Genomic DNA, 65,791 nt, shown 5'->3' with positions numbered 1-65,791 from the left:
CCAATTTTATATCATGACTCTGCAGGACTGGCCTGGTGAGAAATAGTTAATATTTATAATGTACATGAAAAAAAAACAGTTGCTTTAAATTTAGTGTTACTTTTCAAAGTTAAACCTTTTTCTGGAGCTCATATTTGGGGTAAATCCACCACTCTATAACAATGCCCATAATTTTGAAACATATGCCTATAAATTTTTTTGGCTCTATTTCCCCCTCTATTCCATTAAATTGAATTTTCCTATCAGATGGCCACCATTATGTTATGCTTTGTGGAAAAATATGGCAGAGCAATTGTAGCAGGAATAGGAAATTGTAGTTGAAAAAGCCATGTGAAATAAGGTCTGCTGTCTAAACAAAACAAAAACAAAAACAAAAACAAAAAACAAAAAACTAATGCTGTATTAGCAAGTTAATGCATAAGTTTTATCTGCCCTAAGGCCCACTTAAATTATGTAAGTGACTTCTTTACATTTAAAGCAAAACCAAAGAAAGCCATGCAATTAGTTTGCTTGTCAAGAGATAATTTCTAAGATCCTTATTAAAAAATTATTGTCTGTCCCCATGTTGTTTGTTTGTTTTGTGTGGGGTTTTTGGTGGGGGGAGGTGGTGGCTTGGTACTTAGAAGACTACATTTCCCAGAAACCTCCACAAGGAACTTCCCCAATCAAGAAAGCACCTCCACCCACATTACTTCCACATGGGATGGTGTTATCTAGTGAATTCTCTCCTTAGCATCGTCAGGCATGTGATGGAGAAGAGAGCCAGTAGTTAGTCATAATGTAAATTACAACAAATGAGGGTTTCAAGCATAAACAAATTATTCTAAAGAAATTAGTAGTTTTGTTTGATACTATTTGGGAAATATTTAAATTTGCTGTTTCAAAAGCAATTTTGGTTCCAGTTCTGGGTAAACACACTGCTCCTACGGAATGCAGTGATAAAACCTGAATGAGTAGCAGCTACTTGTGGATTCTGATGAGAAGACACTATCAGGCAAATTGGGGAAGAAGGCCAGAATTTCCTGTACCAGTGAACTAGTAAATTTATCATTTTTGTTTCCTCTGGTATCCCCTGGCCTAATCTTGAAACAGCCCAAATCTGGAATTGGGAAATCAACACAGAGAGAGCTCCCAAAGAATCTCTCTAGTCCTGACCTGAGGATCAGGAGAGGAGACCCCTTAAGCTCAACGTGAGTGATGGAAGACAAGTTTTCTTTTCTTTTTTAATCTTTTCTCCATTGTCTCATGATCCATCTCCCAGGCAATCTTGCAGTGGGGACTGGGCCAACAGGGACCCATATGCCTCAAATTCTGAGGGAGGAGACTTCTCCAATCAGAGTAACTATGGTCTTGAGAGAGGGTGAGGCAAGATGTTTCTTGCCTCCTTCAGTCATCCCATCATTTGGCTCCAGTTGTGGGAGGTGCAATTGTGGGAGGAAGCCAAAAAAACAGAGAAGAGTCCATAAAACTCCAGCTTTCCCGTGAAACCCAAAGAGGAGAAACCAAGGGGCACCTGGGTGTCTCAGTCGGTTAAGCGTCCGGCTTCGGCTCATGTCATGATCTTGCAGTTTGTGAGTTTGAGCCCCGCGTCGGGCTCTGTGCTGACAGCTCAGAGCCTGGAGCCTGCTTCGGATTCTGTGTCTCCCTCTCTCTCTGCCCCTCCCCTGCTCACTCTCTGTCTCTCAATAACAAATAAGCGTTAAAAAATTTTCTGTAAAGAGGAGAAACCAAATAATAACAACAACAATAATAATAAAATAATAATTTTCAGTTACTATTGAAAACTTAAGGAAAAAATCTTGAAAGCAATCAGAGAAAAATGATGTATTAATTATACAGAAAGAATGATTTAAATAACTGGATTTTTCAACCAAAACCATAGATGGCAAGAAAAAAAAATGGAACAAAATGTTTAAATTGTGGAAAGAAAAGATCAGTCAACCAGGATTCTATATCCAGCAAAAGTATCCTTCAGGAATAAAGGTGATATAGACATTCTCAGATAAAGGAAAACTAAAAGAATTCATTGTCAGCAGACCTGCTCTGAAGGAACTGTTGAAGAAAATTCTTCAGACAGAAGGGAAATGATATTAGAAGGAAGTGTGGACTATAAGGAAGGAAAGGACAATAAAAATGGTAAAGATCTGGGTAAATTTAGTAGACTATTTTTCCCCTCTTGAATTATTTGAAATAAGTTTGACAGTTGAAAAAAAATTGTAACATAGTCTGATGGGGGCTTCAATATATGTAGACAAGATAATTACAATATAAAGGAGGGAGTGGAAGGGAACTTCTATGATGGTAAAATACGAATTCTAAGTAGAATGTGGAAAGTTAAGTATATATTTCGTAATCCTTGAGATCCTTAAAAATACCTATAACAAAAGATACAGTAAAAAAACAGATAAATTAAAATGGAATTCTAAAAATATGTTCAAATATTCCAAAATAAAACAAGAAGGGGGGGGACAGAGAAATGAAAAATAGGGGGAACAAATAGTAAACAAATAATAAAATGGTAGATCTGTGTCCAAACATATCAATCTTTACATTAAAAATAAATGTTTTAGGGGCACCTCGGTTTCTCAGGTGGTTAAGCAGCTCACTCTTGATCTCAACTCAGGTCTTGATCTCAGGGTCGTGAGTTTAAGCCCCGTGTTGGGGTCTGTGCTAGGTGTGAAGCTTACTTAAAAAAAAAAAAAGAAAAAAATGGTTTAGGTACATCAATTAAAAGAGATAATCAGAATGAATAAAAAAATGACTTAAATAGATGCTGTCTATAAAAAACTCACTTTAAATATAATGATATAGGTGGGGTGCCTGGGTGGCTCAGTTGGTTAAGCGTCCAACTTCGGCTCAGGTCATGATCTCACAGTCCGTGAGTTTGAGCTCCACGTCGGGCTCTGTGCTGACAGTTCAGAGCCTGGAGCCTGTTTCAGATTCTGTGTCTTCCTCTCTCTCTGACCCTCCCCCGTTTATGCTCTCTGTCTCAAAAATCAATAAACGTTAAAAAAAATTTAAATAGAATGATATAGGTAGATTAAAAGTAAAAGACAGAAAAATATATACCATGCAATCACTAATCAAGAGAAAGCTGGAATGAATGATTTAAGATGAGAAAAAGTAGACTTAAGATAAGCAAAGAAAATTACCATAGATAAAGAGAATCATTATACAAAAATAAAAGGGTCACTTACCAGGAAGATATAATAATTGTAAATGTGTATGCACCTAATAAAAGAGCTTTAAAATACATGAAACAAAAACTGTCAGAACTGAAAGGAGAAAAATACAGATTCACAATTACAGCTGCAGAGTTGAATACTCTTTTCTCAGTAATCAGTAGAATGAGTAGGCAGAAAATAAGCAAGGATAAGGAGAAGTAAACAGCACTATCAATCAATTAGGCCCAATCAACATTTATAGAACACTTCATCTAACAACTGCAGAATATATTCTTTTCAAGTGCCACGGAACATTGACCAAGACAGACCCTATGCTGGGTCATACAACAAACTTGAACAAGTTTAAAAGACTCAAATTCATTTAAAGTATGTTCTCTGACCAAAATGATGCATACTAGGAATGAATTACAGAAAGATAACGGGAAAATCTCCCTTGGAAATTAAACAATATCCTTTTAAATAATCTACAAGGTCAAAGAGGAAGTCTCAAAAGAAATTAAAAAATATAACATATCAAAATTTGTGCAATGCAGCTAAAGCAGTACTTGGAGGGAAATACATAGCATTAAGGTTTAAATCAGAAAAGAAAAGACCATTTGCAACTACGTAGATGGAACTAGAGGGTATTATGCTAAGCGAAATTAGTCAGAGAAAGACAAGTATCATACGACTTCACTCATATGAAGACTTTAAGACACAGAACAGATGAACACAAGGGAAGGGAAGCAAAAATAATATAAAAACAAGGAAGGGGACAGAACATAAGAGACTCTTAAATATGGAGAACAAACAGAGGGTTACTGGAAGAGTTGTGGGAGGGGGGATGGGCTAAATGAGTAAAGGGCATTAAGGAATCCATTCCTGAAATCATTGTTGCACTATATGCTAGCTAACTTGGATGTAAATTTAAAAATTAAATTAAATTAAAAAGAAAAAAAAAGAGGGGCGCCTGGATGACTCAGTCGCTTAAGCGTCTGACTTCAGCTCAGGTCATGATCTCACGATTCATGAGTTTGAGCCCTGCATCAGGCTCTGTGCTGACAGCTCAGAGCCTGGAGCCTGCTTTGGATTCTGTGTCTCCCTCTCACTCTGCCCCTCTCCCGCTCATGCTCTGTCTCTCTCTGTCTCTCAAAAATAAATAAATGTTAAAAAGAAAAGAAGAAAAGTCTCAAATTGATTAAGCTTCCACCTTAGCAAAATAAACTCAAAGCAAGCCAAAGGAAGGAAATAATAAATATCAGAGCAGAAATTAATGAAATTGAAAAAATAAAAACAAAGGAGAAAATCAATGAAACCAAAAGCTGGTTCTTTGAAAAGACCAATAAAATTAATAAGTCTCTAGTATGACTGAAAAGAAAAAAGAGAAAAGACACAAATTACAGTATCTGGAACAAAAGAGGTGTTATTACCATGGACCCTGCAGACATTAACAGGATAATAAGGGAATACTCCAAACAACTCTCTCTATATAATCACCAATTTAGATGAAATGGAACAAATTCCTTGAAAACTGGAAACTAACAAAAGTCACCCAAAATGAAACAGATAATACCTCACAACTATTTTTAAAATTGAATTCATAAACATTCCTAAATATAAATCTTCAGATCTGCATCACAATTCATTTGGTGAATTCTACTAAACATTTAAAAAAGAAATAACACTAATTCTACAAATTCTCTTCCAGAAAAACAGAAAAGAGGAGGAAACACTTTCCAAGTGATTTTATAAAGCCAGTATTACCCTGATACCCAAACGAGAAAAAGACAGTTTAAAACAATTTTTTGAACATTTATTTATTATTGAGAGACAGAGCATGAACAGGGGAGGGGCAGAGAGAGAGGGAGACAGAATCTGAAGCAGGCTCCAGGCTCCGAGCTGTAAGCACAGAGCCCGACGCGTGGCTCGAACTCACAAACCACAAGATCATGACCTGAGCCGAAGTCGGATGCTCAACCGACTGAGCCACCTAGGCGCCCTGAGAAAAAGACAGTTTAAGAAAAAACAAATACCCTCATGAACCAATATCCCTCATGAACACAAATGCAAAAATCCTAAATAAAACACTAGCAAATCCATATGAAAGCATGCTCAACATCATTAGTTATTAGGGAAATGCAAATCAAAACCATAAGATATCATTTCACATTCACTAAGATAGCTGTAATTAAAACAAAAAAGATAATAACAAGCAAGAACGAGGATTTAAAGAAATTGGAGCTCTCACACATTGCTGATAGAAATGTAAAATGGTGCAACTACTTTGGAAGACAGCTTGACGGTTCCTCAAAAAGTTAAACATAGAGTTATCATATGACCCAGCAATTCCACTCTTAGGTATACATCCAAGAAAGATGAAAACACAGATACACAAAAAACTTATATGCTAATGTTCACAGCAGCACTATTCATAATAGTCAAAAAGTGGGAACCACATATCTACCAACTCATGAATGGATAAACAAAATGTATATCCATATAATGGATTTGGCCATTAAACAGAATTAGGTACAGATACATCCTACAATGTGGATAAACCTTGAAAACTTTATGCTAAATGAACAAAGCCAGATGCAAAAGACCATACACTGCCTGAGAGTTAAAACGTGCATTAGTGGTTTCCAGGAGTTGTGGGGAAAGAAAGAATGGGGAGTGACTGTAATAAGTATGGGGTTTCTTTTTGAGTTTTGAAAATGTTCTAAAATTAGATAATGGTAATAGCTGCATTCTTGAATATACTAAAAATCATGAAATGAACACCTTAAGAGGGATGAATTCTATGGTATGTAAATTATGTCTCAATAAAACTGTTAAAATAAATTAGCAAATTGAATCCAGAGATATAACATAGCTAAGTAAAGTTAACCTGGAAATGCAAAACTGTTTAAAAATTCAAAAATCAGTTGGTGTAATTCACCATATTAACGGTCTAAAGAAAAACCTCATCAACCAATCAATCAATTCAGAAAAAGTGTTTAACAAAATTCAACATCGATTCATACATGCACACACACACACACACACACACACACACACACACAAACCCAACTCTCAGCAAACTAAGTATAGAAAAAATAGAATAGAAAGGAATATCCTCAACCCGATAAAAATTATTCCTCTCTCCCCAAACCAGTTATAGCTAACATCATACAGAATGGTGAAAATGAATGCCTTCTTCCTCACACTGGAAACAGACTGACAAGGAAGAAATGAAACTGTCCTTATTTGTATACAGCATGATTGTCCATGTAGAAAATCCCAAGGAATCTATAAAAGACCAACTCCTAAAACTAATTTTTTAAGTTTAGCGAAGTCACATGAATGACAAAATTATGGAGATAGAGAACAGATTAGTAGTTGTCAGAAACGAGGGTGGAAGGTAGGGAAGCAGGTGGCTGTGGCTTCAAAAGGGTACGAACAAGTGATCCTTGTGATGAAATTATTATGTTTCTTGACTGTGGTGGTGGTCACATGAAGCTACATATGTATTAAAGTACATAGAACTAGGGGTGCCTGGGTGGCTCAGTCAGTTAGGCGTCCGACTTCAGCTCAGGTCACGATCTCACAGTCCGTGAGTTCGAGTCCTGCGTCCGGCTCTGGGCTGATGGCTCAGAGCCTGCAGCCTGCTTCTTTTTTTTTCAACGTTTTATTTTTTTTTATTTTTGGGACAGAGAGAGACAGAGCATGAACGGGGGAGGGGCAGAGAGAGAGGGAGACACAGAATCGGAAACAGGCTTCAGGCTCTGAGCCATCAGCCCAGAGCCCGATGCGGGGCTCGAACTCACGGACCGCGAGATCGTGACCTGGCTGAAGTCGGACGCTCAACCGACTGCGCCACCCAGGCGCCCCCTGCAGCCTGCTTCTGATTCTGTGTCTCCCTCTCTCTCTGCCCCTCCCCCGTTCATGCTCTGTCTCTCTCTGTCTCAAAAATAAATAAAACGTTAAAAAAAATTAAAAAAAAAATAAAGTACATAGAACTAAATACACACAAATAGTGCATGTAAAACTGGTGAAGTATGAATAAGGTGAATGGACTGTATCAGTGTCAGTTTCCATTGATAGTGTGCTAAAATTATGCAAAAATTGGGGGAACTGGGTAAAGGTTATACAAGTCTTTCTGTATTATTTTTTACAACCACAATTATGTCAAAATAAAAGGTAGCAAAGGGTCAATTGTAAATCTCATACTGCTAGTGCGAGTCCAAAAAGGTACATCCACTCTGGAAAACAACCTGATAATTTCTTATCAAGTTAAACATGCGCTTACCATATGACCCAGCAATCTCACTGCTAGATATTTATCCAGAGAAATACACTTATGTTCACACAAAAACTGTACAAGAGTGTATTAAGCAGCTCCATTCATAATTGCCAAAAACTGAAAACAACTTCAATGTCTTCCAGGGGGTAAATGGATAAATAAACTGCTATATCCAGACACCAGAATACTACCCAGCAATAAACAGTACCAAACCACTGATACATGCAACCGCTTGGAGAAATCTCAAAGGCATTATATTGAACGAAAGTTTCAAAAAGGTTACATATTATAGGATTCCACTTATATAACATTAAAAAAAACCCCAAAACTATAGTCATGTAAACGAGTGGTTGCAGGAGTTAGGATGCGGGAAGGCAGTGATTACAAAGGGATAACACAAGGGAATTTTTTGGGTGATGTTACTGTTGGTATCCTGATTGTAGTGGTGGTTACAGGAATCTGGACATGTGTTAAAATTCACAGAACTATGTGCCAAAATGAAAAAGTCAGTTTTTCTATATGTTAATTTAAAAAATAAAAGACTTTTTTTTTTTGGATTTTAAATCATGTATCTTTAGAAGAATAAAAGACATTTTTAAAATATTTTAAATTTTTAAAGGTTTAAAAATTTGACATTTCAATATTATAATTAATACATTCAAAGAGGCCATTTAGGATCTCATTTGCAGGAAGATAACAAGGAGATTTAAGAGAGTACTATCAGCTTCACTTCATAGAACACTATGGAGCTCACAGAGCATTATATGAAAATTCCCTAACTCAAACTTGAACTAAGAAAAAAGAAAAACAATGGTTTTAATGTAAAAAATGCTCAGTAAACACCAAGTAAAAGAACATTTATTTTAACGACCTTTACTTGAATTGTAGCTGCAGGCAACGTGCTGAATAAGTGTCTGCTAATTTTTTCAATGTAAGAAGAGATTTAGTTTTGCTGACACACGAATGGTAGTTATAATAATCATTAAATAGTAAATAAAATGTTAAATAACCCATAAATAGACTAAAAGTCATTCAGATAATTTAAGACAAAGATGAATTTTAGGACTTTTAAATTAAGATATGAGATTAAAAAATATGGCATTAGGTCAAATCAAGGATGATTTGCATTAGAATCAAATAAATTACCGCCTGTGGGGAAACAAAATATTAATTACTCCCATAAAACTTAAGTAAATAATCCAATATAAAATAGCTTTAAAAAATATCCTTAAATATTTCTTGAAGGCACATAGTATTTTAAAAATATATTCTAAATGCAATATTCAAGTCAGGGAAATGGTAAATACTATACATTCAAGTTAGCTAAGTTAAAAATGTTACTTAGCTACAATTCAGTATTTCTGTGAGCAAACAGGTTTCCAATTCTGGCTATGGTTATTCTGACTTTACAAACATAAAATAGGCAGTTGGCTAATATATGAAATGGATCAGACCTTCAGCTGCTTCCAGACAGCTTCTGAATTAAAGTGACCCATCTACACAGAAATTCCAAATATGACATAAATCTGCATGTTCTGGATTTCCTTCACATTTTATGGAACATTGGTCCCACTGTAGCTATGATATCTGCATAGGGAGCACTCTGGCTCAGCTCAATAGCCCGCTGTTTTTTTAGGACAAGAAAGCTATAAAATTTGGCAGCAGCTTGTTTTCGGTCACTGTGTCTGCAGAGCTTCATCAGACTAAAGTACTGCATTCCCATCTTGTTGGATTCCTGGAAAAATAATTAGAAAAGAAGAAAGGAAAGAGAAACAACATCATTAAAAGTCCAGCAGGCTGTGGATGCATGATGAATAAAATATTGATATTTTTGACAAGGGAGTGTGAAATCCTTAAATAGAGAAATGCAAATGACTCATTAGTAAACTTAAAAAAAATCATAGGTCACTGAATACAAGCTTGGCTGGTTGAGAAAATGCATGCAAAAGAACTTTTAAAGTGTTATGCAAATTTCTAACGTGTTATACAAATGTTAGGTCTTTTAAAATTTTGATGTTAACGTAAATAAAGGGCCCTCGTGGAAGGTGCAATTAGTTTAGACTTGTAGGCAGAAAACAACCCACAGGACTTTGGGAGGCTTCAAATACAATGAAAATTATCAGCCTCATCAGGCTTCTTTTCCTTAAAGGTACTGGGGGGTGGGGGTGACTATAAACAACTATAGTGATAAATGTAAAATTATATTTATATATCTTAGTGGCAGAGGAATATGGCTTTATAAACACCTCCCAGTTTCTTGACACAGATCAAAAAGATATCGGAGTCACCATACGGCACCTATGAACCTACCAGAAAAAGTTGAGCTACAATAAAGCATTTAATTATGGATGAAGATAACGCCTTTTAGGAAGACTAGTACTTGGAATCAGATTTCTAGAATAGAAGTACAGATGAGGACGATTATTGAAAAAAAACCCACAATTGGCACAAAAACAGACACATAGACCAATGGAATAGAATAGAAACTCCAGAACTAGACCCACAAACGTATGGCCAACTCATCTTTGACAAAGCAGGAAAGAACATCCAATGGAAAAAAGACAGCCTCTTTAACAAATGGTGCTGGGAGAACTGGACAGCAACATGCAGAAGGTTGAAACTAGACCACTTTCTCACACCATTCACAAAAATAAACTCAAAATGGATAAAGGACCTAAATGTGAGACAGGAAACCATCAAAACCTTAGAGGAGAAAGCAGGAAAAGACCTCTCTGACCTCAGCCGTAGCAATCTCTTACTCGACACATCCCCAAAGGCAAGGGAATTAAAAGCAAAAGTGAATTACTGGGACCTTATGAAGATAAAAAGCTTCTGCACAGCAAAGGAAACAACCAACAAAACTAAAAGGCAACCAATGGAATGGGAAAAGATATTCGCAAATGACATATCGGACAAAGGGCTAGTATCCAAAATCTATAAAGAGCTCACCAAACTCCACACCCGAAAAACAAATAACCCAGTGAAGAAATGGGCAGAAAACATGAATAGACACTTCTCTAAAGAAGACATCCGGATGGCCAACAGGCACATGAAAAGATGTTCAGAGTCGCTCCTTATCAGGGAAATACAAATCAAAACCACACTCAGGTATCACCTCACGCCAGTCAGAGTGGCCAAAATGAACAAATCAGGAGACTATAGATGCTGGAGAGGATGTGGAGAAACGGGAACCCTCTTGCACTGTTGGTGGGAATGCAAATTGGTGCAGCCGCTCTGGAAAGCAGTGTGGAGGTTCCTCAGAAAATTAAAAATAGACCTACCCTATGACCCAGCAATAGCACTGCTAGGAATTTACCCAAGGGATACAGGAGTACTGATGCATAGGGCCACTTGTACCCCAATGTTCATAGCAGCACTCTCAACAATAGCCAAATTATGGAAAGAGCCTAAATGTCCATCAACTGATGAATGGATAAAGAAATTGTGGTTTATATACACAATGGAATTCTACGTGGCAATGAGAAAAAATGAAATATGGCCTTTTGTAGCAACGTGGATGGAACTGGAGAGTGTGATGCTAAGTGAAATAAGCCATACAGAGAACAGAGAAAGACAGATACCATATGGTTTCACTCTTATGTGGATCCTGAGAAACTTAACAGGAACCCATGGGGGAGGGGAAGGAAAAAAAAAAGAGGTTAGAGTGCGAGAGAGCCAAAGCATAAGAGACTGTTAAAAACTGAGAACAAACTGAGGGTTGATGGGGGTGGGAGGGAGGAGAGGGTGGGTGATGGGTATTGAGGAGGGCACCTTTTGGGATGAGCACTGGGTGTTGTATGGAAACCAATTTGTCAATAAATTTCATATAAAAAAAACCCCACATTAGTGGGTTGCTTGGAGGTGTGGGAGGAGGACCAGTGGGAGAGATGGGACAAAGAATTATCAAGAGGCACAAGGAAACTTTTTGGGGTTATGGATACATACGTTCACTATCTTGATTGTGGTGATGGTTTCACAGGTATATACATATGTCAAAATTGTTCTACTGTATTTTAAATAGGTATGATTTACTGTATGTTAATAATACCTCAATAAAGCTGTTTAAAAAAGTAAGTAAATAAATGAAATATAAGGATGCTACAAAACAAAATGATAATTAATAACTAAGAAAAATTCCTGGAAAACAAAAAAACGTGAAAGCAGAAATAAAATTCAATGAAGACTAGAAGATAAAGTTGAAGAAATTTTCTAGAGGATAGGAAAAAAAGCAAAACAAAGGGAATTGATATAAGGGATAAAAGATTCTTTAAAATTTAAAGGTGCAATTCAGGGGATCAAACATCTGATCCACAGGCAATTCAGAAAGATAGAACAGATTAACAAGGAGGCAATTCAAGAAATACAATAAAATTTCCTAGAATTCAAGGACATGAACTTTCAGAATAAAGAAACCACTACATGGTCAGCACAATAAATGAAAAAAGACCCATATCAAAACACATCATCCTGAAATTTCAGACCACTAGGAGTAAAGAAAAGATCTAAAAGTTTCCATAGAGAAAATAAAGGATTGCCAACCAAGCAGCATCTAGCTTTTCAGTAACAGCACAAGAAGACTAGACATGTTACAAAGCCTTCAACATCTGAAAGATACTATTTTCAAACTAGGTTCAGAGACATACAATCAAGTTAAAGGTAAAATAAAGAAATTTTCAGATTTGTATATAGGGTGTATATCTCCTATGCACTCTTTCTCTCAGAAATTATGAGAGGATGTTAACCACCAAAAAGTTCAAAGTAAAGGAAGATCAAAGCATCGAGAACTAGAGAAACTAATATAGGAAAGAGACAAAGGAATTCCCATGTTATGATAAAGGAATGTCCCAAGACAAAAACTATAGAAAAGACCTAGAGAGCAGCTAGCCCAATTAGAATAAAAGGATGATGAGCTCTGGAAAGAGTATCTTCAAGAAAAAAAAAAAAAATGGAACTGATGAATCAATTGATATATTTGCCCATACTAAACGGGGTTTCATTATATGTCAGAGAATTTTTAAAAAGAATTAAGGATGAGTATATAGACACTAAGCAAATGGGGGAAATGAGGCAATGATTTAAAAAAAAGCACTATAAAATTGACAAGAAAAGAAATGCAATGACAATAATTTTTACATAGTCTTTGGGGTTTTTTTATTAAAAAATTTTTTTAACATTTATTCATTTTTGAGAAACAGAGAGAGACACAACGTGAGTGGAGGAGGGGCAGAGAGAGAGGGAGACACAGAACCTGGAGTAGGTTCCAGGCTCTGAGCTGTCAGCACAGAGCCTGACACGGGGCTTGAACCCATAAACCACGAGATCATGACCTGAGCAGAAGTTGGACGCTTAACTGACTGAGCCACTCAGGTGCCCCTCCATAGTAACAGTAACTGCTGATTGTCTCTTACTATCCATTCTTGTCTTCCATAGGAATAGAATTACTAGCTGAGCCCAAAGCTACCAGACAAAGGACTACATTTCCCAGCTAGATGTGGCAAAGTGACTAAGTCCTAGGCAATGAAATGTGGGAAGTGATACACACAATCTCTGTTGTACACTTAAAGAAATTTTTGCTGCTGAACAGAATGTAGACATGATGGGTACTTAGCCATTTTTGATCCTGGGAATAAAGGAAATGAGATAAAGGTAACCTAGGTCTCTGATATTTTGTGAGCAGAGCAGCCATACCAGGTTATACTTTATCTTTTTAAACCACTGGTATTTTGGCTCTTAGTCAAAATCAAACCTGCATCATAACTGTTACAATTATTGTAAACACTGAATATTGTGCTAAAAACAGACTGGGGTTAGGGGAGATATAACCCAGCGAAATATTCATTTTATGTTTAAAGAAGTTAACAGGTAAAATTTAAAGCTGAAATATCAAGAAAGAACAGTAAGAACATATGATTAGAAATATAGATATAAATGCTAAAAGAAACAGCTGAACATAGTTGCCTCTGGTGAGCAGGACTTAGAGATAAGGAGGAGTAGACAAAAATCTTCTGTGTTTCCTTTTCATTCTTATAGCATAGAACTATGTAACTTTTAAAATTATATACATGTATTATTTTGATAAAAATATAAGTTAAATTTAAAATTATCTGTTTTACTCTTATACTATTTTTTTTTTAAGAGAGAGAGAGAACGCACCCGAGTGGAGAAGAGGAGCAGAGGAGGGGGTGGGGGGAGAGAATCTTAAGCAGGCTCCATGCTCCTCGTGGAGCCTGACACAGGGCTCGATTCCACGACTGGGGGATCACAACCCTGGAATTATGAGCAAAGCCGAAATCAAGAGTCAGACACTCAATCTACTGACTTATCCAGGTGCCCCACTCTTATGTTATTATAAACTTAGTTCCATACAGAGAATTGGTTGATAGCCTCCTAAACCCAAGAACGGGAAATACACTAGATGTCTAGAGGTCTGAGTATAGGTAAGAAGTTGCTTAGAATATGCAGGCACCAAAAGCAAACTCTCATAGTTAGCCCTGGGTATACTGCTCAAAATCATTTCATTCTAGTGGAATTTGGTCTCAACAAAAAAATAATGAAAATGATTTTTTTTAAGTTTATTTATTGAGAGAGAGAGAGAGAGAGAGAGAGAGAGAGAGAGACAGAGATAGCACATGCAATTCAGGGAGGGGCAGAGAGTGAGAGGGAGAGAGAGAATCCCAAGCAGGCTCCACACTGGCAGCATGCCTGCATGCCCGACGGAGGGGCTTGAATTCACGAACTGTGAGATCATGACCTGAGCCAAAACCCAGAGTCGGACACTTAACTGACTGAGCCACCCAGGCACTTCAAAAATGATTTCATTTTTATTAATGTCTAGAAGATTGAAGTCAACATTTTATTTATTTTGAAAAAAAAAATAGGATTGACAAACCCTATCATCTTACCCGCAAGCTATTTAACATCTTAAGAATTCTTCCATTCCACCTCTCTGCCTCAAAATTTTGTTGATTCCCCAATGACTCCTGTTTGAATGAATAATAAAATACCTCAATGAAACAAATTTTACTGAATGCTACTATTTGCTAAGCACAGTGTTAGCTGCTACAAGAAACCCAACCATAACATTGGGTCCTGCTAAATAAAGGAGCTTATAGTCTGACAATAGAATAGGAAACATACAGCTTTAGATCAGTCTTTGTAGGATTATATCTATGCTCCCTAGGTGATGAGGGGCTCCAGAGTAGGAGATTCTGCAGTCTTTACTGGTAATGCATACCAGGGCACTGTGATCTTACTTCCAAAAGATAAGTCAGCCATGACTTTTGGTTAGGACTATCCCAGCTCTGGTCAATTTGAACTGAGTTGACAGGGTAAACATAAAGCTATAGAAAAACTGCATTGTAAAGGCCTTTATCTGAACTTCCCTGGTGATACAGAAGCTCTAATTAATAAATGATGTTTAGCAATTTGTGTACAATTGGGTTAGAACCTTTTGGATTTCAAGGGTAACCTGTCCAAAAGAGATCAACCCACTTCCTCTCATATTATCTGAATAGATTAGTTCTTTTCAGTCTTTAAAGCTTAGCCACCTTCAGAAACACCTCAATATTTAAAAACAGTCAAGTTGAAATCCCTTCACAGGAACTCACTCTAAGCTCTTATCACCTAACACTTTATGAGCTAGGAACAGAATTGGGCATAGGAAAGGTGCTGATGAATCTGACAAAAGAGCAAGCCTACAAAGTGCAGGGGCGGGGGGTGGCAGGGACGAAGGTGGCACAGATCTGAACTACTTTATAATTTTTCCCAGGCTAGCTCTGACCATGCAACCCAATACCTTCTGTGTTATCCTTATCAGAGGTGCAATGTTTGTCAAGCCTTCATGTGTACCTTTGAAGCCAAGACACTTCCCACAGTGTTTTCAATTTCACAGACTCCAAGATGATTTCAGAAAGTTCCAGAATATTCTGGATAGTATTTTAAATCACTTAAAGCTAAGGGGACTGCCGAGTCCTCATTCCTACTAGCTATGCCGGCTTCCTGGTCCTGATTATATAGCATCCTTTCTTATGCTCCAAAAGGGGTGATCTGAAAATATGGTCACTTCATTCTGAAGAGTTTTCCGAATCTCTCCGGGTACAATTTATTTTTATTTCTTTCTGGTCTGCCCTGGGATAAATGAATTCACCCAATTGCTAACGTTTATTATATTGTTAAATACACAAATGCTGTTTTTCATATATAAAAAGCAGTGGCCCAACTCTTTGGTAAAGATCCATGAGATTGCAGCTTCACCTATATCGCACGACTAAACTAACCAGGAAAAGGCTCAGAAAAAATAGTCTATGCACTTTGCTGAAGCCTGTCTACTTGATCTATCTGGACACCCTACAGCTGAATCCATTGTGTGGAAAGCCCAGTGGATTATTAAAAACAGCTGAACTTGTGCTGTGTTGTGGTTTGCTTGACCATGTATGAAAATAACCTGTGTCTACAGAAGCAAAGAGAAAGGCGAAAATTAACCAACCCTCTTCTGGCTTAGCTGTTTGGATATTTCAGGTAGAAAATTCAGGTATCTTTCCCGTCTTAGATTATCCAGAGAATGCAGTGTTCTCCACATATGAAAAAACAATCTAATAGTCTCGGAACTCATTATAAAGATTATTTAGTTAAGAACAACTTATTTATGGCATTAATAGCTATTTTGATATTATTTACTAGGAATTCATTACAATCTTAAAAATGCCTTCAGCACTGTGGTACAAGGACTAGAGAAAGAAGACAGTAATACACATGAAGTCAGGTAAGTCCATGTTACTTCTCGCTTTGCTATTTAATTGTGACCCTTTGAGCAGACCATTTTCTCTTTCTGATCTCTAAAAATCTCGGACAGTATAGGCCTTGAGCCATATAATGTTTTGGATAAAAATTGTTTTGTTTTTTGTTTTTTTATTCGTAAATGAAGTAAAATTTCAAATGCCATAGGATGTACCTCTAATATAGCTCTGTTTCTTTAAAGCTGTTACAAGAATAACTCAACAGTGATTCTCAATATTTTTAACCTATGACTACCTTTGATAATATAAAAATCCCATAGTTTTATTTAAAATTATTTGAAGTTTCAAAATAAATTAAAGAAAGAAAAAAGGTCAAAGCAATTCTGAGTGTGTTTTATCAAACTACTGACACATCTCTTTGTTGAGATCACTAAATAATAATTCTAGAAAGCAACATGATCGCTCTAAAACCAAGTTTTAGGTAAATAAAGTGTTAACTATTTAAGAACAAAGTTTTTAAGAAAATTTTCAAGACTATGAATATATTTACCAATTCAACTGGACTATTTTCAATTTCTTGTGCTAAGACGGCATTCGTTAAGGAAGATTCCTCAGTAGCTGAAGATACCACTTCAACAACATCCTCCTACAGCAAATTAGGGAAATACAGGTCATCACAGTAGTAGTAGTTTTCATAGGAACAATTTTATTTTGCTAAATGCTTTCATCACATGAATGCTCATTTCTAAAACTGATTTATGTATTTATTTTACATTTTATTTATTTATTTTGAGAGAGGTAGAGCACAAGCAGCAGAGGGGCAGAGAGAAGGAGAGACAGAATCCCAAGCAGGCTCTGTGCCATCAGTGCACAGCCAAAAGCGGGGCTCAAACTTACGAAATGTGAGATGATGACCTGAGCGGAGATCAAGAGTTGGACGTTTAACCAGCTGCGCCACCCAGGCACCCCTCTGAAACTAGTTTAAAATACCACCTGCATTCGCGAAATATTATTCCTGAAATATCCCAGGTAGGCAGCCCCTGTTCTCCATAAGCCTCCCACAGATGAAGAACTGGCACATTCCTGCCCTCTTTGTTGCCTATCTTTTCTAGCCCTGTTTTCTCCACCACTGCAGACCCCACATCAAACATATTTTTGGCTGAGTGGCTGAGACCACTTTCCTTTAAAGCATTTTGTCCAGCCCCAGCCCCTGCCTCTATCCTCATGCCAGTACCAGGTGGCAGAGGAAGACGCACTGTAAGCAGAGGGGGTGAAAATGGGGGAAGCGATATTAATATCTCTACCTAGGGCCATGACACGATTCTTGCCACCACTGCTGGAGCTGTCGCTGGCAAAAGGGAAGAAAAACTATGTCCTCTGAAAGAGGAGCAAAGGCACAGAGAAGAAGGAAAAAGAGAGAGCCAGAAATTCTCCATTCCTTATCATCTCCTTTTTTCATTGCTATAGAAGCTGTTGGGCCCCGTTTTCATCTTTAACCAGTCTTCAGGTAGGAGCTTCCTTCAACAAAGCTTCCTTGATTTTTCATTGCAGCTTTCAGAATGTTTAGTGAGTATCAGGAATTGCATTTTATTCTTTAACATGCATGTTTGTGGAGACTTATGTCTTTTCCCTTTTAATATCTATGAATATTTTACATTTTAGACTCTCAATTTTGCAGTTACTTTACATAAAAAATGCTTTATAAAGATTTGAAAATGACTAATCAGAATCAATACTTTTCTGTCCTGTCAATGTGCTCCCATTCCTGACTGTATTTCACATCTGTTCACCGTTTTTGGAAGCAGAATAAGAATGGAATTGAAGGCTAAAGCATAAGTTAGGGCAGAGGAGCTAAATGGTTCAAGAGAACTCATACATCAATCTCTTCAAGCATGAGGGAAAAATCTGTTTTGTTAATATGTTAAAAAATCATGAACTAAACAAGCTTGCCTGATCATAATTTTCAGTAGGTGCACTCTAAGAAATGCCTGAGCCCAAATAAGGAAGATATTGGCAACCTAATAATTCAATATCTAGTATACTATCAAATATTTAGTAAAATACATTCTGTGTTAGTGCGTTGTGAAATTGTCTTTCCTTCCAAGAGCATTCAGTTTCAATGTGGACTGACTTTGAATTCCCTGAGTGGTTATCAAAATGCAGTGATGATGCAGCAAACCAGAAGAGCACTGGTTTCTTTTTATCTGGTGTGGTGATCTGTACAATCTGTAGTGATCTGTACAATCACTAAAGTGACAATAGGAAAAATATATTTAAAAAAAATTTTTTTTAATGTTTATTTATTTTTGACACAGAGAGAGACAGAGCATGAACGGGGGAGGGTCAGAGAGAGGGAAACACAGAATCTGAAACAGGCTCCAGGCTCTGAGCTGTCAGCACAGAGCCCGACACGGGGCTCAAACTCACGGACCGCGAGATCATGACCTGAGCCAAAGTCGGTCGCTTAACCGACTGAGCCACCCAGGCGCCCCAGGAAAAATATTTTAAAGCACACTGTTTCCAACTATGTTTTTAAATAACGATTTTTGAATAAAAATTATGTCTTCAAATAAAATTTTTTAAAAATTTTTCTTTGGTCATGGATCTTCAGATAGTCTCTTGAATTCAAGGCTAAGGTAATTATAGGTCTAAAACATATTCTTAGAGGTGGGAAGAGTGACTTTCTGATCAGAAACAAAACATGGGTGTATTGTCTAGAGTCCTAAAAACATTCCATGATATACTGAATGTGGGGCCTAAGAGGATTTTCAGGATATAACTGGATTCAAGTACAATCACTTATTTGATTACCATGCAAATTATTTCAGCATGAAACTACTATCTTCTTATTTACTCTCTTAAACTTCTAGAAAATACTGTTCTACAGATGAAAATCATGCTTTACATACCACTGCCCCTTACCAAACAAATTACGGACTAACATAAGACTAAATATAAACTATAAATGTAAGAAGACATGTCAGAGTCTCAAGTTTCCTTCACTGTATCTTTGTCAGAAAAATAATGCTTTTATGATTCTCTTTGGTTAACTTACCTCAGAATTAATATTTTTATTGGTATCCTCATGAGAGCTACACTTCGGTCCATTGATCACATCCTTCCAAGTTTTGGGTTGACTTAAGTCTTGCCGGGAATTTGGCTCTTCCATCACGGAGGTCTCTGAATTAGTAAGTAGAGAAGATTTCACCAAACTATCTTTCAAACTTAAATTGGGATATGGTTGTTACAAAAGAAAACTTCTGACAGAAAACTTGGAATCTAAGAATTTAAGCAAAGTGTACACAAACTTTCTTATAGTTTCCCAAGTCTCACATATTTATCTTCCCTTGTCCCTTGTCTGCTTCTTATCACCTCCCTCCCCATGGTCCACCTACTATCTCCTCCACACTCACTCCCAAACAGGCACTCACAAGATAACATGGATAGTTCAAGCCCATCTTGGTGTATTGTGTGGCAGATTTTAATGCCTTCAGGACAGGTGATCACGAAGCAGAGATTCACTCGTTACATAAGCTGGTTTTACTATTCCTTTATAATAGTCACAATAATAATCAGCAATTATCAATACTCCAAGTAGCTTCTGGGTGGATGGAAATTTCTACATCTCAGATTCAGTACTGTTGAAATGTTATTCTTATCACTAGGTGACTTTTCCTTTTAGTTGTCTGAAAGTGAAACACTAGCCTACAAGATAAAATAATTTTATCTGTTGAAGTTCTGTAAGTACTGCCTGTAGGGATGAGGGAGGTAGGAAGGAGTGAGATTAGGAGGAATCCACATGGTATATATACTTCATCTTTTTAGTGTACTTGTTGAACAAAAATTAATCTGCAAAGAAAAAAGGCAATGCTGATGTAACAATTTCTCTTAAGCTGAAATATTCTTCTAGAGATAGCATTTATACTTGGGAATATGGAATTGGATCCCATCTTCATTTTGAAATATAAAATGACATTTTTGTTTCTATAACAATCCCCTCAACACCAACAGTTAGGATGTCTCACCTATTATGTTTTCATTTCCCACTTCTTCCCTTACTGATTCCTTCTGTATCAATTTCCTTCCAAGTTTAAAGCCAGAGGACAGAAAGCACTCTGTAAACAACTGTAAAAATATACACTTCTATTACTTGCTTTTGTACAAGCAAAGCAATTCAATAAAATACAAGCACATATGCTAAAAAGTGAAAACTATAATTCAGGCACACGCATCAAGCAAATTAATTCAAAAGTAAGGGAGTATTTTTCACCAGTTTATATTCTGTTGTATACATGAACGTACATATGCATTTATTTATTTATAACCAAGCACTGCAACTATGTAAAAAGATGGAAACTATTACCATTTTCAGTTCTGCATGAGTCATATCCTGGGCAGGACTTGACAGAAGTATGTCCACTCCTCCCTTCTTCTTCCACATCATCAACCTTCGGGTAGGAGGTGCAAGTTCCAAAACCATGAGTGTGTCCGTAAAGGAAGTAAGCTGTTTATGCATAATTTTGCTACTGATCTCCTTGACTGGATCTATGAGCAATTTCCTCTTTTTGCCTTTTCTTTTCTCAGCAAGGTCTAAATATAAGAAATAGACACAAATGGGATTGGTTGTACAGCTTTGTAAAATGATATTCTAGACACTGCATACCTAAGAAATGTCTACCACAATGCAACCTACAGAGTTGCCATGGGAAGAATATCCCTTTCTCTCTACTGAAAATTACGCTTCACGAGACTTTTGCACAGCTAGAGTATCTGAGCAGCCAATAGTTGATGCAGTTTATAACGTGTTCCTTCAAAGTGCTTAGGAGGGACTCTGTTGACCTACCAGGTAGATTAACTCAGGAAATGTGGAGCAGAGAACATAATGGGAGGGAAGTTGCTCAATTTTGAAGTTCCCTAAGATATCTATATAACAGGATATTCTGAAACATCAATTTGTATTTGTCAAGTATATTTTTCCCTCCTCCATTGAAATTCATACACAAATTCCAAGTATGCAAAAGGGGAGGGTTAGGTTTCCCAGAATGGATGAAGATCTGAGATCAGATGGAGCCAGAAGGAACAGTAACCTGCTTGCTAACGTGCCTTAGTAAAATCCTGGGAACATGATAAGATCCCAGAAGGGCTGGTTGTGTGATGAACCCAGAGGCTATATGGGCTGGGACAGTAGATACCACAAACTGTTGTGGTTGATGACCAAAGTTTCCCTTCCACCTGCCACACTCCTCTCCCAAATTTTGATACCACATGGCTTAGAATAGATAGGGGAGCTATACAGATTGAAACTTTTGCCAACCCAGTGGGATAGAGGCTCCGAGTTGAATGTGGTAAATAAAAAAACTTGAATGCTTTATTCCTTGCATGCCTGAGTTTATAACTGAAATTCATATCAATTATACTACTTGAAACCAGGATGTTCTTACAAGGTCAAGTTATATATTATATTCATATTTATTTTTTATTCCTAAAAATATGCTTCAGGTTAAATGTTAGAGGGCACAGACCTCTCTTCTGATCCTTTTATTCTGCCTTATTTTATATGCATGTGCATGTTTATTTATCTTTCCAATCAGACTACAAGCTTCTTAAAAGCAGGTACTATTGTTGGTACCTGGGTGGCTCAGTCATTGAGCATCCGATGCTTTGATTTCAGTTCAGGTCATGATCTCATGGTTTGTGAATTCAAGCCCCTCATTGGGCTCTACGCTGACACTGTGGTGCCTGCTTGGGATTCTCTCTCCCTCTCTCTGTGCCCCTTCCTGGCTTGCACGCACGCTCTCTCTCTCTCAAAATAAATAAATAAACATTAAAAAAAAAACAAAAAAAGCAGGTACTATGTCTTCTTAACTCCTGTGCCCAACAGAGAGTAATGGTTCAATAACTACTGGCATTGAACTGAGTTTTATATTTTCCAGTTTCCCAAACTGGGTGTATGGTTTGACCAGGACTGACTATAATGAAAGAATCACCTCAAATTTCCTCCACACTCTTTCCCTACCCTTTACCTATTGTATTGCAAATGTTATTACTAGGTTGGCTACTTCCTATAATATTTCACAGATTATCTCACAGTAAATAAGATAGTAGCGTAACAAAAATAAAAAACAAAACCATGAATGACGCTGACCTGAAACATCAATTGGGTCAAGGGTAAATCCATGTTCTTCATTTGATAATGTGATTTCATCCATTTTTTCATTTTCAAGTAGACATATACACTCTGAATTATCTGGTTCTACTAATAACATCACCATAAAAAGAATTATTAGAAAAATAACAGTTATGTTTAATCTAGATGTTTATATAAGAATGAAAGCAAAAGATAAACTAATTGAAGATTTATATTGCTAACTGGAGCCAAAACTGATTTTTAGAATCATGTACTTAAGAGAGTTGAAGAGACACAGAGATTATATGGTCTGGGGCCCAGTGTCTAGGTGAGTCATGCATCGTCACCTTCTTCTGCACATGTGACATCTAAGGCTGGACTTAGTAGAAACAGTGGTAGCAACCACAGTAAATGACTGACATAAATTTGATTATGTCTGCTAAAAAAAATTTGTATTCTGGGGGTGCCTGGGTAGCTCAGTCGGTTAAGCAACCGATTTCGGCTCAGCTCATGATCTTGCAGTCTGTGGGTTCAAGCCCTGCATCAGGCTCTGTGCTGGCAGCTCAGAGCCTGGAGCCTGCTTCATATTCTGTCTCTGTCTCTCTCTCTCTGCCCCTCCCCTGCTCATGCTCTGTCTCTCTCAAAAGTAAATAAATGTTAAAAAAAATTTTTTTTTAATTTGTATTCTGTTAGTACTTAATTATTAATTGACCCATAAAGGACCATAAATAAATTTATATCATCTCTCTTTTTCACATTTTAAATTTCTACTATGTGTTAGGAAGGAAATGTAACATAAGAAAGAATGAGGAATCAAAATGGGGCTATTTGTACTTTCAATTCTTAAGAAAAATCATACAAAAATACTTCAAATGATCTGAGGTACCTTCACATGAATTTCAAGTAGAAAATATCCCCACATTTGTAATTTCTCTCAAATTGTATACAGATTGTCCAGTTATATTAATGTCAATATGGTATTAATATTAATAATTAATAATCATAGCAATGTCAAATATTAATGATGTTTCTAACATGTAACACATATTATTTTAATGACTCAAAGGCATAGTATTTTGCCAGAGTATTTAGATGTGCTCTCATATCAAATAAACCCAATCCTGGTTAAATACCACTGTTGTACCTTTCTCAGAACCTAGTTTCCTATTCCATATTGTCCACAGTCAGACTCAAAAGAGTTTGAGGGACAACATTCTTTATTATTTTTCACTATATTATATTGCTACTTAAACCAAGCAAGTTGTAAGGTTTAATTTGAACATCAGTATCTGTTCACTTTCTACACAAAAGATAATTTCATCATACCCACTATAGTATCAGGAGGCTCAGGAGGCAGGGAAATTTCTCTGTTCAAATGCATGTCTTCTAACAGGATATTTTGGTCATCTTGCAATAGATTGTCTTGAAAAACACAATAAATACTTCTGTCACAGAATTGAATCTGTCATTTTTTCACTAAACGTTTAATTGACATTATTGTATATAAGGATTATAAACAGATACAAAAATGAATCAACCTTACTTAAGGAGATTTGATTGGCTACATAGACTATCATATTTCATGCAGGATAATATAGAACTTTATATATTTTATTTCCTTTCCCTTATTAAATAGATGTTTAATTTCAGGAGATATTTACTAAACTAATACTGTGATAGTAATCTTGTTACAAAGCCATATTTAAACTCCAAATCAAGAAGTGAAAGCTTTCAAACTTCTTTGGTAGACACCTAAGGTAGAACCACAATTTTTTCATAATTTTGAAATTTCTAAAAGTTTGCCACAACCAGTCCTTTAAAGTAAACTAGAGAATCTAAAAAAGACTTGTTATATAACCATCACTATCTTTAAAATACAGGTATGTGTATTCAGATTTCCCAGTTTTTGCCTACTCCATTTCTATGATTCTTTTATAGTAACATCATGATATAAATATAAAATTACAATATAAAATGTTGGACAGATCCTTAGAATAGCTGTTTCACAATTTCTCATAAGGGAAACAATGATTCCAATATACGATCTAATATATCTTGTGAGGAAATATACTAACTTCATTCCTTCCCCTCTAAAAATTAAGAATTTGTAAAAATAAAAACAAGTAGTATTTTATAACCTTTAGGGAAAATGTGTTTAAATAGATGCCTATTTACTTAGATCTAGCCTAAATGTTTAAATACACCACAGCCTTTGAAAATGTATGTAAAAAATGTATTGACTAAAAAAAAAAAAAGTATTTATTTAGGGGCCCTTGGGTGGCTCAGTTGGTTGATTTCAGCTTGGGTCGTGATCTCACGGTTCACGGAATAGAGCCCCACATCAGGCTCTGTGCTGGCAATGTGGAGCCTATTTGGGATTCTCTCTCTCTCTTTCTCTCTGCCTGTGACCCTCTTGCACGTGCACGCATGTGCTCTCTCTCTCTCAAAATAAATAAACTTTATTTTTTAAATGTTTATTTTTGAGAGACAGAGACAGAGAGAGACAGAGTATGAGGAGGAGAAGGGCAGAGTGAGAGAGAAAGGGAGACACAGAATCCAAAGCAGGATCCAGGCTCTGAGCTGTCAGCACAGAGCCTGACGCGGAGCTTGAACCCACAAACCGCGAGATCATGACCTGAGCCAAAGTCTGATGCTTATCCAACTGAGCCACCCAAGTGCCCCTAAATAAATAAACTTCTAAAAAATGTATTGATTTATATGACACGGGGCATACCTGACATTTTAGTTTAATATAATAAGCCTATTAATACATTCTTAGCATGACTGAAATAAATATCCAATTTCTTTTTTTAATATCCCATTTCTATATAACCAGACAACATACCAATCATCTCTCCTGCAGCCCCTTCATCTCCAAATCCATCTCCACTGTCATAGAACAGAGATTTTTCTCCAATGAGGCTTTCGGAACTATGTTCAACTAAAGGACCACTGGAATCCAGCAATATGTTGTCATCAAAAAAGCTATGTCTTCTGAGAATTTCAGATTCCTCCCCTAAATAAATACATATCATTAATACTGAATTAGCCATAGAAACATAGAGTTTTAGGGTTAGATGGAAATTCAGATATCTTCTTGTACAGACCATCCCATTTTACAGATAAGAAAAATGAGAGCTAAACTTATTTGCATAGTCAACTGAAGTCATTCAGTTAATCAGTAGAGGCTGGATTTCTAGTCTAACGCTTTTCCCAAAACAATAGGGAAAAAACATTAGGATAGAGTCTTTAGTTGTGGTTCAGTTTAATAATTCCCCAGAATGATTTCTTCTACTTTAGATAGTCATGTCCTGCTTGATCAAGTATTATTTCATATTATTTCAAGTACAATTGCTTGCATTGTTTATCCACAGTGGGGATTTGGAAAATAAGGAGCATATCTGCCTTCTTGGGAATGGAAAGGTAGATAAAATATTAAATAGTGGGTTTACAACATTCATTCAATAAGTATTTAATGAATGGGTATTAGGCAATCTGCTAGGTATTAGAGATACAGTGATAAAAAAGACAAAACCCAATCAGCTAACATTAACCGAGTACTTATTATGTGCATTATATTACGTAATAGAAGATACTATTATAATCCTAAATTTAGACAAGGGAACATGTCCATAGAAAGGTTTTATAATTTGCACACAGTCATACCCTAATAAATGACAAAGCCAGGGTCTGAACCCAGCGGAGACAGTGATAGTTAAAACTTACACTGGTAAAATATTTTGCAAAATGGAGACTTATGAGAGCAAACTCTTAAGACACTGACAGTAGCAGGTAGAATGAACTCCCGGCTTCAAACTCACTTGTTTCCAGATTGGTTGTCAGCACATGTATATTCTTAATATTCTTTCCCTTCCATGGGTTTGAATCTCTAGGTCCAGGAGTCTGAAACCCCAGAGATCAGACAGAGGTTGTCGTTCTCCCTTTCTCACAACCCATGTTAGTGCTAGTTAGTAAACAAAATCGTGCAGTATCACTTATATTAAAATTCTTCCATAGGCTTTTATCTTGTAGAAAGGAAGAGTTGAAAAAGGCAAGCTTCATTGTACTGGATTAAAGATTTGCTCAACAGAAAAGGCTAAAAAATAAAAAACAAAAGTAAACTAAAACTATGTTCATGTCTTCCAGGAGCAGCTTGAAAGCTCTCAAGAGAAAAACTAGCCTTGGTCAGTAAGATAATAATATTTTTGAATAGACACTGTATTCTGAGCGCTGAGCATCACAAGAACCTGAGATTATTCAAATAAATTAAAGAAATGATCATTGCTTTCAATCTTACATCCAATCAGAATAGGATGGATTAATATTAAACATTTCTTAGAAGACATTAGGTTTGAGCTAGTTTTTGAAAGAGAAAAATCACCTATTGGTGAAAAGAACTGAAGGAGGGAATGAAGGAAATAACTCTGTGATGCTGCTAGTAGTATCTCAATTTTACAAATAGGGTAGTAAGTCTCAGAGAAGCTAGGTGATTTGCCCAGTATCACACAGCAAGGCAATAGAAAAAGCTGATGCAAACTCAGATCTGTTCGTACACTGAGAAAATGTTCTTCCCCCGCTTTGAATTGTAGGAGACACAGGCTGAGAACAACTAAATTATTGGCTGGTAATATGTTTTCTTAACTAGAGCAAAAAGTCTGTATCAAGAGTAAAACAAATAAAGTTGATAAAATACAGAAGGTGATAAATTCATAGAGGCCCTTGAGGATAGGCAGGGTGTCTAAAATAAGTCATAAGGACCCAAGGTACTTAGGTAGAGGAACGTGATACGAAAAAAAAAAAATGGAATTTAAGGACAATTGCTCTTGCAGAGCTACATAAAATGTGGGAAGAGACTGTGAGATGTGTAGGAGGGCATTACTCCAGGTCTTTAGTACTGGTGAACTATACTGGTGGCTAGAGAAATAGAAGACCTAAGAGACATGTCCAATTTTGTTGTTGTTGTTGTTAATCAGCACTGGTATAAAGCTTACAGAAAGTGTAGTTAAAAGTGATCCTAGGGGCGCCTAGGTGGCTCAGTTGGTTAAGTGTCCGACTTTGGCTCAGGTCATGATCTCACAGTTTGTGAGTTCGAGCCCTGCGTCGGGCTCTGTGCTGACAGCTTGGAGCCTGGAGCCTGCTTCAGATTCTGTGTGTGTCTCTCTCTCTGCCCTTCCCCCGCTCATGCTCTGTTTCTTTCTCTCAAAAAAAAAAAAAAAAAAAAGTGATCCTAAAGTTTTAGGCCTAAAGAACAGCAGTAGTGTTTATAGGGAAATGTGCAAAGAGTGTCTTGGCAGTAGGAAATATGATTAACTCTTTGCCAATGTATTACATTTTAAGGCCTGGGATTACAGAGAGTGAGAGATCCAGGCTACTCAAAATATGGTCTGTGGGTTGGTGCTTGTCCATGATAAAGTAAATACACAGACTAGAGGTAAATGTTTAAAAAATTTGATAGCAATTTCAGAGTAATTTTATATATGTTGAATTTAATAAGAAAAATTGAAGCATACATTTTGATTTTTAAACTTTCAATTTTTCTGGATTTTACAAAAGCATCATTCCATGACAGACTGGAAATTAACAAAAATTCTAAAATTTGTCCCACACCACAGATCATTTAAGAACACAGCTGTAGATCAGAAGAGTTACAGAAGAAGAGTAAGGATGAAAAATGGAGGTTGGAGATGTAGTTCAAGCATTACTGGCTTGACCACCCTCCCCCACGGAACACAGAGTTAAGCCACTCTTCTTCTATACTCACTGCTTCGGGCACTATAAGAGAACCAGACATGAATACGACACAGATTTTATCCTCATGGAGTTTTCAGATCAATACAGGACGTACATAATATAATGGTTCAAGACAGAGGTAAATGCCATAAAAAGAACAGCTTAATTATAAAATATACTCAACAGTTTGTTTCATAATCAATGAGTATGTATTTAGCATGTGTTATTTCCTCTTCAGTCCCAAGCCATGCTAAACTTTTTCATTTTACAATTGATATCATCATATATTGGAGAAATTTTCATACTTTGAAGGCATGATATACAGCACACACGTAAAACACTATATATACACACACACACACACACATATATATATACACATATATATATACACACACATATATATATAGTGTTAGGGTTATATGTAATATATGTGTATTATGTAATATATATGTATTTATACACATATATTACTATGTGTGTGTGTGTGTGTATATATATATATATATATATATATATATGTTTATTTGCATATCTCTCTCCCAGCCTGAAGCTCCTTGTGGGCAGGAAGTGCTTCTGCAAACTTTGTACTGCCTATGCCTATGATAGAACATGACATATAGTTAAGTATGCAATAAAGGACTGCAGACTAAGAAGGGAAGTTTATAGCCTAAGACTGAGTCTTGGTATTAACACCTATTTAGAACAAGGTAAAGATAAACTTACTGAGAGTTGCATTTAGACATCAAGAGATCCATTCTAAAGACAGCTATTTCTATTGACATGGTTTCAATACAAAAATGCATATTTATTTTATAAGTTATTTTGCAATTATGCTTCTATTTTATAAATAATTTTGCAATTATTTTATAATTGCAAAAATGCAATTATATTTTATAATTGATTACAGCTTGTGACTTTAATTTCTCAAAGATTCTCACCAAAGCTCTCAGCTTGGAACAGTAGATCATTATTGTAATATTCTCTAAGTGTGATTTCTTCTGGTCTGCTTTGGTTCTGAGTAACGTGTTCTGAAACATCAATAGCACTATGGAGAAACATAAGATTGAGAAAATTGAGAAAAATATGCCAACAGAACACAAGCATTTTGCAGTATACTGAAAAAAAGCCCAAAACTCTAAAACAAAAAACAGCTTTTATTATAAAAAATAAACACTTTTATTTCCTCAATAGTATTATTTATACACACTAGATGATTACACATGTATATATAACAAATGGTCTCTGGGTTGCTGAACCCAGGGGTCAATTCTCAGTCCTTGTCTTACTCTAACCAACTGCATCTGAAACAGATGTTCACTCCCTCATGGAATGTATTCTTCTCTTCACCTCCAGGATGCTACTTTCTCTTGAGTTTTTCCTTACCTCACTGGCTGCTCCTTTTCTTCCATTAGTCCTTCCTCATCTCCCAGACTACCAGCTATTAGGAATGACCCAACCCTCTGTTCTCAGATCTCTCTCTTTTAAAATAATTACACTCACTCTCTGGGGGTTGAAATTCCATCTATATACTCACAACTCCTAAATTTGTCTATCCCATCCAGACCTCCTTTCTGAATTTCAGACCCAGATATTCAACTACTTGCCTACTCCCCTTGGATGTGTAACAATCATCTCAAAACTTATGTCTAAAGCCTAATTTATCTGTGACTATAGGATGACTGTAGTCATCCTTCCTTTCTCTTTTCCTTAAAGCCATATCCAATTCTTCAGCAAATTCTGTTGGCTCTGTCTTCAAAATGTATTCATAATTTGACTGTTACCACCTTGATAACATGAAGACTGAGAAGCGATTACAGACACTGTCATTTCTCACCTGGACTTCTTTTTTTTTTTTTTGGCAGGGATAGCACCATTTATTAAGGAAGATCAAGACAAACACCACAGGAGGGTCCCTTCGAGGACACAGAGGCCTGGCATCCTGATCCCACGTCTGTGGGCTGCTGGCGGGAAAGGCGCGTGCCCCTAGTTGGGCCCTCAGGCTCCCACAGATAGGGCAGGGCTGTCATGTCCCCTTCCTGTCCCTCCCAGCCATGAATCCTGGCATCCCCCACTCAAGGCATTAACTGTTTTCACTGCCCTTCTCCCCCCATGTACCCTGGGCCTTCACTTCCAGATCAACGGGGCTGGGTGATAGGCCTGGTGTGAGGGGGGAGACCCTTTCAGTGCTGGGCTCTGCCTGCAGCAGCTCCTGGTAAGAGGTGGGGTGGAGTTTCCCTTGCAGCCCTGAGTAGGTGTTGGGTGGGAGGGTCATCTGGACTTCTTACTGAAATAATTTTCTCATAGGCTCTCTGCTTCCTCCCTTTCCCCTTTATACTAAGTAACCTGAAGAAGCATGTTGAAATCAAGTCAGATCTGTCACTCTCCTATTCAAAACCCTCCTGTGCTCCCTATCTGAATAAAATTAAAGTCCTTACTGTGGCCTGCAACACTCAACATCATTTGCACCCCCAACTACCTCTCATTTCCTACCACTCAGACTGTCATTTACAGCACAGTCTCACTTGCCTCCTTGCTGTTCCCAGAAAAGGTCCAATGTGTTCTGCCTTCTCACTTGCTCTACATGGAACATTCTTCCCCACATTACTGAATTTGTTCCTATACCTCCCTCAGGTTTCAGTTCTGACCTTATTAGAAAACCCTTTCTTGAGAATCCTATCATTTTTTTCTTTATTTTCTGTTTCTTTTCATATTGCTGATCATTTACTGGCAAAGTGTATATTTCTTTGTTTATTGTCTGTCTAAAATGTAAGATTCATGCAGACAGAAGCTGTTGCTCAATGTCCTCAGTGTCTAGAGCAGTGCCTGGCATAAGGAAGGCACCCAATACATGTTTACCGAATGAATGGAAGAACACACTGTTAATATCGCAAATTACATTCAGCAAATATGATGATACATTTTTGGTGTTATATTTCAAAATTTCACACTAAACTTAAGTCTTCTCAACTGCATGTGGATTTCAGTTCTTAACTAGAGTCCACTTGTATTCATGAAATCTGAAGATGAAAGCAAGAAAATCAAATTGAGGGTCGCCAGCATGGCTCAGTCGGTTATGCTTCCAACTCTTGATTTTAGCTCAGGTCATGATCTCAGTTAGTGGGCTTGAGCCCCTGCTTGGCATTCTTCTCTCCCTCTCTCTCTGCCCCTGCCTCACTCGCATTCCCTCTCTCCCTCAAAATCAATAAATAAACTTTTTTTAAAAGAAAATTAAATTGAAAGAAAATAAAAAAATAATTACTTCACATTGTGGGTGTCAAAATCATGAAACTCTTCTGGCAATGTGATAGCATTGTAAGCAGCTTCAAAATTCTCTTTTGGAAGGTCAACCAGCCCTGAAAAGAATAAAAAACATCCAATGAGCAATAATGCTATCTAAGAAACTCCCAATTCTTGCCCCTCTTCGGTCCCATTCTCTACAAACAGCCAGAGTGGTATTTAAAAATATTTAAAGAGCAATCAGCTCAGCTCATTCCCATGCTTAAAGTGATTCAGTGACTTCCCCAGTGTATTAATAAAATTCAAATTTCTAATCAGAACCTCTGCAGCTGTACAAACCTGTCAGCATCATCGAAGGATCTTTCCCTCACTCACCAGACTCTAGCTATACTGGCCTTTTTGTTACCTGAACAAGTGAAGCACTTTTCTCCCTCAAGACCTTTGCTCTGACAGTTCCCCTCTGCCCGGAATGCTATTCCCTCAGGGACTTTTTACATGGCTGGGTACTTCTCATTCTTCAAGTTTGAGCTTAAATTCTACCCTTTCTAGAAAGGCTTTTCTAATTAGCCTACTGCAAGTAAAGTTTTCTGCTATTTTTTGTTGTAATACTCTGTTTAGACTTCTGCATAGCACAATCATTATCTACAATTATTATAATAATTTTTAAAAACTTTTTTATTATCTGATATCCTCTCCAAACTGAAAGGGACTTTATTTGCCTTATTTGTCCTTGTATCCCAGAGCCTTAAAATAGTGTTTGGCACAAAGTATGGCATCAATAAATATTTGTGGATCACATAAATGAAAGAATGGACAAAGGAACCATATTTGATATGAGTATAAATCTACGTAGAGAATTTACAAATATTTTAAATAAAGAAAAACAACCTGTCAACCCTGATTCAACAAATATTAATTGAGGGAACAGTATGTTCAAGACACTGAGACAGTACTATAAGAGATTTAGAAAATATCACAACAAAGATATTGCCTTCAAGGAACTTACAAACTAGTGTGAGAGACAAGGCCTGTACCTAAATAACCATAACACAAGGTGGAAATGATGAATGTCTTAACATTAAGTTAAAATTTGAAGCCATCATATTCATGACACATGTAAATCTCTAGCACTCTGGAAGGTCTAGAGATTTTCTACAATATTTTGGGGTGCCTGGGTGTCTCAGTAGGTTGAACGTCTGACTTCACCTCAGGTCATGATCTCAAGGTTGGAGAGTCTGAGCCCCAGGTCAGGCTCTGTGCTGACAGCTCAGAGCCTAGAGCCTGCTTCAGATTCTGTGTCTCTCTCTTTCTCTTTCTGACCCTCCTCCACTCACATTCTGTCTCTCTGTCAAAAATAAATAAACATTAAAATTTTTTTATGTTTCATAAATAGTAAGAACAACCTAAGCTACTTAGAGTCTTGAGAATTCTGAAAACAATGACAATTATGATATCTAGGCTTTGTCAATTACACTATTTCTAATTTATCTCATACAAGCAAAAATAAATGTGGTAAATTAAGCAATCCATTAAAACCGAGTATCAGAATTTCTTACATAAGTAGATTTCTTAGGTAAATATGCGGGAACTTTACAAGTGTTTGAAAGCACAAGCTTTTCTTGCAAACACAGGTAAAGAGCAAGGGAAAGAATATAATTTGTCCTTAACCACGGAAACTTAGAATCAGTGAAAAGGAAGTTTATATTCACATATACACGCTGGAATTACGGAGTGCCACCAATTAAAAGAGCCCCCCCAAAATAAAAATGCAAAAGAGAAACAAGGTGAGTGAGACAAATCAATGTTGCAAGTATACCTGGGCAAAATGTCATCTTCATTTTGAGCAATGCTTCGTTGCAATCTGCCAAAAGATATTTTGCCTTCCTATTATAGATTCGCACAACTCCCAAAAGAAGGTGTCCTGAAGTTCGAAGCGCAATTTTCACCTTTCAAGAATTTTTAAAGCATTAGAATATTGAGAATTAGATTCATAAACCCTGTTTGAAAATTATAAAGTCATAGAATTCCCTCTCTTTAAAAAGAAGACATTTTGTATTCTTTTATTTATTTATTTTTTTAATGTTTATTTATTTCTGAGACAGAGAGAGACAGAGCATGAGCAGGTAAGGGGCAGAGAGAGAGGGAGACACAGAATCCGAAGCAGGCTCCAGGCGCTGAGCTGTCAGCACAGACCGTGAGCTGAAGCCGGTTGCTCAACCGACTGAGACACTCAGGGGCCCCTTGTATTCTTATTTAGAGTGAATCATTTGGAATGCCTGTGTGGCTCAGTTGGTTAAGCGTCCCCCTTCAGCTCAGGTCATGATCTCGCGGTCCGTGAGTTGGAGCCGCACGTCAGGCTCTGTGCTGACAGCTCAGAGCCTGGAGCCTGCTTCGGATTCTGTGTCTCCTTCTCTTTCTGCCCCTCCTCCCCCACCTGCACTCTGTCTCTCTCTCTCAAAAATAAACATCAAAAAAAAAAAAAAAAGTGAATCACTTAACTTCTACCTCATCTTGTAAAATGATTAACCTTTGTTCTTACTCAATGAAGATAACCTAATGTGCCATCTAAGTGAAATATGTGATTATTAGTTTCACGGAAGAATATAAACTCTACAGTCAGGCAGACTTGGGTTCAAGTTTTGGCCTAGTTGCTGAGACTTGAAGTTCAATCTTCTTGAACTTCAATTTATTAATAATGGTTACACTTATTATATACTTGTTTTGTGCCAGGAATTGTCCTAAGAGCTCTTCATGTATTACTTAATTTTGATATGAACCTCTGTTTACAGAAGAAAAAAGCCCGAGATTCAGATATGGTAAGTAGCATGCCCAAAGTAAGAAAACTACCAAGAAATGGAGCAGGAATTAAGTTTGACTAACTCAAAAGTTCGTGCTCTTAACTATCACACTTCACTGAGGCTCAAAGAAGCCCATCTCACAGGGTTGATGTGAAGATTAAATGATCTAATGAATGTAAAGTTTAGCCCAGTGTGTGACACATGGAAAGTTTTCAATTATTATTCATCCTTCTTGCAGGCAGAAAAAATACTTAACTTCTAAAAATATTAAAATAATATTTTAATGCAAATTCTAATATCTTACAGTATTTTATTATGAACATAGTACTGTATGAAGTGTTTTCATATATATTTTGATTTATACTCATTCTTTTTTTCTATTCTCCATATTCATTCACTCACTATTTTTTTAAGAAATACTTATTTGGTACCTACCGTGTCTACAGTATTTTGCTAAGGGAATAAGAAAGGATTACAAAACATGTACAAAATATGACCTTCCTCCTTCAGGGTCTAATCTATTTATGATAAACATATGAAAACAGTTAATTACCCACAGAAATTGACATATGTTTGTGCTCAGGTAATAAATGTTACAGGAATTAAAGAAGACCATTTCAAAAGTAAAACTTCCAAAAAAAAAAAAAAAAGTAAAACTTCCTTGGAGATGCATTTTCTGATAGAACATATTTTAGTTCCTTTCCTCTCCATAAATCATGCCAAATACATATTATAATTTGAATCAATAACATACCTTAGGTGAAATAATTCTTTCAATGGTTATCTCTAGATTGCATTCAAATACATGAGCCTTTGTGAGTTTCTTCTCCCAGTGAGCTGCAAGCCAGATTTTGGCCAACGGGCCTCGCTTACTCATAAGCACATGTGTGTAGAACATGTTGCCTGTATTCCTTAGGGGTATTTAACAAACTAGAGAGAACATTAAAAAATATTTAAATTTTGATTACAAAAACATTTCAGTGGTATTTCTTAGCAAAAGCACTTTTTATCATTTCTGTAACAGATTATCTACCAATTGAAGCTATTATTCAATTCAGTTTCTTGTAAAGAAGCCATTATGTAAAATACAAAATTATAAACTAATGAGAACTCTATTAGATTGTGAACCACACCCGATTTACATATGTTCTGATCACTGATGGTTTCCTACATTCTACTTATTTTTTCCTACAAAGAATTTAAGTTCTCTTATTAATAAGGTCAAATAAATAGAGGCGGAGGCCTGGGAAAAATAGGATGGAAATAGGGAAAAAACAACAGAACAGGAAAAGGCACACAAAAACTAAGAAAAGCGAACACATGTCACCTCTTTTCTAAAACTTAGGAATTTGAGAAATGTTGGACTATTGATTTATAACCAGGTGTTGAATTTCTTTGTTTTCTTCAAGATACTCTGGTTTAGGGGCGCCTGGGTGGCGCAGTCGGTTAAGCGTCCGACTTCAGCCAGGTCACGATCTCGCGGTCCGTGAGTTCGAGCCCCGCGTCAGGCTCTGGGCTGATGGCTCAGAGCCTGGAGCCTGTTTCCGATTCTGTGTCTCCCTCTCTCTCTGCCCCTCCCCCATTCATGCTCTGTCTCTCTCTGTCCCAAAAATAAATAAACGTTGAAAAAAAAAATTAAAAAAAAAAAAGATACTCTGGTTTAGTCAGCAATTTATTAACTTCTGAAGTTAAAATAATGGAATTCCAAAGGACTATAAAGTGGAAAAATGAAGGAAACAGAAACTAAAGGAAAAGAATCGAAAGGCAAGAAAGAAAACAAGAATCAAATTTAAACGTTTTCAAACAAGAATGGTGGAAAAAAAACTTCACCTAGAACTAAAACAATTTATGCACATTTCTACGAATTGTAGTATCTTTGAGAATATCATAAGGCTCCTCTAAGCAAAGGGATATTATAATACTTTGACTTCTAGTGAAGAATCAGATTATTGCTCATATAAGAAATCTTAAGCTTCCACTATAAAAGCCTTTTTGCTTCTTTTCTACTTGAATTTCTGACTAAAAGAGGAAATTGAGACAAAATGAACACAAAAACACAATCAGCCACAGAATTCAAGATTTAGGTGAATTTTGATCAATGCACAATTTCCACCCCAAAAATCAAATCACTGGGCCCAAAATGAAAAGTTAGGCAATCTGCAAAACCACATTCCCCAATGGTAGAGCTGGAGATTTTAATGTTTATGGCCTGTGCCTGCCTTGGTTTCACTTTATTCTTTTTACTGTTTGGTATCTTGGAATACATTCCAGTTTATCTTATAAAATTGCTCCCAGGTATATGGTTATTGATGTATTTTAAGGAAAAACAACTCTGTTTTTCAACCTGAGATATTGATTTTTTCCCGAGTACATATTCTACCCTCCCCAACGACCCCCCCCCCCAACCTTTCTGCCACCCCTACTCTCGAAGGTTTATTTCTGGATTGGACTAGCTTGGAGCAAGGCAGAGCTGGCGAGAACCAGAGAACCGGGAACTGGGAGCCAGGGGCAGGCCGCTGCTGAGAGAGGGCCCTGAGCACTGAGGGATATCGGGGGTGGGGAGGAGGAGGGGGGCGGGGAGGAGGAGGGTAAGATGAGAGGGGGAGGAGGGTGGGAAGAGGGGGAGGAGGGTGGGAAGAGACGGAGGAAGGGGGAGGGGGACAGGGGGAGGGGGAGGAGGGAGAAAGGAGTGGAGGGGACAAGGAGGGGGGAGGGGAAGGAGGGGAGGAAGGGGGCAAGGAGGGGGTAGGGGGGAAGGAGGGGGAAGGAGGGAAGGAGGGGGGAAGGAGGAAGGAGGGGGAGGGGGGAAGGAGGGGGGAAGGAGGAAGGAGGGGGAGGGGGGGAAGGAGGGGGGAAGGAGGAAGGAGGGGGAGGGGGGAAGGAGGGGGGAAGGGGGAAGGAGGAATGAGGGGGGGGAAGGAGGGGGGAAGGAGGAATGGGGGGGAAGGAGGGGGGAAGGAGGAAGGAGGGAGAGGGGGAAGGAGGAAGGAGGGGGAGGGGGGAGGAGGGGGCAGGAGGGGGAGGGGGGAGGAGGGGGAAGTGGAGGGGAGGAGGGGGAAGTGGAGGGGAGGAGGGGGGAAGGAGGGGAGGAGGGGGAAGTGGAGGGGAGGAGGGGGGAAGTGGAGGGGAGGAGGGGGGAAGGAGGGGAGGAGGGGGGAAGGAGGGGGAAGGGGGGAAGGAGGGGGGAAGGAGAAAGGAAGGGGAGGGGAGCGGAGGGAAGGAGGGGGAAGTGGAGGGGAGAAGGGGTGAAGGAGGAGAGGAGGGGGGGAAGGAGGGGAGGAGGGGGAAGGGGGTAAGGAGGGGGGAAGGAGGAAGGAGGGGGAGGGGGAAAGGAGGGGGAGGGGGAGGAGGGGGGAAGGAGGGGAGGAGGGAGGAGGAGGGGGAAGGAGCAGAGGGGAAGGGGGAGGGCGGCCGCCCGCAGGAGGGGGTGAGGGGCGCAAGCGGAGGGGACGCTCTGGGACAGGTGCGTGGGGAGGGCCAGAGGGCGAGCTCCTTCATGGGGACAAAACAGGGTGCGTGGCAAGGAAGGGGAAGGCGCTGGAGGCAAGGTGAGGGCGCCCACGGCCGTGAGGGAAGGACGGCGAGCGCCAGGGCGAGGGACGCCAAAGGCTTCCTCCACAAGCGTCTCCTCAGACTTCAAGGCCGGCTAGTCAGAGAGAGCAACTGAGGCCAGAGGGGTGACCCCAGGCGCCCGGTCCTCCCCGCGAGGGGAAGAAGCGCCAGGTCACGCCTCCAGGTCACGCCTCCAGCCCGAAAGGGCTGCAGGCGACGGCGTTTCTCTCTCAGGCGCGGTCCGCGGGGCTCGCGCGGCTGAGGAGCCGGCGGGGCGCGCGTGTCGGGGTGCGGGTGGCCGTGGCCCCCGTCACTCAGCCCGCCTTCAGCCCGCGGCTCCCTCCCGGCCCCTCAGACTGCGCCCTACTTTCGGCGCCGGTTCTGAGGAGAGGTGCGCCCACGCTGGGGCTAGAGGACGAGTCGCCGGGGTCCGCGCGTCGAGTCGGGGACGCCACGCTGCGGGAGCTGGCGGGCTTCAGGGAGGGTGCGGCGGAGCGATGGGCGGGGTGGCAAAGGACGGGCGGGGTGATGGGCGGGGATATGGGCGGGGCGGTAAGGGGCGGGGCGGTAAGGGGCGATAGGCGGGGCAGTTGGCACAGATGGGGTGGGGCGAGGGGATGGGGCGGGGAGAGGGGCGGAGACGGGCCGGACGACACAGGCCTGACTGGCAGTCTCTGGCTTGGTGCCTCCAGTCAAGAGTTCTAACCTAGGACAGCACCAGTGCGGGGGGGAGGGAGGGGGGGAGGGGATGACAGGGGCGGGGCCGGGCCTTACAGAACAATCCTGAAAGGTGATCTGACCCCTCTGCCAGGTCTCGCAAGGATGGACTCCCCTCTCTTTCACTTACTACCTAACGGGTCCCTGGAGAAGTTATTTAACCACTTGAACCTCAGGTTTTCTTATCTGCAAAATGGAAATGATGATAATAAAAGTACCTGTGCCATAGATATTGTAAGAGATAAATGAGACAAAGCATGTAAAGAACCTGATAATAATAAATGCTCACGAAATATTAGCTATTATTACTGTTGTTATTAAAAAGATCAATCACAATGACCCGCCCTTTGGGGACAGCAATTATTTTCTTGCCTGGGGACATCACTGCTTTCAATAGCCAGAGCCAATTGCTAGAACCTAATAAAAATCATGCCACAGGGGCGCCTGGGTGGCGCAGTCGGTTAAGCGTCCGACTTCAGCCAGGTCACGATCTCGCGGTCCAGGAGTTCGAGCCCCGCGTCAGGCTCTGGGCTGATGCTCAGAGCCCGGAGCCTGTTTCCGATTCTGTGTCTCCCTCTCTCTCTGCCCCTCCCCCGTTCATGCTCTGTCTCTCTCTGTCCCCAAAATAAATAAACGTTGAAAAAAAAAATTAAAAAAAAAAAATCTTGGAACAAAAATGGCATTCAACATATAGGTTATTTGTAAGATCCCAGGCTTCTCCTGATAGGTTGTCTCATTCACTCTTGTTGAATAACACAAATTCAACCAAGTACAATTTAAAGATCTCACTGGCTTTATTAAATGATTCGTGAGTCAGGCTGCACTCCATCTAGCAAGTAGAAGGAAAAGTACCAAACAGGTTTTGGAAGAGCGGTGTGGCAAGAAAGTTAGCAAAAGAAAAGGATTGTTTCAGGCAAGCTCGCTTTCCTTTAGGGGCAAGAGCGAGCCGGTCTTAATGTGCCCTCGTCTTTTTGGGGGGAGGGGGTGGAGAGGGCCCCTGCGGCACACTCAGTGGCACCCGTCAGAAAATTCCTGACTGACCAGTTAAGACTACATTTCTGGGGGAGGTTGCAACTGCAAATAGCGTATGCATGAAGCCCTGGTTTGGGGACTTGGCCTCAGCGACGTCATTTTAGGCCTATGGAAAGGGTCTCTTCGAGCAACCTCACAAGGTAGATGTTAGTTTTCCTCCTTTTGCAATGAGGAAATGGCCCAGAGAGAAGTGACCTGTCCTGGGTAACGTAGCTGGCAATGGTAGAGACAGGATTCCAACAGGTCGAACAGACAGGTCCATCCAGCTCCCATTTTCCCACCTCAGGGGGTGGGGTCGCAGCAACCATTCAAGGAGATACCTAGGAGACACTTTTTTTTTTTTTTTTAGTTTTTATTTATTGATTTTGAGAGACAGAGAGAGAGCAAGAGGGGGAGGAGCAGAGAGAGAGGAAGAATCTCAAGAAGGATCTGTGTTATCCGCACAGAGCTGGATGCTGGCTTTGAACTCATGGGCCATGAGATCACGACCTGAGCTGAAACCGAGAGTCAGATGCTTAACCAACTGAGCCACCCACACGCCCCTGGGAGACCCTCTTGATGCCCACCTCACCTCTACTGAATTTGAGTCAGCCCCCAAAATAACCTTCAAACCACTACCTCTACCCATCCCACCCTAGTCTAAGCCATCTCTCTCCTGGGGAAGGCCCACCAGCCGCCTTAGCAATGTCCTCAGCAATGTCACCTGCCTCCCTGAAGCCCAGCGTCCACGCCGAAACCGGAGCAGTCTTTGAGAAATATAAATCAAATCATGTAACCCCCGTCCTCGTCCATTAAAGCCCTTTAAGTTTTCCTGTTGCTCTTAGAATCGAGTCTTAACTCCCTCCTAACAACTGCAGGGGCCTGCCTAGTGTCCCCCTTACTTATTTTCTAGCTTCATTTCATAGGGTAGATTTATCTCGACAATAGTGAAGCCTCAGGTTCGGGACCCTTGCTTGCAGAGGCCCTGGAGGAGACATAGCACCTGGGTGTACGTTCTTGTAAATGTTGTAGAAATAAGATATTTAACTGTAATCCTTTAAGATTGATGTCTCTTTCCACTCCGGCTCTCCATCCAGTGGCAGTGGAGTACCTGAAGGATGTAGCTGTTAACCTTAAAAATAAAAACTGCTGGTTATTCCACCAGCAAAAGACTGGTTTATTTGGGAATAAAAGAGAATTGCAACCTGGGAAAAATAAGCCATAGCAGAACTGTAGGCATGCCTGGGGAACAAGTGAGAGGCGTGCGGTTTTTTGTTGGTTGGTTGGTTGGTTGGTTGGTTGGTTTTGTTTTTTGAGAGAGAGAGACAGCAGGGGAGAGGGGCAGAGAGAGAGAGAAAGAGAGAGAATCCCTTGCAGGTTCCATGTTCAGTGCGGAGCCCTGACAACACCGAGATCATGACCTGAGCCAAAATCAAGAGTCAGACGCTTATCCGACTGAGAGACTTGGGCGCCCCACGGCACATTTTTTAAGGAGAAAGGGGGTAAGAAAGGGGAAGGCGGTTATGAACTAAAAGTCCATTGGAGTAAACTGGGAGTTTGAAGTATGGTGGCTTTTTATGGGCTGAGCTGCGGCTGGGGGATAAGGAAAGGGTCTCTTCATCCAGCTGGAATAGTAGAGTAGTATCCACGTCCAAGGTCAAGTCCATGGCCCTTCCTGCGGGGTCTGCAATTGACTACAAGTAGTAGGGCGTGAGAGCTCCCCTTGCCCAAACCTCTCAACTCCATTTTAGCGAGGTTTCCCGTTATTAGTTTTCACACAGCTAAGGCAGAGTTGTGTCAGGCATGCATTCAATTTTGGTTCAGAGATATTTTGGACTGAATGTTTGTGTCTCCCCCATCCCAAATTCATATGTTGAAATCCTCACCCCCAATGTGACGGTATGAAGAGGTGGGGCTCTGGGAGGTGATTAGGCCATGACGATGGAACTCTCATGAATGAGATTAGTGCCCTTACAAAAGAGATCCTGCAGAGCTCCCTCACCCCTGCGGCCACGTGAGGACACAGCGAGAAGAGGTGTCTGTCTGTGAACCAGGAAGCAGGGTCTCGCCAGACACAGAATGTATTAGCACCTTAATCTTGGACTTCCCAGCCTCCAGAACTGTAAGAAACAAATGCTTGCTTTTTAAGCCACCCGGCCTGTGGTTAGTTTGTTACAGCAGCCCGAAAAAGACAAGAGGGATCTGTTTATGTGGTTCACAGTTGCCTTCATCTACAGCAAGGTCAGGAAAACTCCTCCTGGCCACTGTGGACTCATCCTACACTGTGACACGAGGTGCAAGCCTTCCGACATCTGAGGGCCCAGCATCAAGAGTATGTACAGAGCGGGTGGGACGCGAGATTTGAAACACAACAGAGCCAGAAGCTAGGCTACAAAAAACTCTCCCAATCATCAGACATACTAAACTATAGGCAAAGGTTCTGGTTCTCAGCTGAGTCTCGTTAAAATAGAAGTTCTTCATACTGTCAGAAATATATTGGGCAGTGAAGCCTATGCGATTAAACATGCACGGAGTGGTTTCCCTTCTAGTAAGAATGGCAGAAACTAGAAATAGCAGAGTCCTGGGTTTATAGGTCGTGTGTCAAACACGTAGCAGTATTATAAATAGCTAGCACATCCTTGTGGGAAATTGGACGTTTCATGACCTCGCTGTATTGGGTCCTGTCGTCCTTAGCATTTCTGCCCTAGCGATGTCTGGAGCTTATCGATGAAATGGCCTGCAGATCATAATAAAAGTAGTAATTCGTTGAGAGGAATAGGTACAACCATACACCAAATGTTACCTCGCTTGAATTTAAATAAATACATTTAAAAAAAAAAAGAAGAAGAATTAGGTACATTTTAAATCAAAGTACTGAATAGACTTGGATTGTTTAATAATCTAGTTAATTGAAAGGAGTGAATTACAAAATTCACTGGAAAAAGATTAAAATGTCTCACTTATTTGACGTGAAATACTGACAAGGATAAAGATTTCTTTTTGTGGTGGGGCGTGGGGAGGGTGATATTGACAAACTGGTTAGGGTGCTTTCAGCTCAGAGTATTTAAAATTAGGCACTAACTGGGGCCCCTGCATGGCTCTGACTCTTGATTTCCGCTCAGGTCATGATTTCACAGTTTGTGAGATTGCACATCGGGCTCTGCACTGACAATGTGGAACCAGCTTGGGAATCTTTGTCTTCCTCTCTCTCTCTGCCCCTACCCTGCTCGTGCATGCAGTCAAGGGCATGCTCGATCTCTCTCTCTCTCAAAAATACACAAATGAACATTAAAAAAAATTAGCCACGACTGTACCTAAGAAGACTCCCAGCTCATACATAAGAGAAATTTATGTATGACAAATATGACAATAATCTGAAATTTTTACCTGGCATTAAGCTCTACAACTTAAAGAAAATTGCTTAAATTGTCCCCCCCAAAAGTTAATTAATCCTGTAAAGACTGAATTATCTTCCTTGTCTTTACAGAAAGACAAAAAAAAAAATCGCTGCTTTATGACTGGGTGATCAAAGAATACACAGCAAAAAATGTAGAGAAAAATTATTATAGAACTATATCATGCAGCTAATTAATAAAAATATTATTCAATGTCTCTAGAATGTATGATGCTATTGGTCAGCTTTATAAACTCTGTAATTTGTTATTTGTTCTGTCATTCTCTTAAAAATTCCCTCTCTAACCTAGTTCTGTATTTATGACTTGTATTCTGTTTCTTAAGAAAAAAGTATCCGAGATCTTTTATAAAAGCTTCAGGCCCCACAAAACCTGGTCCTATCCCTAATCAACCCTGTTCCCCTTGCTTCCTATATTCTAGCCACATTGGATTCCCTCTGTGCGCACTGGTTAAGAAAGTGCTTGGCACATAGTAATACCAGAAAAATATTTGTAGATGGATGAATGACTCAGAAACTGGAATGCTAGAATGTTAAGTCCATGAAAATATACATTTTGTCTGTTTGAGTCATTGCTACATTCCCATATCCAGAATACTGCCTGGCTTAGAGCAGGTGCACAATTCATATTTTTAAAAACGAATCCAGGCCTATTCGACTGCAGATAATGCCGCTTTCCATTGCCTCCAATTATTCTCAGCTTACAAAGCACTTTCTCAAGATCCTCTCCATAGCTGAGAGAGGTGTAATTTGTCATTTCAGAGTTAAGGTTAAAGGGAGGATCAGAGGAGGAGAAGGCACTTGCCCCAGGTCACTCCATCAGTGGCAGAACTGAAATTCAAACCCAGACTTCAAGGACCAGAGGGCCTCATCCTCTGAGGCCCTCCCAATAAGATGTCCCACAACAGGAAAACGGACGATGAAGGAGCCTGTCCCATAACCCAGAGCAGGCAGGTTCCGGAGGAATACTCGGCATGGACACCAGGTGGCGCCCATGTATAGAGTGGTTACCCCAGGCTGATGGCCCTTGAGAAGGAACGCAAAAACGTTTGTCAAAAGTCAAACTTTGAACAGCCCGTTTAATTTGTTCTCAACTGTCCTTCTTTTGCTTCCTTGGCCATTGCTCTTTGGACATGACTAGAAAAAGTCTTTTCCTCCTGGGTAGGGAAGCACCCAGTTCTCCACACTTCCTGTGTGTTTCTCCTTTATTTAGATATAGAACACTTCTGGCACTTCCGGTTACCAAATGTGTGGTTTCCCCCCACCCCCCACCCCCCACTCCAAGCAATTCTCCAGGACACCAGCTGGGTGGCCTACAGTTAGTTAAACTGTTTGACCCTATATGCCGGGAGATCCCACAGGTGAAGGGCTCGATTGTGCCCACCCCACTTCGCACGATCATGTTGACTCATTTCATTCGCTCAATAGCCCTACGAGATCATTTCTGTTACGATCCCCCACTTGATAGAGGAGCAAACAAAGCAAGAAGAGTTATTTGCCTAAAGTCACAGAGTTAGTAAGTAGCAGGCCTGGGATTCAAACCCAGGCAGGCTGGTGTCAAAGCCCTCACTCCTAATCACTATATTACCCCTATGTATCGATGGGGATGATGAATAAGAAAGAGACGTGGCAGGAGGAGGCAGAGGAGGAGGAGGAGAAAAGAAAGCTCCCTGACGCTAACAACCTCCAATGTGTCCAGGGGTCAAAATCTGAGCGGACCAATCAGATTCCCTCTGTGCAGACTCTGCCGTAGAGAAATAGCGGAGGGCGAAATCTTTTGCCGTTGGAGTGGAGACTGAAAAGATGCAAAGACCAGAAAGTAAAGCCCAGGCATAGTTACGGGAAGCTGAAACCACAAGGTAGGTCAGAACAATCCCGAGGCCCCCACCCAGAAGCTCTGATTCAGCAGGCTGGGTGGGACCCAGGTGTCAGCATTTCTAATGGGTGCCTGGGGAGCTTCCCACGAGGGACTGACGGGACCCACTCTGACAAGGCGAGTAGCAGGTCTGTGGAAGGAAAATGAACTGGTGTTTGATGGGGTGGTACTCCCTCCCCTATGCTTCCCACATTTCCCAGCCTTTTGCTGGGGCAGACCACATGACTAATTCTGGCCAAGGGGCTATGGGCAGAAGGGACATACATCAATCACATCTTGGCTAAAGTATCAAAGAGCCAGTGTGCGGCTCTCCAAATGTATCTTCCCTGCCGTGGTATCGGGTGACCTTCCAGTCGGCTAGGTCCCCTGACCACCCTACACATGAGACGGGTGGGGTGAGCAAGAAGCAAACCTCGGTTGGGTTGAGGCCCCGAGATCTCAAGGTTTGCCTGTCACAACCGCGGAGCTGAGCCCACCCGTCAGTACCACACTGTGATACCGCTGTGCTGGAGCCACAGAATGAACTCTTGCACATCCAGACCTGTCCTTCACCTCCAAGCGTTCCTGCCCTTGGGCGGTGATGACATCCGACCTCTCCTATCATGCCACCTGTCTTTACTATAAGCCCCACCTGAGTTAGTGCCTCTGCCTGGCAGCCAGTGTGCCCAACCAGAAGACCCCCAGCCTTCCTGGCGTGGTGGCTTTAAGACATGTCTCTGGACTCGTTGACACCCTCCCACCAAGAGGTGGAGTGTAATTCTCTTCCTCTTGAGTAGGAGCTGGTCTTAATGTCTGGGTCCTACCGCACAGAATGCAGTGCATATGACACCGTGTGACTTCCAGAGCTACAGCAGAAAGGCTAGAGAGCTTCCCTCTTGGCTCCGTTTGGATGCTTGTTCTTGAAACCAGCTACCATGCTGGGAGGCCATAGGGAGAGGTCCCGCGTAGGTATCTCAGCTGACAGCCCCCGCGAAGGTCCCAGGCAACAGCCAGCATCTGCTGCCAGACCCATGCCTCTGAGGTGAATGGGGCCACAGCCACCATGCGACAGCAACCACTTGAGGGACCGACAGCAAGAGTCGCCAGCTGAGCCCAGTCAATCCCCAGGAACATGGGAAACGCGATCTACCGTGATCATGACGGGTTGTTGCAATGAGAAAATGATTGTTGCTGTTTTACATTGGGGGGCAGTTTGGTACACACCAGTATGCAGCCACCACACCCGGGCTCTGCAAGGTGTCACCCCTGGCCCAGGACTGGAAGCTCTGGCGTCACCATAAAGGTGAGCCTCTGGCCATTTCTCATTTGTCACAGTGTAAGTCCCGGGCTGCCTGCCCTAAGCCACTCTGGCTGTCACATCTTCAATGGCTCTTCTCCCCGCTCCTCATTTTTTGGCTTCCAACCTCATCATCCTTTTTCGCATTACCTCCTCTCCTCCCCCTTGGACGCGAGGCTTGGGTGTATACTCCTGTGTTGGCTGCGTTAGCCGAGAAAACCCTGGATTTTCCTCTCTGAGACCAGGATCCACATGCCTCCTCTGGTGCCTACCGTCTGTTTTGGAATACGTGATTTCCAGCCCAGCCCTCTAGGAGCCCACGCCGAAGACGCCACTTCCAGTCCAAGCCCTGACGCCCCAGCCACTGGGCTCAGTCAGACTTTGCTCTGCCCGGGGATCAGGAACTGAACGTCGGTTCCAGATGCGGGGTCTTGGAGAGCAACCAGTACCCCAGCAGAGGGGGAGGCTCAGGGGCTCCAGGTCTGTCTTCCTCGACTGGTGGAGGGGCGGTTGCCAGGGGGTTTTGGTCTGGGCGCCCAGCTGTGGGAAGCCAGGAGAGGCAGCGGGCGCTGGTGGTTGGCCCTGGGCATGGCAGACCAGAGTCTTTCTACTTGAGAAAGACACACAGCCAGGCAGGTATCTCGCTCGATGATGCTTGCTAACAGGCTTGTCTCTCTGTGATAGTCAGAGTTTCACAAATCAGGACACAATCACACAACAGTAATGACAAGCTGCCGTTTACTAGTAGTGAGAACACTGCTGGGTCCAGCGATTTCTGTGCATTCTCTCCTTTAGCCTGACCACCATCCTATGAAGTAGATATTATCATCGTCCCTTCTTTCTTTCAGATGAGGCTCAGAGAGGTTGAGTAGCTAACTGAAAAAAGTAAGTCAGTGGTGGAGCTGGAATGATCACCCGGGTTAACACCCACATATGGAACCAGGAGCATGCAAGTTAAGATCCCAACGCCATACCATTTTGCACCCATTCTACTGACAGCGATGAAGAAGGTTGACAATGCCCGGTGCTGGTGACAATGTGGAGCAACAGGGACTCTCAGACACTGCTGTGGGAGTGTGAGTGGCCCCCACGGTGGAAAACACGTGTCTCATACCGAACCTCCAACTCAACCCTCCACCACACGCCCTGGAGAAACTCTCGTTCCCCGTGCACCGAGGGACGTGAACACCAGTGATCCCAGCAGCACTGATGGGAATAGCCGGAACTGCGACAGCCAGAGCCAGGCAGGAGACAGAAGCCACCCCAGTTATTTTAAGGGAGAGATTTTAATATAGAGAATTGCTAACTAGGTATAAAGTTGTTAACTGGGTGACTAAAGGGTTATAAAAAGAACTCGAAGATATAATGAAGGTAGCGCTTGCAGGAAGCGTTTGCCGCCCCCAGGGCTGAGGGTAAAAAGAAAAGAGACTGAAATTATTAAAATATAGACACAGAGGAGGAGCCCTGGGGAGTAAACTTCAGATATTTGAGAAGGGAGCTCTGCTCAGCTGGGGCTCATGTCTGGCACAGAAGGTTCAGATGAGGCAGGAACTCAGCTTTAGGGAAGGAGGCTCCGGGCCATCCGGAGCTGGTGTCTCTGGCTCTGGAGACAGCCCCCCCCCCCCCCCCCTCCCCCCCCCCCCCCCCCCCCCCCCCCCGCCCCAGGGCCGGGCTCTAGAGCCTTGAGAAGGGAATCTGTGCAGTGAGATAAATAAGCACTTCTGGCTGGGTAGTGCTCCCTGGAGCTGGGGCCCACAGGCAGCTACAGAGAACAGAGATGAAAAAGTAAGCTTTTTCTCTGTGCTCTAGCCCTGCAGTGTCTCTCCAGGCTCACCCTGCTTGCCGGCAAAGTCTAACAAAGTCCAACCCGGAGCGGCTGGTAACGCAGAGATGTGGTTTTCGGGGCCCCACCCCCAGCATCACAGAACAGGGTTTTTTTAAAAAGTATTTCTTTTTAGGGGCGCCTGGGTGGCGCAGTCGGTTAAGCGTCCGACTTCAGCCAGGTCACGATCTCGCGGTCCGTGAGTTCGAGCCCCGCGTCAGGCTCTGGGCTGATGGCTCAGAGCCTGGAGCCTGTTTCTGATTCTGTGTCTCCCTCTCTCTCTGCCCCTCCCCCGTTCATGCTCTGTCTCTCTCTGTCTCAAAAATAAATAAACGTTAAAAAAAAAAAAAGTATTTCTTTTTAGGGGCGCCTGGGGGATTTAAGCATCTGACTCTTGATTTCGGCTCAGCTCATGATCTTACGGGTCGTGGGTTTGAGCCCCACATGGAGCATGGAGCCTGCTTGGGATTCTCTCTCTCTCTCTCTCTCTCTCTCTCTCTCTCTCTCTCTCTCCCCTCTCTCTCTCTGCCCCTACCCCGCTCACACTCTATCTCTCTCAAAGTAAATAAATACACTTAAAAAATTTTAAGTATTTATTTTCAGTTGTGGTAAAATATAACATAAAAGTTGCCATTTTAACCATTTTTCAGGGTGCAGCTCGGTGACATCAAGTATATTCACAGTGTTATGGCCCCACCACCACCACCATCCAACCATAGAACTTTTCTCATCTTGCAAAACTGAAACCGTGGACCCTTTAAACAATAACTCCCCGCTGTCCCTTCCCTAAGCTCCTGGCAGCCAATCTTCTACTCCCTGCCTCTATGGATTGACTATGCAAGGTGCCTCATGCAAATGGGATCGTACAGTGTCCTTCTGTGACCGGCTCATTTCACTTAGCATCATGTCTTCAAGGTTCGCCCATGTTGTAGCACGTGCCAGAATCTCTTTCCTTTTCAAGGCTGATGGATATTCCATTTTAAGTACATACCACATTTTGTTTATCCTCTCAGCTGTGGGATAGAGAAGTCTTTTTTTTTTATATTATCAAACACTGTATTGTATTAAAATCCCAGGTTAGTCTGACTGTAAGCATTGTACATACAACACATCCCCCCCCCTTTGCCTCTGTATATAACAGCTTTACTTTTCCAAAGCCAGAAAAACAATATTCTAACAACATGCAAGTCGATTCTCAAAAATAAAAAGTCCTACCGATCATTGGACCATCGTAACACAAGGCCTTTCACATTTTCGCCTGCCTTATTTTTAAAGTCTTTCTTATAGGCAGATAGAACTTGTCAAAGTTATGACTCCAGCACCGCATACGACAGAGCGTTCTGTCACAGCCCAAACCTCATTGTCTGAGGTTCCAGGACTGTTGCTGCCAATGCCGAGTGCGCAAAATGCCCTTTTCTTATAGCGTTTCTCTTTGCTTCTTTGAACATCTGGGTTGTATTCTTCAGGATCGTTTGGGTTGCACGTGAGGGCAGCCCTACTTAAGTCAGCTTAAGCAGAAACAAATCGGGTGTGCGTGGTGGAGGATGTGGTGGTGGAATTTCCTGGTTGTGTCACTGGAAAGAATGGAAGAGTAACTCACACAATCAGGGACTAAAAAGAGCCAGCGCCCTTCCTCTCTGTCCATCTGTCCTGTGGCCCTTCCTCTACCCCCCCCCCTTTTTTTTTCCTACTGAGGTCAAGTTTTCTTCACCTGGTAGGGAGAACACATGGCCATTTGCAGCACTCCCCCGCCTTGCAACCGCAGTGGAAAGAACATCCAGATAGCGATCCCAGAGAAGGACTGTGATTGGCTCTGTTGAGTCACATGCCCTCCCGTTGGGCCAATCATGTTATTAGGGTGGTTAGGAATGATTATTGGCCAGGCCTGGCCATAGGCCCATCCCTGTGGCTGGAGTGGTGACTGGGCCTGTTGCTTTCAGAGGGAGGAATGTGAAGGCCCTCTGGGAAGACAGAAAACAACTATGGAGTCACTGTGGGGTGGGGGAGGGGGCACTAATTTTCGCCAGGGCAACACCAAACATCCTCTGCGTGGAGCTCTTCCTTTGTCTTGACAATCGCCTTATGAGAAATGCCCAAGGGTAGGATTACTGCTTGCCAGAGGCCACGAATCCACTGGTGTTCACACCCGATATCTTATTTGTGTCTCACCAAAAACCCTGATGAGCCACTGAAAAGGAACCAATGACACGGAGAAGTTGAGTGATGGGTTCAAGGACGCATAGCGGATGAGGGCAGAGAGGAACCCAGAGCCCTGGCTCCCCGACTCCCATTCCAGTGCTCTCTTCCAGCAACATCACAGTCAAAAGCTTGGACAAGCAGGGGGAGAGTTCAAGCCCGGCCTCAGGCCTGGCCAGTTAGTCAAGGGAGGGAGCTTCGCCGGCTATCTGCCCCTTGGAGGAGCTGGGCCAACGCCTTGGAGGAGATGGAGGGGCAGCCCCGGCTTTCAGAGCCTGCTCGAGCTCTGATGGGGGACGTCCCTCTGCTGGACGTGGCATCGTCCCAGTGAGCACTCTTAGCACACAGTTCCTCCAGGACCCTGTGAAGATGCCTCAGTGTGAGCAGTAGTCTCTGGTCCTGAACCTGCATCTCAGCCTAGGAGAGAGAATGAGGGTGAGGGGGCTGGGCAGTCCCCAGAAAGCCTGTTCCTGTCGCTGGCTCCCTGGACACAAACCCACAACCTCACAGGAGCCCTGTCCACCAAAGCCTCAGTTTCTTCATCTGCGAAGTGGAAGGCATTCGCTTCCCTTTCAAGGCTCTCAGGAGGACTGAATGCGTTTGCCCGTTCTCTAAAATACAACGTGCTCAACTACCAAGGTCTGTGAGAACCTTCGTCATCATCATGGTTAAAAAAAAAAAAAATGTTTATTTATTTTTGAGAGAGAGAGCATGAGTGGGGGAGGAGCAGAGAGAGAGAGGGAGGCACAGAATCGGAAGCAGGCTCCAGGCTCTGAGCTGTCAGCCCAGAGCCCGACGCGGGGCTCGAACTCACCAGCTGTGAGATCATGACCTGAGCTGAAGTCGGACGCTCAACCGCTCAACCGACTGAGCCACCCAGGCGCCCCAAATGTTATTCTTATTCACAGCCCCACTCTATGCCTTAATCCTCACTGCAACAAACAAAGCACTTTATAGGCATTAAAGTGAAAGCGACTTCGAGTTAAAACAAAGTAGAGTATACCTTGCAAGCAGGAGGGAGGAGCCCTTTGAAACAGCGATTCTCAACATAAGGTCCAGGGAAAGCTTGGGTCCCCAAAAACCCTTTCAGGGGTCAGGGAGGTCAAAACTACTTTCACTACAATCCTAAGACATGATTTGCCCTTTCCTTTTCATCTTCTTACGAACATAGAGTGGAGTTTTCCAGAAGGTACATGACACATGATATGGCATTTGATGGCATGCATAAGCGGTAAGAGAATCCAGCAAATTTCTATTGTAATGAGCATACTATTGGTTTTTTGGGTTTTTTTAGTTTTATTTACTTTGAGCGAGAGAGAGAGAGAGAGAGAGAGAGAGCATGAGTGGGAGAGAGGCAGAGAGACAGAGGATCCCAAGCAGGCTCCGCACTCCCAGCGTGGAGCCCGAGGCGGGGGTTCGAACTCACGAACCCTGAGATCCTGACCTGAGCTGAAGTCGGTCGCCCAACCAACTGATCCACCCAGGTGCCCCTTCGATCGTTTTTGTTTGTGTGTGTGTGTGTGTGTGTGTGCGTGTGTGTGTGTGTGTGTGTGTTTAATGCATTAAGTAAACACTTGGCATTTCTCAGTTTGGGCTTCTCATTCTATCAACACTGGTCAGCGTAACTCACATGATAAGATGTTAAAACTTCACTTTTCTGACTGGGTAATTCTTACACATGATACAAAATTGCAAAGCCACAAAGGGGCATGTGGTGCCCCTCCACATCCTCCCACCCCATGCTGCACTTCAGTCTGCTCCCCCAAAAGGCACCCCGGGGAATGGCGTCCCTACTGTCTGTCTGTCCGTCTGTCTGTCCCTCCAAGAGGTAATTATTAACATTACTTCTCCATTAGGGTAGTATTTTCTTGTCATGACAAATTACGTCACCAATGTGAATGGAAAGCCACCACAGGCGAGCAGCAGTGGTCCCAACAGAGTAGAGAGAAAACCACCTTCTGAGAACACGGGGGCTCCCCAGGGCCACCTCTTCCTTGATGTTGGGGAAAACCTGAAGTCTGTGTGTTTTGTTTTTTTTTTTTTAATTGTAGGGTTTTCCTGATACACGTTGTCATCCAATCCTTGGCACCAGCTTCAAGCACGGGCTCCTTAGAACGCAGTCAGGCACGCGGCGTGGCCACAGTGTTAGGGGAGGTGGGAGACTCCGTGCCTTTGGACTTGGCCGGAAACCCTGAGCAAACCGGCTTCAACAGGAGGCGGGGGTCCCACTCACCGGGTGAGGGGTCCTGGGGGCTGGAGCTCTGCACTGAAAGCTCTTTCCTGCCTCTGAAATGAATGCCCCTTAGTCATCCGACTGGTTTGCTTTGGCACAGTTCTCTCCCCTCTTTCAGGTCCCACCAGGTGTTTGGGGCTTCCGTGATCCCCATCACGTAAGGGCCACGGGAGGCGGGAGGGCCCTGGACTTTGTCTATGGTAGTGAGTGTTACCATTCTGTTCCCTCTGCCACGCCAAGTCACTGTCCAGGGCTGATCCCTCCCTGCTGGTCAAGTGAAGCCTCTTGGCTGGGCTCCAGGGGTGTCGTTATGGAGTTATGCGACTCCCTGTGATAGAAGACAAAATCGGCTTGACGGGGCAATTTACAAGACCGGGATCGGCAGGTGGAGACTCAAGGCTCCCATCTCTTGGCATCATGTGGAGTGAGGTGCTTGGGCCTGGGAGGCTTCCCCCAGCCCTGCCTTGTTTTTCCTCTTTTTTTTTTTTTTTTTAAATTTTTTTTTTCCAACGTTTATTTATTTTTGGGACAGAGAGAGACAGAGCATGAACGGAGGAGGGGCAGAGAGAGAGGGAGACACAGAATCGGAAACAGGCTCCAGGCTCTGAGCCATCAGCCCAGAGCCCGACGCGGGGCTCGAACTCACGGACTGCGAGATCGTGACCTGGCTGAAGTCGGACGCTTAACCGACTGCGCCACCCAGGCGCCCCTGTTTTTCCTCTTTATGTGGTGAGAGAGAGGTACCTTAGCAGGTGGAAATCGGACTTTGGGTTCAGGCACCAAGCAGACTCAGCGTGGGTGCCCGGGGTTCAGGGGAGCGTAGGGAAGGCCCCTGCCCAGCCTCTGGATCCCTGGGGACTGTGAGAAGCTGCAGCTCCCACTGATGGAGTCCCCCCACCCCCACCATGAGAAGCCCTACTGGGTCAGCCCCTCCCACTGGGGTGAGGACAGGGTTGCTGGCCTGTTACCTGGCAACCGAGAAGGTCATTTTTGGACAATCCCACCTGTCCCTCCCCTGACTAAAAAGCTGGGCTATTGGGATCCAAACCTTGGGTGCCTTCTGAGATTCCCTGAACCACTTCTTTCTCTCTCTTGGCCGGTGTCCTCATGAGCTCTGGGGCATCCCTCTGTTTTTGGACTTGGAGAAAACAGCACGAAGAGAGGCATACGGCCTGGCTTCCGGAGCAGCCAGCAAGGAACCAAGTAACGTAATCCATGAATTCAGGAGGGGTAATGCCCAGGGGGTGGACCCTTACCCACAGGAAACAGGAGACAGGAGTGAGCTGGGCAAGTACAGTTTCTCCTCTGTCCCCTTCCCCCAGGGTGCAGATTCCCCTTTAATCCCTGCATCCTGCAGAGAACATTGCAGCCAGGAAAACCGGCTGCGGAGAGAGCACTGGGCCTCTTGAGGTTCCTTCCGAAGTGGTGGCCTGCTTGGTGACACAGTGCATCGCCTCACATGGCATCGCCCTTTGCCACCACCCCCTCTTTCCCTCGTTCTCACCTCTCTAGGCTGCGCCTCCAAATATATCGCTCGTATCCCAATCCTTGTGCAGGTTTCTTCTCTCTAGAGGGCCCGGGCTAGGACAGTGGGTGTGCCCAACCTCCCCCTACCCCCCACCCCCCGGGGCGAGCCTTGTGATAGCCAAGCAGACACTAAGGGAATTACACCTGCCTCCTTACCAAACTATGACAGTAACCCCAGCAATGTCGGTTCTATTGCCATCCCATTTTTATGGTAAGGAAATTGAGGTTTACAGGGGTCAAGTCACTTGCTGGAGGCCACACAGCAGCAGAGCTGGGCGCGCTCCCAGGACTCGGTGTAATTCTAAGGCCAGTCTGGCCAGCACTGCACCCAGAGCCTCCTCCTATGTAGGCCACGACCTACTTATCCCAGCACCTGAGACGGCGATTGTGTGCTTCATGGCTGGTATCAGAGGGGAAACCTGCGGGGCCTATCCCCTGGTTCCAGGCTCTGCCCCCCAACAAGGGGCCCTAGGAGGGGGGGCCCAGGGAACCTAGGAAGACATGGGTGGGGTCGTCAGGTAAAAAGAAATGCGAGGTCTTACCAGCTCCTTTCTCAGCCACTCCAGGGTCTGCCCAAGACTTGGGGTTGGCTCTTCTGCTGTTTCCATCTCAGTGTCCTTGGAGGAGACCTTGATACTGACCCGGTGATGGGCCCGAGGGGCCTTTGATTTGTACAGTCTCCTACCTGCTTCAAGCAGGGAGCAGGGTCCGCCTCAGTCACTGAGGATGGAGTTAATGAGAGCAGGAAGTGGCTTACGTTGGAAAATGTGGCTGGTTTTTTTTTTTTTTTTTTTTTTTTTTTTAAAGGGCTTCAGTGCTCTGAACGGTATAAGGAGGGAAGGAAGGGGTCCACTGGGGTATGGGCACCTCAGTGCCCAGTGGTTCCGGAATCCAAGGTCTGACGCCAAGAGGATCATAGTGACTGTAAAGCTTTAAATAATGACAATGATTACTATATGATTAATGATTAATTAATAATTATGAGACTAGGTGGCTCTTTCTGAAGGCTGGGTTTGCTCTGAGTGCTTTATATATATCTGATCCCATTTGGGGCAGATAGCGCATCCGTGTCCCTAATCCCCGCCCTCCGTCCTCACCTCTCCACAGAGTCTCGATAAAGGGACATCTTCACTTTCCAGGTCCCCTTGCTCCTGGGGTGTCCTTGCCCCCATTTCTAGAAAAGGAGATCAAAGCGGAAATTTGCTGTTAGACTTCTAAGAAAACTTATCTTCCCGATAAAAGGAAAAATGTCAATGAAGCTCCCCCTTGTACTCCTACTGTCTTCCCCTTCCTTCAGCCTGGAATGTGGATGTGATGCCTGGAGCTACGGGAATCGTCTTGCAACCTAAGACAGAGACCAAAAAAATCGTGGAGACATTAGAAACCACTGAGCTGGGGCGCCTGGGTGGCGCAGTCGGTTAAGCGTGCGACTTCAGCCAGGTCACGATCTTGCAGTCCGTGAGTTCGAGCCCCGCGTCGGGCTCTGGGCTGATGGCTCAGAGCCTGGAGCCTGTTTCCGATTCTGTGTCTCCCTCTCTCTCTGCCCCTCCTCCGTTCATGCTCTGTCTCTCTCTGTCCCAAAAATAAATAAAAACGTTGAAAAAAAATTAAAAAAAAAAAAAAGAAACCACTGAGCCACAGAATCACCAACAGCATCTGCCTATTATGTGAGATGATAAAACCTCCTTTTTAATTGGGCAAACACAGGCCAACAGATACACCATTTATTCTTCACAACATACTGTGAAGTGGGTATACTTTAAGTTGTTTCTTTCAACAAACACGTATTGACATTACTACGTGCCAAGTTCTGCTCTCGGCTTTGGGGCTATGTCCCCGAATCAAATGTCCTGGAGGACATCATAATGGATGGAGAAAACAGTGATCACATTGATATTATGATGGAAATACACAGGATCTATGCCTACATAGAGTTTAAAATAACTTATTCTGTCCACATGAACGAGGTACCCCAAACTAAGAATTAACATGGCGGTCCCAGATAAAGAGCAGAGGGGACCAGCAAAACTCATTTCAGGAGGACTTGCCCTCAAGCCAGGCTGCACAATCTGTCCACAAAGCTTCCCTCCAGAGGACTTCAGAATTCAGAATTACGAGACGCACAAGGAAACCATCAACCATAAGTGAGAGTCAGCAGACGTCATCGACGGCAGGGTTAGGCCCCTCTTTTCCGAGCAACTTCAAAGGAAGACAACAACAAAGTATTTTGCAAGGAATTAAATTTGTACAAGAAAGAATAAAAACATAAGGGAAAAGCATCTTTAAAAAGGCAGACTCGGGGCACCTGGGTGGCTCAGTTGGTTAAGTGTCCGACTCTTGATTTTGGCTCAGGTCATGAGCCAAATGAATAAACATGAAAAATAAATAAACATTTTTTTTAAAAAGGCAGATTCAAAAAAGAACTAAATAGAATTTATAGAAGCAAAAATGAAAGCAAACGTGTATAAATGAAATAAAAAAAGAGTGTACCTTTGGAGTAGTCCCAGAAGACAGAGCGAGGGTAGTGAGTACAGGACCTAGGGAGGCAGCCTGGGACTCCATGGGAGGAAACTTCTGCATAGAATTCTGCCAAGGTGGCATTCAGTGGAGTGCCCAGGGCAGCCTGGATGCTGAGGGAAGGGGAGGAGCTCCACTGGCTTGGAGGCGGGACCTGAGGCTCCTTCCAAGCATGAGATGGACCAGACAGGAAAGGGTGGCCATTCAGGAAGCCAGGACACCTGGCTGGGGTATGTAACCCCAGCTCTTCCAAACTTTGCATGTGAACTTGGACCTCATCCTTTCCATCTTAGGTATAATGAGATTCAAAGTAGTTACTAAATTGAGTTGTAAGAAATGTCACATTTCTTGTGCCCTGGGGTTTACAGCCTGAGATGCATTCTGCCACATGCAGAACAGACTTTGGGTGCAATTTCTCCTGGTTCCGTGGTCACTCTTTAGAACCAGAGAGGGTCCAAGAAACTCTCGTCTGCCACGTTGGCCAGAAACAATTTCTTCCAGGCTGTGTGTCACATGACCCTGTAGTGCCCCCAGCCGGAGGCAGCCATCTACAGATGGGACAGGACGGGGTGGTTTGTGGGTCACGGTGTGAAAGGAGCTGAGCCCGGGGTGGTGACCAAATGACCCAATCAGATCTTCTCTCTGAGAAGGTGAATTTGCAAAGATGGACAATCCAAAACTGAATTGTGTAACAAAGCTCTCCAAAACTCCATCCCTTCAAACAGCAGTCATTTATTTTCGCTCTTGAGTTTGTGGGTCAACTGGGATGGTCTGCGGATCTGCAGCCCCGAGCCCGCTTTGTGGAATCACTGGGTTACTGGGCCATGTTTTCCTCTTGGCAATGGCAAAGGGTAAGAGGGCAGGTGGAACCATACAAAGCCTCTTAAAGCCTAGACTCGGGACTGCCACCGTTTTCTTTGCCACGTGCCACTGGACAAAGGGAATCATCTGGCCAAGCTCAAGGTTAAGACGCAGGGATGTGCACTCCACCTGCAAAGAGATCCTGGCAAGCATGTGGAGTTAGGGAGGAGTGGAGAAGAGGGAGCGCCAATTCTAGACCAGGAAGGAAGTTAGTTCAGGAGGGGGGCCCTGGACCTTGGGGGGGCCCAGAGGGAAGGTGGCAAGCAGAAACCAGGAAGTGGCAGGAGCTGGAGGCAGAAAGAATTGCTGTGGCAGTGGCAGGAGACGCGGAAAGAACCAGAGAGACGGTGATTTCGGAATGACGGTTGAAGGATAATCTAGGACCACCAACATTTATTGACCTTCTGCTCTAGACCAGGCATCACGCTAAGCCCTTGACATACAGAACTCCGTTTCATCCTCAAAATCTTATGGCCGCAGTTCCCAAACCATGTGCCAAGGCACCCCAAGGGACTGCAGAATACTCACGGAGGCACTGCGAAATATTTTTAAACTTTGAGGGAGATACAAAAACCTCTAGTGACTACTGTACAAGCTACTATTAAGGTGTTTGAACCTAAATGTTTAACAAACAGCCCTTAGGTGTTTCTTTGAGGCTGGCACACTGTGAAGAAAACACTGAGCTTTGGGGCGCCTGCGTGGCTCAGTCGGTTAAGCATCTGACTTCGGCTCTGGTCACGATCTCGCGGTTCGTGAGTTCAAACCCCGCATCGGGCTCTGGGACCCCAGCTGGGGGCCTGGAGCCTGCTTCAGATTCTGTGTCTCCCTCTGTCTGCCCCTCCCCTGTTCACGTTCTCTCTCTCTCTCTCAAGAATAAACAAACATTAAAAAAATTTTTTTAAAATTACTGAGATGCTAAGGGTGCTGTGAACTTCTGCCTATAAGGTCGGTACCATTGTTCTCTGCACTTCATAGTTGGTCATAGATAGATCCTATTATCAACCTCTTTTACCGATGAGGAAACTGAGGCTCAAAGTGGCATGGATTTTTCTAGGATCAACCAAGCAGGTGAACAACAGGGCTGGAACCAGAACCTGTCCTCCCTGACCTGCATGGGAGGATCTTGCTTGATGTTACAAAGTAGTGGGGTGGGGGTGGGGGGTCGTGCAGGGTGCTCAAACCAGGCCACGTTCTGTCCCCCTGGGCAGGCCCGGTGGCTTCTCCGCCCGACACAGTAGTGGTGTTGCTAGGAGCTCTTGGCACTTAGAATCTCACGCTTCGTCCTTGGCCTTTAGCACTGATGCCTCATCACCCTGGAAAGCCATTTCTCGTGGTTAACTCGTTTTGATGCATTTTCATTGATTTTTAATCCCACTCTCAAGATGCTGGCTCATAGCACATTTTACTTCACAGACGCAGCAAGGCTTGGCACACAGGGATAAGTCTGGTGGAGCCGGGAGGCCCGGAAAGGGAGAAGCTTAAATCCCGGAGGGGGGGGGGGGAAGGTCCTCACCAAATAAAAAAGCCAGAATGGCCATCCATTCATCATCCATGGGCAGCTAATAACATGGCTTCCATGTGCCAAACCCTCCACTGGGTGCCGTGGGTATATAGTGGTGAGCAAGAAAGACCACGCACGTGACCTCTGGGGCTTATAAGGTCTATTAGCAATCAGATGGTTCGAAAATTGTTCTTTATACTACAAGAATGGCATAGATATAGATGTAGATATAGATATAGATATAAATTAGGTATATAGATATAGAGGATATAGACATAGATATAGATACAGATATAGATACAGATATAGATATAGATGTAGATATAGATATAGATATAGATATAGATATAGATATAGATATAGATAGACATTGAATTAATGAATGAATTTGCAGACGAAGAAACTGCTCCACTGGAAATGTGAATTGCCCATGCAAGTCAGCAACTATGGTAAAGCAGGGTGTCCCTCAATATCCCTTCTTCCACTCACACATGGCAAAACACTACATTCCCAGACTCCCTTGCAGGTGTAAATGCGGCCACGTGACTCAATCCTGGCGGATGGGACAGGAATGGAACCGATGGGTGCAGTCTCTGGGCTGTGCCCTTAAGAAGAAGGCGGAGGAAGGTTCCTGCCCTCTCCCCTTGTCCTCCTTCTGCGGATTGGACGTAGTGAGTAGTCGGAAGGGCTGGAGCAGCCATCTTGGACCACAAGGTAGGAGATGGCAGAGCGACAAGATAGAAGGAAGCTGGGTCTCTTGTGATTGGTGAAGCCACCAGCCAGCCTTGACTGCCAAGTGCACTTTATTTATTTATTTTTATTTTTTTCCAAAGTTTATTTATTTTTTTGGGGACAGAGAGAGACAGAGCATGGACGGGGGAGGGGCAGAGAGAGAGGGAGACACAGAATCGGAAACAGGCTCCAGGCTCCGAGCCATCAGCCCAGAGCCCGACGCGGGGCTCGAACTCACGGACCGCGAGATCGTCACCTGGCTGAAGTCGGACGCTTAACCGACTGCGCCACCCAGGCGCCCCACTGCCAAGTGCACTTTAACATGAGAGAGAAATCAGGTCATGATTGTTTCGGGTCTCTTTAGTACAGGAGTTAAGCCAGTGTCCCATAAATACAGCAGCAGAAGCCGGGCCCTTGATTTCCCCTCCGTCACGTCCTTTCTACAATCTCCTCTCACCTATGTGTTTTATTTTCTCACACACGTTTTCTTGGCCATGACCTGATCTGCTCCTCTGTGAAGTTCGCAAGCACGTGCGAACATGCCAAACCCAGGGAGCACAAGAATGGAGTACAGCTGGCTTGGGAGGCCCGACACCCCCTCTCCTTCTGTGGCCGCGTGTCCCCTTCCAGCAGGGCCCCACTTGGGCCCAGACAAACAAGACCGGTAATCCATCACTTGTCTGCTGCCTGAGCCCTGTATCTCTGCATTCGTAGGTCCCGGAGCCCGGGCCCGGCACCCCGCGTCCTGTAGCAAATGCTCCCCGAGCCGTGTCCATATCCTCTCAACACCCACCTTCTCTGTATGTGTCCAGCCCTCCTACCGCAAAGCACGCCTGACCCTCTGCTTCCGAAACGTGCTTGACCTGTGCGGAGGACCTGTACGGACCGGAGCACGGGAACAGCCCTCCGCAACGACGAGCCGCGGTCAGTGGGTAGAGACCTCCCTTCCCTCGGCGCTCGGGAATCCAGCTGGACCGAGCCTCAGCTGCCCACAGCGATCACAGGCTCGTCGATGCACCTGCAGTGTGTTAGAAGCCTTCCCTTCTCTCTCACTTTCCCATTCCATCTGCTGCGCCCCCTGGGACCACCTCCCAAATAAGCCCCTTGCCCTCAAAGTCTTGCCTCAGGTCTGCTTCTCAGGGAACTGAGCCCACAATACGTCCTATCCTCGGGTGCCCTGTACACATGGGTCCCGTGCATCTCTTTCTGAGCACACCTGTGCTGCCCTTGAGTGTCCTATGCGTGGTATACTAGTCCCTGGTACACAAGTGCCCCGTATACGTGTGCCTTACACACACCTGTCCCATGTCCAGGCATCACAGTCCTACATCCCTACCTCCTAGGTCAGGGGAGTGTGGCCCCTGCCCCCAACGAGGTGGTGGAGACTCGAGTGAAGCAGAATGAGACAGGGGGAAGAAGGCCCCCTTGACCCCAGCGGGCCTTGGGGGCGACTCGGATGCAAGTTGCCTGGTTCTTCCGAGCCCCGGTTCCCTCTCCTGGTGAATAAGCTCCAGCTCTAAGCTGTCCTGGGGCCAGGGAAGACGACCCAGCACGGGGACTGGTGGCACGCAGGAGGTGCTCCCTCAAGGCCCCCCCTCCTTTCTTCCTGGGCCCACCTTCTCCCGAGGGGTGCTTTAAATGCAGCTAACCCAGTGCCTCCAGCGCCCGGAGCCTGTGCTGCCCTGGGGAGAAGGACCCGTGGATGAGAGAAGACGAGGTCCCTGTCCTCACGGAGCTGCCAGGTGGAGGGGCTCGCTTTTGCAGAGCCTGGGGATAGGACTCTCCATTCCCCTTCTTTTTTTCTCTCCAGGGCAGGGAGAAATCACAGCACCCAGGTTTTTCACTCCCCAAGGCCGGGAGCTCCAGACTGACCAGGTGGAGAGGAAGGAAAAGAGGGCCGAGGTGGCTGAAGAGATAGGGGTGTGTGTGTGTGTGTGTGTGTGTGTGTGTGTGCGCGCGCGTGCGCGCGCTCTCTCTCTCTCTCCAGGGCCTGATGCATACACAGCCACCACCTCATTTCCTCCGGTCCCTGAACCGTGTCCCATTACCGTGATATCAGAGCCACTCCCTAAAAGCATCAGAGCTCCAGGAAAACCAGGTGAGCCAGGATGGTACCAGAGGTAAATATAAAACGAGTGAGCCCACCCAAACACCAGAACTCAGCAAGATGCCCAGAGACGGACGAAAGTGAGTGCGGTAGGGCACAGTAGGATGTGGCTGGAACTTGAGGTCTATCTGAGGTCCCCAAATCAATCTGAAGTCAGTGGTTCTGGTTGTACTTCTGCTAACCCTCAGTGTGGCCATAGGACAACCTTTTTTCTCTTTGGCCACTCATGTATTTTCTTTCTTTTTTTTTTTTTAATTTTTTTAAATGTTCATTTTTGAGAGACAGAGTGTTAGCGGGGGGGGGGGGGGGGGTGGCGTGGGGAGGGGGGCAGAGAGACAGGGAGACACAGAATCCGAAGCAGGCTCCAGGCTCCCAGTGGTCAGCACAGAGCCCGACGCGGGGCTTGAACTCACGAACTGCGAGATCATGACCTGAACCGAAGTCGGACGCCCAACCGACTGAGCCACCCAGGTGCCCCCACTCATGTACTTTCTTCTCAATTTTTGCCTACTACCTCTACATTGATTTACTTATACTGTATATGTCTTTAAACTGACCATATTAGAGAGGAATGGTTCCTCTGACAGAAAATCCCAACTAATACTGTTTCCATAAGATAGGGGTTTATTTCTCTCACAAATAAAAGTTTGGGAAACTATTCCATGATCATCTGGGATCCAGATTCCTTTAATTTTGTTGCTTCTCCATCTTAATGTGCTTCCACCTCATGGTGCAATATGGCTGCACAAGCTCCAACTATCAGGTCTGCATCCCGGCAGCAGGAACAACAAAAGAAGAGAAGGAGGGCATATCCACTTGCTTTGAGAACACTTAATACATGGAGTGCCTGTGTGGCTCAGTCAGTTAAGGGTCTGACTCTTGATTTTGGCTCAGGTTGTGAGATCAAGGCTGGCATCAGGCTCTGTTCTGGGTGTGGAGCCTGCTTAAGATTCTCTCCCTTTCTCTCTCTCTCTCTCTCTCTCTCTCTCTCTCTCTCTCTCTCTTCCTCTCTCTCTCTGCCTCTCCCCCTCGACCCCTCCCCCACTCACACATGTGCGTGCTCTCTCTCTCTCAACCCCTGCCCACCCCCCACAATACATTTTGCCCACACACTACCTCCTCTGATAGTCTAATGGCTTAGTGTTCATTTGGTCACATCTAACTGCAAGGGAGGCTGGGAAATGGAATCCTTCTTCAAAGGGCACTGTGCCAGGTAGTAATCAAGGGTCCCATCCCAGTGGGAGAAAGGGAGAGTAAATATTAGAGGAAACCAGCAGACTATGTTGCCCCAACTTTTATAGAGACTCATATTTTCTTCTGTTTCACTCTAAGCTATATTATCCACAATATGTCTGGTTTCATGAACTAGTTATATATTTTCTAAAACACATTAAAATAAATACCTAGCCACACACACACACACACACGCACACACACACACACACACACACACACACACAGATATCTGTGTATAGATATAGATACACTCTAGAGGTGTGAGACTGTTACCATCCCCGGTGATCTGTGCCTGTTGATATTCATACCCTTATGTACACCCCTCCCCTCGACTCTGGACTAGACTGTCACCTGCACTAAAAGCAACAGAATACAGCAGAAGTGACAGTGTGCCTGTTTCAAACCTCAGCTTTAAGAAGCTCCAACAGCTTCTTCTTTCATACCCGGGGGAGAGTCGGGGGCCATTATCAAATCTCTGACCACCTTGAGACCGCCATTGTGTGAGGAAGCCCAAGATAATTATCTAGTGACCACATGGAAGAGAACAGAACAATCCATCTGACAGCTGACAGTGAGAACCAAGTCCCACATACGTGGTGATGTCTGAGTGTTTCCGGCCACCTCCCAGCTGTCTGGACCGTTCCAGCTGACACAGAATTGAGCTGTCCCTACTGAGCCCAGCCCAAAACTGAGCAAATAGATGGTGGTTTTCTTTTAAGCTGTTAAGTTTTGGGATGGTTTGTTATGCAGCAATATATAACTAAAACACATTTATCTATAGAACACCTAAAATCATGTTATGCATCATTGCTCTTTTGGAAAATTCTGGATTAAGTGATGCTCTAATGTTCTAGAAGAGCGCACACACTCTCTCAGACTCAGATATCACCAGATAGATGCACAAACAGGAAATTGATCGGAGATAGTGGCATGCCAACACGACCACAATAATCTCCCAAAGGGTCTCTGTTTCTCTCTTGTCCCACCTGGGAGTAGCTGAAGAGAGAATGTTTTTAAAATGCAGATCTGATCACAGCACTCTCCTGCTTACCACTCACGGCAGTGTGCAGAAGGGGTCTCCTCAGGTCTGACTACACACTCAGATTCCACAGATGACCACGAGCCACACTTGACGTTGACCTACTCTGAAGGATACAGGACAGGAACCTTAGCTTGCTAGCGAGGCACTCGAAGAATGCTAGCACCAGGCACTTCTGTCAGTGGGGGCCTCATGGGAGCCAACACCTTTGCACCTGCCGGATGATACGAGTCACCGTCCTCAGGAAGCCCAAAGTACGATTTGCCACCAAGTAGTTATCATTCCTTTCAGTCCAGATGTAGTTTACCAATCTCTCTTCCTGTTTTAATTTAAATTATTATTTAAACAATTTTTTTAACGTTTAGTTTATTTTTCAGACAGAGAGACAGAGCATGAGCGGGGGAGGGGCAGAGAGAGAGGGAGACACAGAATCCGAAGCAGGCTCCAGGCTCTGAGCTGTCAGCACACAGCCCGACGCGGGGCTCGAACTCACAGATGGTGAGCCAAGTCAGACGCTCGACCGACTGAGCCACCCAGGAGCCCCTTAAATTATTTTTTAAGAACAATTTTAGATTTATAGAAAAACTGGGAAGGTAGTATAGAGAGTTCCCATATATCTGGTGCCCAGTTTCCCCTACTATTAACGTCTCACATTAGTACAGGACGCTGGTTACAATGAATGAACCAATACATTATTAGTAGCTAATGTCCATACTTACTCAGAGTTCCTTAGTATTCACCAGTGTCCTTTTTCTGGCCAGGATACCACACGACATGTCTCTTTAGGCTCCTCTTGGCTGTGACAGTTCCTCAGGCTTTCCTTGTTTTGGATGACCTTGACAGTCCTGTGAAGTGGTCAGGCATTCTGCAGAATGTGCCTCAACTGGGATTTGTCTGATGTTTATCTCATAAGTAGACTGGGGTTGTGGGTCTGGGGGGGAAGAACACTGAGGTAAAGTGCCATTCCCATGACATTGCTTCAAGGGTACATGCTATCAACACAACTGGCTGATGTTGACCTTGATCACGCGGCTGAGGTAGTCAGTTGGTCATGCTTCTCCCCTGTAAAGTTACCCCCTCTTCCCACCGTACTCCCTGAAAAGTCACTATGCTCAGCTTACACTTAACTGGGGAGTTATGTTCCCCCTCCTTGGGGATGAAGTATCTATACATTTGGAATTCTGTGTGGGAGATGGATCTCTTCTCCCCTCCCCCTTTTTGTTTTCGTTGGTCATACTTCGGGTTTATAATCCAGTACTGCCTTATTTTATTTGTTCAAAATTGTCCAGCTTTTGAAAGCTCTTTCAGCTGCTCCCTATATCCTTTGACACACCCCATCAATGCGTGTGTGTGTGTTTATGTATTGCGTGTTTTTTGTATTGAAGGACTTCCTTACTTCCTGGCACTCTAACGCACCCCATGCTCATCTTATGTATGTCTTGTTCCAGTCCCAGAATCAGCTGTCTCTCCCTGGTTCCTTATGTTGGTGAACAGTATTGGAGACCAAATCTGGGGACCACATGTGCTTACTGCTGTGCGCTATCACTGTCCAGGCACCTGTTTACCTACCTGGGTGCATACACATATTTATAAGCATTTCTACATGTAATCTTCTGCATCTAAGTTAAGCTAAACAGGAATTCCTCCTGATAGCTCCAATTCTAATCAATTACCCTATGGATCGTTCCAGCCTCTTCCTCAGGGGTCATTTTTATCATAGCGATGTTGCCTAGTAACATAGTGGACATATGTTTATCTGTTTCCAAGGAAACAGAGCTAGATAGTTAACCAAAGGTCAAATTCTCCTGCAAAAGAGGAAAAGGTTTTGTTAACCCTTTACTCACACGGATCAGTGGCTCTCACTGCTTGGAGGGTGAGAACAAGCTTTTTGGCCCGCGAGTGAGCGAGCGAGCGAGCGAGCGGGCACTGCAGTGACCTGGCTTGCTGACGGTCCGGAGTAGATAAATGCTATGGAGAAAAATTCAGAGTTAAGGAGTAAAGGGAGCTGGGGCACTGCTAGTTTTTTAAATGTTTATTTATTTTATTTTTATTAAAAAAATTTTTTTTAATGTTTGTTTATTTTTGAGACAGAGAGAGACA

The 65,791-nt window shown here is 43.0% G+C and overlaps 2 protein-coding genes across 2 annotated transcripts; both read right to left on the bottom strand.

Moving 5' to 3' along the window:
- Positions 1–8,117: 8,117 nt before the first annotated feature.
- RAD21L1 (RAD21 cohesin complex component like 1) lies at positions 8,118–35,487 on the bottom strand. Its single transcript, XM_043553265.1, has 13 exons — positions 34,831–35,487; positions 33,095–33,224; positions 31,301–31,394; positions 28,980–29,086; positions 25,154–25,324; positions 23,635–23,730; positions 22,327–22,437; positions 20,545–20,771; positions 20,207–20,306; positions 19,237–19,361; positions 16,732–16,827; positions 14,349–14,426; positions 8,118–9,181 (listed from the first exon to the last, which is right to left on the bottom strand). The coding sequence occupies exons 1-13, from the start codon at positions 34,972–34,974 to the stop codon at positions 8,993–8,995; spliced, it is 1,668 nt and encodes a 555-aa protein (XP_043409200.1). The 5' UTR covers positions 34,975–35,487; the 3' UTR covers positions 8,118–8,992.
- Positions 35,488–48,325: 12,838 nt separating this feature from the next.
- Positions 48,326–64,722, bottom strand: CA3H20orf202 (chromosome A3 C20orf202 homolog). Its single transcript, XM_043602702.1, has 3 exons — positions 64,411–64,722; positions 54,241–55,043; positions 48,326–50,355 (listed from the first exon to the last, which is right to left on the bottom strand). Exons 2-3 carry the CDS (start codon positions 54,304–54,306, stop codon positions 50,122–50,124), a joined length of 300 nt encoding a protein of 99 aa, XP_043458637.1. The 5' UTR covers positions 54,307–55,043; positions 64,411–64,722; the 3' UTR covers positions 48,326–50,121.
- Positions 64,723–65,791: the final 1,069 nt, after the last annotated feature.

Source organism: Prionailurus bengalensis, chromosome A3, assembly GCF_016509475.1.
Source record: "Prionailurus bengalensis isolate Pbe53 chromosome A3, Fcat_Pben_1.1_paternal_pri, whole genome shotgun sequence".
Taxonomy (NCBI): Eukaryota; Metazoa; Chordata; class Mammalia; order Carnivora; family Felidae; genus Prionailurus; species Prionailurus bengalensis.
The sequence above is the reverse complement of the archived record's forward strand: the minus strand, read 5'-3'. Positions and strand labels throughout refer to the sequence as shown.

Bases quoted from the DNA above. Each gene is read 5' to 3' on its own strand.
- CA3H20orf202 (XM_043602702.1), bottom strand. From the start codon at position 54,306: ATGGAAACAGCAGAAGAGCCAACCCCAAGTCTTGGGCAGACCCTGGAG. The intron at 50,356-54,240 runs GTAAGACCTCGC...TCTCTCTCCTAG, and splicing joins AGTGGCTGAGAAAGGAGCTG to GCTGAGATGCAGGTTCAGGA.
- RAD21L1 (XM_043553265.1), bottom strand. From the start codon at position 34,974: ATGTTCTACACACATGTGCTTATGAGTAAGCGAGGCCCGTTGGCCAAA. The intron at 14,427-16,731 runs GTAAATATATTC...TCATTCAAACAG, and splicing joins AAAATAGTCCAGTTGAATTG to GAGTCATTGGGGAATCAACA. The intron at 9,182-14,348 runs GTAAGATGATAG...TTATTTTTCCAG, and splicing joins AGATGTTAAATAGCTTGCGG to GAATCCAACAAGATGGGAAT.